This window comes from Siniperca chuatsi, linkage group LG8 (genome assembly GCF_020085105.1).
Source record: "Siniperca chuatsi isolate FFG_IHB_CAS linkage group LG8, ASM2008510v1, whole genome shotgun sequence".
NCBI lineage: Eukaryota > Metazoa > Chordata > Actinopteri > Centrarchiformes > Sinipercidae > Siniperca > Siniperca chuatsi.
In genome coordinates this window covers 12,555,641-12,624,759 of record NC_058049.1, presented here as the reverse complement: position 1 = coordinate 12,624,759, position 69,119 = coordinate 12,555,641, and the positions used below count along the sequence as shown (strand labels likewise).

The 69,119-nt window shown below is 40.2% G+C and overlaps 4 protein-coding genes and 2 long non-coding RNA genes across 8 annotated transcripts; 4 read left to right on the top strand and 2 right to left on the bottom strand.

The window, feature by feature from the left end:
• Positions 1-185: 185 nt before the first annotated feature.
• Positions 186-5,428, bottom strand: arr3b (arrestin 3b, retinal (X-arrestin)). Its single transcript, XM_044205515.1, has 17 exons — positions 5,317-5,428; positions 4,784-4,817; positions 3,756-3,786; positions 3,546-3,606; positions 3,400-3,444; positions 3,113-3,306; positions 2,898-2,957; positions 2,724-2,800; positions 2,458-2,593; positions 2,290-2,374; positions 2,040-2,112; positions 1,578-1,715; positions 1,332-1,409; positions 1,205-1,228; positions 1,052-1,101; positions 875-878; positions 186-761 (listed from the first exon to the last, which is right to left on the bottom strand). The coding sequence occupies exons 2-17, from the start codon at positions 4,789-4,791 to the stop codon at positions 749-751; spliced, it is 1,077 nt and encodes a 358-aa protein (XP_044061450.1). The 5' UTR covers positions 4,792-4,817; positions 5,317-5,428; the 3' UTR covers positions 186-748.
• A 5,468-nt stretch (positions 5,429-10,896) lies between these two features.
• Positions 10,897-29,123, top strand: inppl1b (inositol polyphosphate phosphatase-like 1b). 2 transcript variants are annotated; one of them, XM_044205513.1, is made up of 27 exons: positions 10,897-12,507; positions 13,770-13,833; positions 15,860-15,998; positions 16,185-16,305; positions 16,778-16,918; positions 17,130-17,217; positions 17,359-17,436; positions 17,704-17,841; positions 17,996-18,110; positions 18,204-18,304; positions 18,389-18,491; positions 18,606-18,802; positions 20,105-20,222; positions 20,331-20,427; positions 20,547-20,685; positions 20,837-20,936; positions 21,134-21,222; positions 22,050-22,131; positions 23,686-23,775; positions 23,874-23,987; positions 24,078-24,166; positions 24,250-24,337; positions 24,968-25,120; positions 25,533-25,614; positions 26,368-27,163; positions 27,249-27,364; positions 28,292-29,123. In XM_044205513.1, exons 1-27 carry the CDS (start codon positions 12,371-12,373, stop codon positions 28,380-28,382), a joined length of 3,666 nt encoding a protein of 1,221 aa, XP_044061448.1. In that variant the 5' UTR covers positions 10,897-12,370; the 3' UTR covers positions 28,383-29,123. The 2 variants fall into 2 exon arrangements, with proteins under 2 accessions (XP_044061448.1, XP_044061447.1); XM_044205512.1 differs by having other exon boundaries at positions 10,909-12,507; positions 28,289-29,123.
• A 2,373-nt stretch (positions 29,124-31,496) lies between these two features.
• p2ry4 (pyrimidinergic receptor P2Y4) lies at positions 31,497-36,651 on the top strand. Its single transcript, XM_044205514.1, has 2 exons — positions 31,497-32,755; positions 33,687-36,651. Exon 2 carries the CDS (start codon positions 33,737-33,739, stop codon positions 34,820-34,822), a length of 1,086 nt encoding a protein of 361 aa, XP_044061449.1. The 5' UTR covers positions 31,497-32,755; positions 33,687-33,736; the 3' UTR covers positions 34,823-36,651.
• A 5,485-nt stretch (positions 36,652-42,136) lies between these two features.
• Positions 42,137-66,495, top strand: LOC122880421. Of its 2 annotated transcripts, none has more exons than XR_006378926.1 (5): positions 42,137-47,089; positions 50,830-50,926; positions 62,733-62,897; positions 64,579-64,749; positions 64,861-66,495. It is a non-coding gene; the product is annotated as an uncharacterized LOC122880421 (long non-coding RNA). The 2 variants fall into 2 exon arrangements; XR_006378925.1 differs by having other exon boundaries at positions 42,138-47,089; positions 62,730-62,897.
• LOC122880422 lies at positions 45,480-50,822 on the bottom strand. Its single transcript, XR_006378927.1, has 2 exons — positions 48,444-50,822; positions 45,480-47,107 (listed from the first exon to the last, which is right to left on the bottom strand). It is a non-coding gene; the product is annotated as an uncharacterized LOC122880422 (long non-coding RNA).
• Positions 54,947-57,334, top strand: sox3 (SRY-box transcription factor 3). The gene has a single exon (XM_044205517.1). It carries the CDS (start codon positions 55,707-55,709, stop codon positions 56,604-56,606), a length of 900 nt encoding a protein of 299 aa, XP_044061452.1. The 5' UTR covers positions 54,947-55,706; the 3' UTR covers positions 56,607-57,334.
• Positions 66,496-69,119: the final 2,624 nt, after the last annotated feature.

Sequence of the window (69,119 nt, the reverse complement as noted above, 5' to 3'; positions counted from 1 at the left end):
TATATATATATATATATATATATATATATATATATATATATATATATATATATATATATATATATATATATATGTGTGTGTATGTATGTATGTATGTATGTATATATATATATGTATGTATATATATATATATACATATGTGTATGTATGTATGTATGTATGTATGTATATATATGTATGTGTAACTGATTCTTTGAGTCAACATTATACCATGGTAACTCATGAAATGCATTTCATCTAATTTCATACAGCCAAGGGTAAAACATGTAACATGCAACTGTGAACTCTTAACACAATGCAGACTACCCTTTTTGCATACGGATAATATGGGCTATATACTGTATCTAATGCTTACATTAATCAACATCAATACAACTTTCCAAATCAGCATACGTGCTGCTATTAGTAGCTTCTGGAGGATTTAACAAAAAATCATCTTGGGGGTGGAGCAACAATGATTCTATTCGAATATTTCAAAGAAATGTGAAGGGGCTGCAGGGTGAAACAGTGCACTCATTCAAGGGCCATCGCATCTATGCTTCTTTCAGAGGACATCATAACCTTTATTATGCAACTGCTTGTCTTACAAATGAAACAATCTTTTGATTTTGTTGTTGTGAACTAGATCCAACATTGTAGTGTTCAAATTGGGTATTTATTTCATTGAAAATACTTTTTAGCCCTTGAAGAAGTGAACACTGTAAAACATACTGAATTGGAGGTGACCTCACCTGAACTAAAGAAGCCTTTATTCCAGTTTGCTGTGGTTTTATAAAACACAAGCACACACAGGGAAAAATTATCAGCAGCATGTCACAAACACCACAGCCACAAGCGAATACATGTCTTTTCACAATGGCTATTTTATACTTACACTTCTGCTCAGGATACAACAAATGCATGCAATAAACCGATAAAAGGGGAGGACATGATATAAAACATGTTAATCAGATCAGTTACAGAAGATTCAATACTATCTTTTTTTTTTGTTTAGGTGAAATGTCTCAGGACTCATTTAAATGGCAGTTACGTGCAAAAACACTGCACTCACCTGCAGGTTTTGGGGACATCAGAGTCAGAGGAAGCTCCACAGTGACATCGCTAAAAACAAAAAGTTTTATTATTAAAAATATATAGATTAGTAATTTATATATTATTCGCACTATTAACTCGTGACCACAAATGAGGGAAAATCAAAATTTACCTTCCTGTTAAGCCACCCAGCAGGCTTTTGGTGAGACAGAAACAATAAAAGAAACCTTTTAGTCTGCACAATTTGACACAAAATGTGAAAGTATTATTCACGAATATATTCTTTTCAGTTAAGTTACCCTCCACTGGACACCATTAGATTGACCTTGACTTTATAGGAGACAAGGATTCCCTGCATCTCCTTTTCTCCTTGACTCCTGTGAGGAGACAAGAATAGTTTACCTTTCAGAGCTTGAGGATTTGGTCTAAGACACGATAAGTAGTTGACGCAATATAGAGTTGTATCACCACCACTCAGTAAGAGGATGAAAACCTGTCCTGGGCTCACTGTAAGCCCTTTTGATGAGAGATCTAGAGTGGCTTACAGGGTAGTGGATGCTAGGTGGGTGTCCTCATCTTTTAGCCGTCCGTCCACTGAAAGACCCCGCTTCTCTTGGTTGTTGGACAGCAGGGGGGTTATTTGGAAGGACTTCTCGAACGTAGAGTTGGCGTTTACTGTCTCCCTGTGTATAGCAGTGAAATACATAAATAAATAAATAAATAAATAATACATGTTTGACTCAACAGCCATCATTTGTGATAATTTACTTTTCCTCAATCCATACTTTAAATTTAAAATGAAATGTAAGAATGACAAAGCATTTTTTCCCTCATTAATAGCTGTATAGATTGAATTTAGGGATATTGGGATGTGAGAATATTTTTTCATCTGGTAGGATTTCCAGATATTTAATTAGGCAGAAAATGACTTCTTAAATTAATTTAATTGAATCTGAAATGACCCCAATCCTGCTAATAAGCCTCATTTGATACAATGAAAGCCTTACCCAAACTCCTCAGAGCAGACGGCCTTGATGTAAGTGTCAGATGAGTAGAGCACCACGTTTGTTATCTGCTCAACTAAAAGGAAAAAATAGCTCTGTTAGACCTATCAGTCAAAATGTATGACTCTTAAACACATACAGACACACTTGAACCCTTACTCGTATTCTTTTCTCTCTTTCTTCTCTAACAAGCTACACATAAACACAATTTATTAAGAGTTTAACTTCAATCAAGTTTTAATCCTTTCCTCACCTGAGACTTTGATTTTCTTCACAATCTTGGTGGTTTCATTGTTGATTTTTACCTTGACACTGATTGGATCTCCGTGGTAATAAATCTAGGTATAAGAATAATTTATTTTTAATTTATTTTTATATTTTTAAAAGATACAGAAAATACAGTGGGTAGACTTCAATGTACCTCTTTTTCAAGAGAGGCCTCCAAGTGAACAGGTTTGTCAGTCATCATAAACTGCTTGGTTATATCAGCCTTGGGTCCAGCTTTGTTGTTAGCTGGTGCAAATTGTATTTTGCGAATCATCAGACGACACGTGTCCCTAAGACCAGGAAAAAAAGACATGTAAAGAGAGTCAGGGTTAGTCCTCTATCTGTCCTAAATTCTGCTACAGCTTATGGATGCAATACGAGATTGGCCTGACAGTATGATATGGCTGTAGGCATACATACTTCTTCTCAATGACTTCCTCTGCACTGTCGGGTGCGTTGGCAATGTATGCTTTAACCTCAAAGTCCACGCCACAAGCCTACAACAGAACAAGGCCAAAACAAATGATTTGTTTGTCAAACATCTGAAATAGCGTATAAGAGTTAAGGGATAATGGAAATGGATGGTAGTAGTACCTTGCCAGAATCATTTGGCCCAGGCTGTAAGGAGACTGAGCATGGGAGATCTGTTGGCATCTGAAACAAGTACAAACAAGGCACATTGATGAATACAATTTTAAGATGCTGACTGGAAGGTAAAGGTGAAGTAACGATCTGTGGTTGATCAATATAACATTTGAATAAAGGACAGGAGTGATTTGATATATAAAAAGTGAGTTATGCTTCCTCACCTGGAAGGAAAAAGGATATCCTTGCTCTCCAACTTTCTTCAGGAGGGATTCCTGCATTGGTGATTTGGTTGCGTTTCCACCTGTAGGTGGATATACCTGAACGCGTTGGATCCAGATGTCTCTCCTGAAGGACAGCCCAATAACATCCAAGTCATCGCTTCCATAGCGGAAGGCACAAGCAAGGTAGACAAATACTGCAATGGAAATGGATATATTTAGTGTAGTCTGTGTTGCATAAATTTAGGTTCTATAACTTTTATCATTGACAGCGAATAAGATAGAAATACCTTTTCTGCTGTTAAGACCAGAAGGGTCCACTTTAATAACACCGTCTGCAAGTGAGAGGAAAACCAATAGCATTAGATTACACAGAAACACATATACTGTATGTGTGTACATTTGAGGATGTATAAACAGACACTGTGCCACGCACCAACTACTTCCACTGAATCCACATGGTCCACAAAGTCTCTTTTGCCCAAGTACAGGGCAATCTGAGAGAAACAGAGGAAAACAGTTACTCCTCCGCCAAGGTTACAAGAGTTTGGAAGTTATTTCTGGGAGCTGGAAGAGCTACATACAAATTGCACTCCTCCCTATACTCGAGATGCCCTGTAATGACTATATTGTAGAGGCTGCTTACATGTCCATTGCCGCTGGTCTTCTTAAATACCCTGAAAAGAGAGAAAAAAGGAAAAGACAGTGACAGATCAGACTGTTATTTCACACTTCTGAACACATTTAGGCTCACATAATGGATTTGATAAAAACACAAGACGTTCAGGACGCAGTCCAAATGCCCCCCCCATGCAATTTTTCTTCCTTTTTATGTTACAGTAATTTTGTTTCTTTTTTGTGGTCTTAGGCAATGGTGTTGTGCAACGGATAGTGGCATATTCCTGAAAATCACTCCAGCTAATCCTATGTTGCTGCAAAGAGTAGAATGAATGAATGAATGAAATAATCCAAATTATTAAGTGATTTTCTTAATATTCCTATTATTACATAACCTTGTGAGCTCAGTCCCTTTGCTCTGTGCATATAGCCATAAACAAACGAGTAATCCTTGGTGGTGTTTGCCTCTTTCGGGTGTGTGCCAAGAAATCCTGTTAAAACGTTTCCTTTTGTCTTGTAAACCTCTCTTTCAAGATTAAATCCACACAATCCACCTTAATCAGGATTTAGCCACATCCTGGAAGACTCAAGTGTTAGAGGAGTCGCAGAGACTCTAGTACCAGCCTGATGTTAAATCGTTAAGCCACTGGGCTTCTTTCTTGTGAAGGTATTATCACTTTGATCCTTGCAAAGGTTCTGACCCTTTCATGGTTCCATTAAATGATTCAAGTTTCAAAAATAATTTTATTAAAACACAATATCAAAGTAGCACCTTGAATTTACATAAAGTTACAAGATAATTCAAGGATTGTCAACATTTGATATTTCCACAAATAGAGAGTCTGTTCATTTTTGAGACTGCATAAATTATAACTGTTACAGTTACAGTGGTGTTTAATAGTATTTTGCTTTTCTCAAATTTCTTTTTGTAGAATTGTAATGCCCTAACCAACTGAATTGAAAATACGTGAATTTTAACCTCTAATCTAAACCATTTACTTTGTCAGGATAGCCCCTGAATTAATAAGTCAGTGAGACAAAACTCTTTATACTCACTTTGACATGTTGATGGCAACGTTTTAGATCCAGTCTGCAAATAAAAAAGATGAAAAGACTGTTTTATTAAACATGTGATACTGATAAACCTGTGGCTATTACGTACTCTGGTTATTTTTGGATTTAATGTCAGTTTTAATTTACTTTACATTTGAGAGGCTTTTTCAAAAAAATTCTAAAAGAATGTATCATTACTATTTTTCATGTTCTACATGATTTACCAATCCAAGAGAGTTTCAGTCATAAGGACCACTGATGAAGTTCATCAATGACTTATGACTGTTGCAGCATAGGACAATCCTAATTTCTGAATAACTCCCTAGTACAAAGAGTCAAACTTGGCATAATCTTAAGCATGCTGTTCCTGTCAGATCATTTGAGTGATTGGAGCATATGTTCCTGTGACAGTGACACATTTTCAGTAAATGCTGATGCTCCTCTGTGCAGTAACTGTAATATCATTATCTTGAGTTATTATCATCTCATTGTATTTCTAATACGCCGTTGGTCAGCAAGAGAAACCGCTCACTTACCGTGCCCTCAGTTCTGTCAATGAGTCTTCTCTGCTGTCTTCTGTAATCCGTCACTGTTGAGAGCGTGTTGTGTGTTTGTGAGTGTGTGCGACGGATTCCCGTTTGCTTTTATACTATGACCTCCCATCCTTGGAACCCTCCCTTCAGCTTATACAGCTTCTCAAAGAAGGCTGAGACAATCCGATTAACTCATTAGAACACTACTGTTTTGGTCCACAGCGTGTGTAAAAAATGTTGTGGATGTGAAAAGAATAAGCTCAGAGGCAGGTTTGGGGGTGGGACAGATATGGAATGCAACAGACCATGTCCTGGAGTAAAACTATGTTTGTCACTTGGTCTTTGTCGGTTTTTGGATGAGTCTCATATTTCCTACAGTACATGTGCTGCAGGGCGTGAGCAATATTGGGTACTTCACATTTTGCACATACGGCCCTCCATATTTTCCTATAGCTAGTGCAGGAACAAGGATATAATCAGGAATGAAATCCGCCTACTAATGCATGCCATGTGTAATTTGATCTGTGTTGAGACTGAACAGCATGACTGAACAACACACAGCTGTCTATAGTTTTCCTTATTACTGTAAGTAAATGTAAAACCCCCCAGATCTTTCTTATGGAAGCCTAATTTATAAATAACGGAGGGGAAAATGGCTTCCAGTGACATTAGAAGACCTGGAGGTGAAAGATTTCTCTAGGTCTATGATTGTAAAAACTTGGTTAAAATATTGTTTTTAGTGGCTCCATGATAACATCTTATAATTATAGTAAGTATTAAGTACTTATTTAAATTCTTTGCTCCAAGCTGTGAGAAAAATTCTATAAGAGCCTCATAAAGGTTAAAAGATTGTCTTGTGAATGGACTACGCATGAATGTTCATGGACATCCGTTTTTATTGCTTAGACAAGAGTGGTATTAGTTGGATTTTGGTTGTTATGGTAGCCTGGACGACAGATGGCTCCTCTATCAAGCCTTGTGCAATCTGTTCAGAAAGCTAATGGTATTATGTATATCAGCATGTCTGATGCTTGTTACTGTAATGTAACTTATACTGTAAATTAATGACAATTTATTTACACCTGGCTTTACTTCCTGGTCATAACCTTTGGAATATTTGACTTTATTAGTTGACAAGGACTACCTGAATCTGTTAGTTTGGTCTCTGTGAAGCTACACTGCCTCATTTGGAGAGGAGGCACAGGCTTAGCCTGGCTGTCAGGTCTTTCAAAGGACCCACATTCATTGGCAGTGACCAGAGATACAGCCTCTGAATTGACACGCAGCTATAGAGGTAAATCCGTCTGGATTTGTGGAGGATCTTCTTCATGTGTAATTGACTGATTAATGAGGGAGGTGGATGATGGTTTTATGGACGGATTGTCACACCTTGGCAGTCAAGGATAATTCAGTTCAACTGTCATATGGGGACAATGTTTGAGATCTCTTTAAAGCTGCCCAGACAGGACAGCACTGCTGTACATTACACTGCCGGATCATCAGCCAGAAGCTCACAGGCAAATACAAAGTTAAGCTGTTTAATACATTAAAGCTCTCCTAATCATTCTACATTTGTGCTCTACACTCTTATATGCATGATTCTACTATTCACGTCAGTGCAATGAAATCCAGAACAGCTAAGGAACTGTGGAAAGCATGCCTTAGACTGCTATAGTAGACCAGATGTCATTGTAACAAATTCAAGCAAACAATTGCTTTTGGAAGAGTGGCTCCTTTATGTGAAACATGAGGCTTTTATGTAACTCCAAAATCACAGCCACACTTTGGGCTGAAAATGGTCATACAAACTGAAAAGTGCTCAGGTTTCTTCCTATAAAGCCCTTCTATTCCCCCACTTTGGAAAAGAAGGTTTAAAAGAAACAAAGCAGCCTTAAAAGCCCTTTTAAAAACACATATCTTCAAATATAATTAGTTTTATGGCATATACTGTATGTTAATGGTGTTTATGTATGAGTTTGTAATATTCCTGAGATTTTAATTTATTCTGTGTTTGGATATCATATAGCTTTGAAAGCTGTTTTTAAAGGTTTATCTATTAAGAGAAACCTCTACTACTATTTAGTAGCAATCACAAAACTCAATCACTGTCCTATCTGGGCTCTCAGCTGATTTGCCATAATAATATGATATAGAGTAAATAAATAAGAGGCCTTTCCATGCAGGCTCTGTTTAAAATCAGTAGCAAGAGCTCTTCAAGCAGCTTTGTAATCAAGATACCGAAAATGGAACCTTGTTCTAAGTATTTTATTTAAAATAAATAACCTGAATGCTTCTATTACCTTATTTTCGGTGTATTCTATTATTGGCATCTACAGTCATTCTGACACAGCCTCAGTGCGCTTCATTGGGCAAACAAACACATCTGGGACGAAATAGACAAAGGGAAACTGCACTGCCTGAAAGCTTTACACCTCATGGACATTTAATAACAATTGGTTTGTCTTGTTGATGAATCAACTGACACACTACATCAATGCTGAAGGAATACTGACTGAGTATTCACACATTTATTCACAGGCCTCTTGGGGTAAAGTATAAAATGAGGGTAAAATGAGCTTACCAAGTCACAGTTCAGCTCTTGGACAATAAGTCACGAATCAGAGCAAGAAGTCTGTTAGGATATGAATGTGTTACCCCGTCTTTTACACACTGTATTTTTGATGATTTAAATCATGCAAGATGTTTTCTTTACTCTGATCACCAACATTTCAGATACATCAATGTGATGTACTGTTTGTTATACGGCGTAACTACTGTATACAGTCTGTATTTTTGTTTACACTGTTTGCATGGAGGTGTATTTTTGTATGCCACTTAATACTATCCAGGATAGAGACACTGAAAAAACCTAACCTTATTTTCTGGTCTCTTCATGCTGAACTGTCTCTCTTGGGTTTTCTTTTTCCAGTTTTGGCTGTGGGAGGTTACATACAGTCACGTAAGCCCCTTACAGTTAATCTGGTGCCATTTTTGGCAAGTACTTTACTGTATATAGACAGTCAACATTGTCCCTCAAAGGGACTGCTGACTAGTCCCAGCGCATTACAGCGCCATGGTATTACCTCTTCTTAACAACAGTCTTCAGTGTGTTTCTAAATTGAGGCAGTGATGCAGTGTTTGTTGCCAACAGGAACAAACTATTAAATTGCGAGAGTCAGTCAGTGCTTCCTTATGACTGATGCTGAACTGTGTTAAGTGCTGTCAGTGTTGCCTTCAACTAAGATTTGTTAATGTACAGTACTATAGTCAACATCACTGATATGAATGATTAATGCACTTGAAACACACGCTGAGTAAGACCTAAATGTTGGGCAGGTACAGGGAACTTACCTGTCACCTTTCTGTCAAATTCTGACAGAAATTCTGCAACTCCTATGTGACCTTTAGACAACTGTATTTTTTAGCAGCTGCTACTCACTAACTCAACTCAAATGATGCTGTAACTTCAAAGGGCTGTTGTTACCATCAGCTAGAAAGATTATGAGCACATGGTCATCCACAACCAGAGGACTTTTTCAGCACCCATCTAATAGAAATCAGCTCCTTACTTAACTAATTATTGCCCTTTTACTCTTTAAGATATATTGTTTTTTGATGTGCATAATGTTATGTATTTTCTTGGAAGCACTGTTCAGTATCAGCAATACCTCTGTCATACGGATAATGTGTCTGACTCAAGTTAAATAAAACAATGCTAATTAAATTCAAAATCCGGTCTGACAGCCGGCATGGAAAATGAAAGCGAGCTGGCAGTTCTTAGAGATGGAGTACATCTTGCAGTTTCAGTGTCTGTCACAGCATCCTTTCCAATCCACTGCTTGCATAAGCAGAGCATTTGGTAGAACTGGTTGGAGAAGAAAGAGGAACCAGATCAGCATTGGACAACAGTTGCTGTTTCTGAGAATGACAAATAAAGGAAACTACTCTTAAACAAGGGAATTTTGGTACTAATAATGGGGACGTTTTGTGGTTTTGGTAAATGTTATCAGCCCTCCATCAGAGATATACTGTATCTTCACCAAAGCTTGTGCTCTGACGAAGAGCTTAGACAATATATATTATATGACAATATATATTTTTTTAATTGCTCCAACTAAATTTCAGTGAAACCTTTCTGATTCCTTTCAGCCAAAGAAGTCATGAATGCATTGCTCAGTTAAGCAGTAATCCATCCACTTTCGCTTTTCAAAGCCTACAATAGAAAAACTAAAATATTTCTATATTCTAGTGGACTCATTATAAGGGTTCATATTGCCATGGTTCAATGGACAGTTCACCCCAAAATCAAAAATACATATTTTTCCTCTTACCTTTCCTCACACCAAAACAATGTAGATGGATAAATAGCACTACAGGTAAGAGGAAAAATATGTTTTTGATTTTAGGATGAACTGCCCCTCAAGTTGGTCAACCACTTTGGTCCGGACTGAAATATCTCAACAACAATTGGATGGATTGACATGAAATTTTATACAGATGTTCATGGTCCCAAGACAATGAATGCTGACGATCCCCTGACTTTTCCCCTAGCCCCAAAACGAGGTTGACATTTTTGGTCTTTAGTGAAATGTCTCTAACTATTGGATGGTTTGCCATTAAAATTGGTACAGATATACATTGTCCCCAGAGGATGAACCCTAATGACCTTGGTGAGCCCCTGGCTTTCCCTTTACTGCCACCAGCAGATCAATGTTTTCACTTATCCAGTGAAATATCTCAACATTTATTGGATGGATTGGCACAAAACTTTGTACAGACATTCATGGTTCCCAGATGAAGTCTCCTACTAAGTTTGGTGATCTGTCGACTTTTTCTCTTGCACCAACATGAGGTTGACTTTTGCGGTTTTGAGTGAAATGTCTCAACTATTGGATGGATTGCCATGAAATTTGGAACATTTGTGTTCCCTTCAGGATGAATTTTAATTACTTTGGTGTTCCCTTAAAGTTTCTCTAGCGTCATCATCAGGTCAAAATTTTAATTTGTCCATTATTTTGGTTTATAACCAAATACTTGCAAAACTGACATTCCCATCAGCCTCAGTTGCACTTTGTGTTTAGTGCTAATTAGCAAATGTTAGCAAGATAACTCACTAAAGTAAGATGGTCACTGTGGTAAACATCCCTGCTAAACACTAACTACTAAACATCAGCATGTTTTCATTGACATTGTGAGCATGTTAGCATGTCGAAGTTAGCATTTAGCTCAAAGTAGTGGTATGATACTGTATATCTTTCAATTGTGTGCTGAAGAGAGCTCATAGCAATATTAAGAAGAACTGATTACAGATAGAGGTTTAAGTTTATATTGCATCAGATTGGGATGGACTTATGTCTATTTGTTTTATGGGGGCTGCGGTTGGTGGTCAGCACATTTCTGCTGAATAGTTAGAGGTAGAACAGCAAATATAAATAACAGCTTCCCACAGAGTTATATGCTCCAGCTAATGGAGAAGGAGGGAAGTAGAAGGGCTGAATAATGGGCGATGCTCTAGGAAGGCAAAAATAAGAAAGTGATCATAACCATATGGAGACAGCTTTTTGCTGAAAGGGAAGGAGTGAACAAGAGAGGAAGGAAAGTTTAGGGAGGGTGACAAAAGGAAAAAGGTTGGGACAAGAGAAATAAAGGGCAAAAGAAAGTAAATATGCCTATCAGAGGATGAAAAGATGATGAAAAACAAGGAAAAAAAACTGAGTATTTGCCAGGCAGCTCACCTGTGTCTAGAAAGCTGTGTTTTCTGTTTGGAATCTGAAGAAAGAGATAGGGCAGGGGCTGAGGGAGGAAGAAGAAAAGAGACTGGAGGAGAGTGAGAGAAAAAGGAAGCAGTCTGCTGTTTCACACACTGGTGGTGAAGTTGAACCCCTTGCAAGAATTCTCCTGGCTATGTCCGCCATCTGGAATGTCGAGTCACTTCCTCTGTCTGCCCTGCGCTCTAACGGGGTTGTCCTCTGCCTCTCTGCTCCCTCCCTCTGCTCTGACAGCACTCTGAAGAACTGCTGGAGACCACACCAGTGCGGACGGGACTCTACTGACAAGACACACACGCCAGCACACAAACATCCAGCATGAAAACGAGACCCCCGGAGTAGCCCACATCCAACCAGGCACACTCTAAATGGAATCTGGGACTGGAAGAAGCAAAGACAACTGCAGTCATCAGCTGAACTTTTTGGAGGGTGTTTCTATTCCCTTATATGGCAGCAGAGCTTGGAAATCATTTGAATTAGTCTGGTTTCTGTTGCATGCCTGTCTGGTTTTAGTGCTGACTGAGTTCCATCTGGTATGTTTCTGTCTCTGCTGTGTGCGTGTGTGAGTGTGTGGGTGCCGTGTGTGTGGCTTGATTTGTTTGTTTTGCCATTCTTGGTTCTTATTTTCCTGTTGTTTGCATGTGGGGTTTTTGTTTTGGAACAGGAGGAGGGCTTGTGTTTTTGGTTAAGCTAGAGGCACCGTCATTGCCTCAGGGGTGGCTGTCTCATTCAGGCTGTGCAGCACCTCTCGCTATTTTTCCTCTACCTCCTTCCCTCTCCCTCCCTCACACTGCTATGATGGTCTGTGTTTGTTGGAGCAACACACCCACCTGGGTGCAGCAACTTGAAACCAAAAACTGAAACAGGGTCTCTCTACTCAAGGATATTATCAGAAAGTTAGAAAGTTGGAGCTTCTGTTGAGGAGCAGGCTGTTAAAGAGGACTCGCAATCCTCACAATCAGCTGGATGTTTCTTCTTTCTTCCTCTAATGCAACAGGATGTGTGACCCAGAAGCTACCATCAGGGACTCAGGAAGTGCTAGCTTATATAGACAAGGTGTGGGGTTGTCTGTTTGACACTTTGATCATGAAGAGGAGGATCATGGGAAAGTAGAGCACTGAAGTAGAGCACTCAACACACTGGCGCTGACAATTTGAATGACAGACCACCAGCGTCATGCCATCTGAGCAAGTCTGACGCAGTAAACTTGCGTTAAAAAATTGTGTTATGTCAAGTTCATCACCTCATGTGGATTATTTTTATGAACATATCTCACTACATTGATTGCCATGGCTGCGGCAGCATGGTATCATCGCGACATCAGCCGTGTGCACGCAGAGGACTTGCTGGCACGGGCAGGGAGGGATGGCAGCTACCTAGTGAGAGACAGTGAGTCTGTGCCAGGAGCCTATGCATTGTGCCTGCTGTGAGTATACACATAAACACCCACGCACACGCACACGCACATGCACATGCACATGCACATATTCACCTACTTACCTATCGCAATCAAACATAATTTCCTATCCGTGGTACATTTTGTACGAGCACCTGCGAGCTGTTATTGTAAATGTATTTCTAATTGTACAGCTCTTGTCAGTAATGCTGTGTAGATCCCAATTTAAAAGAAAAGGAAAATGCAAAAAATGCCAGGGAATGTGACTCTCTGCACTCACCAGAAATCATTTTTATAGAAGCTATTAAGTGTTACTTTATGTGTTCCACCTCCTTGAAAATATTTAATGAATGATTCACTCAGGATGTCTTGAGTAGTAAATGCTGCCGTATGAGAGAAGAAACAGAAAACAGTTCTACTTTATGTAAAACCATACCTAATTACCTAATCTTGTGAAACTTTTAGATTTTGGCATATCGGATTGGAAACTATTCATAAACTCAACATTTCTGCAGAATGTCCCCAGCTGTAAATTGATTCAGCAGCTTCACTCCTCCTGTCATATCCATCACTTTCACAATCATCTGCCAGCAGACAGCAAAGAATGGCTCAAAGTGCTGTGTATGGGCCGGGCCAATCTCACACATTCACCCTCTCCAGTCTGTCCTGTCCGAACACAGTGCATCTCAGCCAGTCAAACCCTGGCTCAGGACTCCCTGTTTCCCCTCTTACCCCTCATTCTTCCCTGGGGCCCCTGAAGGAGGGCGGGAGCTCCAGCGACCGCACTACGTTGACTGCTCATCAGCCTGAGCCAGATACATTCCTGAAAGCTGAGCCCCGGCCGCTCGCAGTGCTCCCTCTTTCCCTTTGTTCTTTTCTCAATATGTCATTCCCTCTTTTAGTTTCTTAAATGTCTCTACACATTTGATCTGTATTTAGTCATTCTGCTATCATGGTTCCCCTTTGTTCACGTAATACACAGTAGCTGACTGATACAAACCGCCATTAATCTTTATGTGCTGCCTGAAACAAATTCCTATGAAGTGACTGATGGAGATGATGATCTAAGTGTCTCTCACACATTGTATAACTAAAAGAAGCCACATCATTAGTGGTCTGTAAAACAACTGGCGCCTTGTTAAGAGAGTTACATTGTCCTTAACTACAGCTAGACATCTGGTCCTTATTTAAACAATACATTTAAGTATATTTTCCCTTTTAATGTTTGCTCAGAAGTGTGTTGTAGTAATTTGCAATGCCGTTAATAACAGAGTTATTTTTGGTTTCCAAAGGTTCCAACGTCATGTTCACACCTATCGTATTCTTCCCGATGCAGACGGCCTTCTAGCAGTTCAGGTTAGTTTTTATTGCCACATGACACTGAATCCTCTGCCTGACAAGGAAGCAGAGGAAAGAGAAACACAATAGATGTCTGAAGCCTTGGCACAAACTGTACACACATAGAGAAACACAGCCAGTCAGATGAAGTTAGAGGGATCAAACAATGGTTTGTTATTGCCTGTTTTAAGGAGAACAGGAACATGTTTGTGTATCCTCTCTGTACAGGCTCTGTTACGACTGCAGTAGCCTTGTTGTTTGAATGGCATCTCTGCCATGTGGCTGCATGCTTGCAGCATAAGCTCAGCAGCACAGAGGAGAAATTGTTTTTATGTCTCAGAGATTCCTACTCAACCCACACACTAGGTCATTGACCAATGGGCATGCTTATTTGTTATGTGTATGTATGGGGGTGTTTGTATTAGACATAATGAGTCTGTTGGATGTGGCAGAGTTTAAGCCAGTGATGGTATGTGTCTGTTTTTGATACTCTGAGCAGGGGACCATTTAGTCAGCAAATGACCTAATTATTAGGCGATAAAAACACACAAGCACAAAGTTTGCAACCACATGAGCACACACACACACACAGTGGGTGAGTGAAAGCAAGAGTGAGAGAAATAAACATTTTCAGGGCCTAAACCACAAATCAACTGTGGCTTTTAAAAAAATAACTATGTCTACATATTAAAGTCCAATAACCAGTTTAATAATGATTGTCTGGCAGTGGTTTTCAAGCCATTGACTTGGAAACATTCTCTGCTTTCAAATGAAGACCTTAAACTCTGTTGCTATTTCAGTTGTTTTTCCACTGCCATCAGTATAAACCTCCAGTACGTATTTTCCCTCACTGGATTTGCTCCACTAACTCACAAGTCGCATGCTTGCCTTTTTGTTTTTCCAAGATGGCCATGGAGATATTTTGGGGCCCATTTTGTCTCTCACTGTCTCTTATTCCTTGTCATTTCTTTTTAATTGCTTTTCAAGAGATCGTTGTGGTACAAAAAATACTATTTGAAGTGTTCCTGGCAAAACAGACAGGTAGCTCGGGCCAAAAAAACACCACACCGCAAAGTGAAAATAAAGACTTCTAAAAAGTGGGCACAGGAAAAGAGCTTGCTTGGTATTGTGGTCTACTGTGTACCATGTTGATTTTGTGCATGCGACCGGTTGTGAGTATGTATGCACAGCACCTGCGTGTTTATTTAATCTTAATTTTTGCCTGTACTGCTTTGAGTGCCACTGAAGTGTAGCTATGCAGGTTTTTGTAGGAAATTTGAGAATAAGCTTGCTTGTGCTTGTGGCTTAAATGTGTGAACGTATGCATGTAAAAACATCCATTATTTTTTGGGGGGGATTTTTAGACTGACAGCCAGAAACATGACAGCCAACTGCTGCTGGGGCCTAAAAGTAGCTGTCAATGATGTTACCTCTCCTGTTTGGTGTAGGGCAGAGCTTTCTAAATCCCCACTGGGACACTTTTTATCACAGCAAATCATCTGTTTGTGCCTTTTTCTGTCATGCAAATAAATACTTCTGTTTTATTCTACCAAGAAAAATTTCAGCGGGGGGTATACTTGTATACAAGTTAGAATTGGGCAGTTATTTAACTTTATGTTCAATTTAATGCATATAACACAAGATTTAGACATTAAATTATAGCATAAGAAGTCTTCCCAGGGTATTTTCAAAGACCTTATGTGAAAGAGTGACGTTGCAATTAAATAGAACTTAGTGAGCCCTTGACACAACATCTTGTTTGAACACATTCATAGCTGTATTTGTCATTTATATTTGTTTGCTTTGTATTACTCAAAACAAGGTTATCAAACTGCTATGTATATATTCAAAAATGTGTTTCTGAATGCAACATCATGTGTTGCGTGGTTGTGCAGTATATGTCTCATCATCTACAGTACATTTGTTTACAGTTTCTGTGGTCTTTCCAGTTTATGTGCATGGCAATGATAGACTGTTAGCACGCATACATGTTCATGCGATTTGTACAGGACATATATTGATATCTGTCATGTATGTCTCACAGACAACACAGGGGGTGCAGGTAAACTGTTTCCGGACTCTGGAGGACCTGGTGTTGGGGTACCAGCATCCCCACAAGGGCCTTGTCACTCCTCTGCTCTACGCTGTTCCCCGTGATACAGACACTGGGGATGAGAGTTCAGGTGGGCCATCTAGCTGTTATCACAACAAATCATATACATATATGATACACCATACCATGAATTTGTGCAAACATAATAAAATAATACATGCCTATTAAAAAAAATGTTATCCAAAGTCCACCTTTCAGGGCTGCGATATTCATTGCTAATTGTTAATGTTTGATTTTATGTTTCATGTATGCACAGATGAAGAGAAGCTGCCTCCACTTCCAGCCTCAGTCAGCACAGTGCCTTTCATGGGACCACCAGCAAAACCAGCCCCTAATGCCCTATTCCTGGATAAGTTGCAGGAGCTGAACACATCCAGGTACGATTATCTGGCTTAAATGCAAAACAGTTACCAAATGCCAAAACTCGTTGCATAATGCCTATCTATGCTGCATGTATAGCTTTTCTTAACATATCTGTGTTCTATTCAAGATCTGCTAATTCTGTGACAATATCAGATTTGTGGTGTTACAAAAATGTTAGCCATGTGTTATGTTCACTTCTAATCAACATTTTCTCATTTAAATATGCACCTGGTGGCAATCAAGCATAGAGAAAACAACATGTGAAACACTTTTCACTCTTTTGATTTTTTGTTTTGTTTGGCCTATTAATAAACAGTGTCGATATAGCATCTGCTGTGTGCTGAACTATTGCTCTTGGTCTCCTCTATTTCTCAAATGTTTCAAAGAGGGTTGCTAGCAGATAAAAGCAGAGATAAGAGCAGAAATGGCTTGCCCAGTTTATAAAATACTACAGTCTGAATTCTGCCTATTTTATCCTGTTCACAGTACTGCGGGTGAGGTGATTGGTCTACTCAATGACTACCTCTTCAGTGAGCTGCCTCTCGACATTGAGAATGTGCATAAAGGAGCAACAACTTTATCCCACCTCAAGCGTACTCTGGGTACTGCCTGCCAAGGCCTAAACAGGTTAGCATGTTTTTGCTTTTATTGTTAATGATGAACCAAAAGTGAAAGCTAGGAGCAATTTGAAATGTATGGACTGTAATGATGCAGTATACTGATAATGCAGCATATTTTTATTGTTTACTAAATATATGCAGTAGATGCTCTGCGCTAAAATGGATGTAAATAGGTGTTTGGTCATTTAACAAAAGCTGTGTATTGATCCGATGTACAGTGAGATTGACCTGACTCTCTCAAGTCTGGAAACCCTGGCCAAGGTCTTCGACCATCCTAGCTGCTCTTTAACACACAGCAAGGCACAGGTACAATACAAACCATGCAGTATGCTTTCCGAAGAATAGTAACTAACTTTAATTAAAATGATAACCCAGTACTGTAGGGGATAAAGGTGCATTCTTATACCCCAACTAAATGCACCTTTTGTCTTGTATTTTTGGATCAAGGGCCCAGAGATGGAGATAGACAGCCTGTTGTTTAAGATTTCAGCTTTGGTCAGCCTCCTTTCTTCATTGGAGAAAAAGGTATGTTGAGTAAAAACGGCTGCTGAGGACTTGAGAAACTCAAATTCTAGAAAAAAAATAACACAGTGATGGATTTTCTTGATTATTGCAAGAAGTGATAATGCGTCAATTTCTAGCAATATTATTTGCTTATAGACCATATGGTCAGTACATGGACAACAAAGCGTTGATGAGGTTTACACATTGACAGATGAAAAACAAACTAAGCTTGTTTGTGATGGGCAACACCAGTTAGATTGTAACACTGCAAATTCTCTGTTTATAAAGGTATTAAAAGCATTACAAGATGCAGTGACCAATCACAATCTGGCAGTGCAGCCTAACCCACCCCCTCCTGAACCTACACCCACCAATGTAACACCTGTCAAGAACCATGCCAGACAGCTGCCAGTCCACTCCTTTCAGGTAAATCAAGTTGAAAAAGACACTTCATCTTACAACCAACAAAATTCTGTAAATGGCCTGTTATTCAGTTACATTTAAAAAAAAAAAGACAAATCAAACAACTGATCTTTGACTATGTAAATGTATTAAAAGTTGTTTTTCTTTGTGTGACCAGGTGAGGATGGTGAGGTATGGCAGACAGACAGTTTCTGTGGATGTGGACACAGGAGTGCTGCTCTTTGACAGGAAGACTGGTTCATTTGGTATAGAGAGGGTCTCATATGACAGAAGTAAGAAAATATTTGCTTTTTAGTGCCCATAACATTTCTCTTGCTTGCAATTATATTGTATAATTGTCTGCTGCCGTGTTTCTTGTTTATCAGTCCTTCAGATTGTCAAGTTCCAGAGCAGTCCGGCCAAGGTCCGCATGGTGGTCGACAGTCACCACAGCACACCACGGGAGATGACGTTTGAGAGTGCACGGGTAAGGCAAGATAATAGGTTTTATTATTAATTGAAATCCAGTGTCCTTTCCGATAATTCACTGAGCGACTCTCGTCTCTTTCAGAAACGTGATGCCTTCTGCCAACTTCTCCAACTGATGAAAACTAGGCACTCCCACCTGAGTGAACCTGACGTGGTCTCTGTGTTTGTTGGCACCTGGAATATGGGTAACCATAAATGCGATGACTCTGACTGTCAGGCAACAGAAGACTCGCTAATGTGTTGAATTAGAGGGAGAACGTTTTTTTTTAAAAATTAGTTGTGTTGTTTTGTGTCCGCAGGAGGTTCCCCTCCTCCTCGAAGCCTGCAGTCTTGGGTGACCTGTTGCGGTTTGGGACACACCCCTGATGAGTCGACCGCCTTGCTCCCTCACGACATCTATGCCTTGGGGACTCAGGAAAACCCCCAGGGGGAGAGAGAATGGACTGAACATATCAAAGCAACTCTTCGCAGCTACACTCACATTGACTTCAAACAAGTAACCCCCCCCCTTTCCAACTTTCAACTTCAGCTGGTGATTCTTATGTCTAAATAGCTACCATATTTCACAGAAGAAACATTCACAAATTTACATGCCTAAAATAGCCCAAAAGCAGTAGTGTTTCCGTCGCCTCGTGTCGTATAGCTCTTGATCTGGCTAGAGTGTGCATTTGTTTTGGAAGAAAGATGCAACTTATTTTTAATACTATGTTTCTTTTTTAAACACAGCTGTTTGCATGATTCATAGCGATGAGGTAATGTATATATCTGTGATTATGTAAGAGTAATAACTGTAAAATGACGACGGTGAAACAAAGTAATGTTTTGTTTTAGTACCGTTCATACACCTAGGTTACGTAAGCCTATAGCTTATCTGCATTGATTTGACACATTTCTCCAAACCAAGATGCATGTTGTTAAAACAATGAATGCAGCCATATAACTCTTTCTTACTACTTTAACTATACATTTTCATTGTTTTTAAAACTCATCTCACTTCCCCAAATGCTACTCACAGAATCAGTGTTCATGCTCTCAAAACATTTACCCCGCTGTCAAATCAGATTTGCAAAGGTTGAGGTTGATGAGAAATAGTCACATGGTAACTTCTTTGTGGTTTCACTTCAAACAAAAAACGGTAAAACACGAGGCTTGCATTTTAGAACAATGTATAATTCGTCTAATTTGTTGAACAAGCTAGTTGAATATCAAGGATATTTCAACAGACAACTATATAAAGCATACAGCTTTAAGTCTACTCTGTAATGGTGGGGTCAACCCTAGTTTAGTCTTACAAAGCTTGGGTTTTTTACATCATGTAAATCGGTGCTTCATTCATTTTATAGTATTGTCCATGTGAAAAGATGAAAACACTTTCTTCAGCATTTCAAAGGACATCCACCCTCAGGTAAAACTGTTAAATATTACATTTGGTTGTGTATATTAAGTGTGAAGGAGCACAAATTTTTCACTTTAGGAAAGGATTGTGAGAGTTTCTGATATTTTGTCATCAGTGTTGGTGGGAATGTGAATATATCTGAAAATATTCTCTCAATGATAGATTATAGTATTGATGTGAGTATTTGTTTTTACAAAGATGTGATCTGAAATGAAAACAACACTTCATCGTGCCATCGAACTGGTCTGTTTTGCAAAATGAGGATCTGGTTCAGTGGCCGTGTTAACTGAATTGGAGCCTGACTTTATAGAAATGGTCAAATCAATTGAGAAATCTGTAATTATGTGTTTGACTAGTTGGAAACTCTTGTCATCTATTTTAATGCGGCACATCGTCCTGTAGGTGGCAGTACAGTCCCTCTGGAATATGAGGCTGGCTGTGTTTGTGAAGCCGGAGCACGAGAGTCGCATCAGCCATGTGAACACAGCCAGTGTGAGGACTGGCTTGGGCAACACATTAGGTAAGCTGCATTGCATGATCTCACCATCACAAAACACATACAAAGCAAATACAGAAAATGTACAATAGCATGGCTAACCGCCAGAAATATGTATTTCTGTTGTTTCAGGAAACAAGGGAGCTGTTGGTATCTCCCTCTTCTTCAACGGAACATCTTTTGGGTTTGTTAACTGCCACCTGACCTCTGGCAGTGAGAAAGTCCTGAGGTAAATTGTGTGTATGTGTGTATACATATGTGTAAGACCAAGTGTGTGTGCTCCTGTTTCATTCCTACTTAGTATTAAAAACATTTATAATTGTCTCTTGTAATGTACATCATGTTCAGGAGGAACCAGAACTTTGTGGACATGCTCAGACTGCTCTCTCTGGGTGAGAAACAGCTCGGTGCCTTTGACATCAGCCTGCGCTTCACCCATCTCTTCTGGTGTGGAGACCTCAACTACAGACTCGACTTGGATGTACAGGTCGGACCAACAGTTATTATTTCTTTTTTTAACATAGTGTTCTGATTTAGCACCCTTGAAGACGGGTTTGATAGTACATGTGGCATAATAGTCAATTGAGAAATTCCAGACATTTATATCCCTGCTTCTTTGTGGTCCTCACTGACTCCAGGACATCCTGAAACATGTATCTAAGAGAGAGTTTGAGGAGCTCATGTGTGCAGACCAGCTGACCCGAGAGAGACACAAGAGGAAGGCCTTTCTCAATTTCAGTGAGTTTCAGTTTGCTATTGGCCTTTGTTCTATATTAAAAATCTATGGATATCAGACAGTTATTGTATAAGCACTTTACTGCTATTTTGCAATTACAAAATAAATAACGAATAAATAAATAAATAAAATTAATTATGAATTGGCGCTACCTTTTCTTACCTCACTCTGTACTCATTCTCTGTTTATCTTGGTTAAGAGGAAGAGAAGATTGCATTTCCACCCACCTATCGGTATGAACGGGGCTCTAGAGACTGCTACCTATGGCAAAAGTACAAGAGTTCAGGAGTGAGTAATTTCTTGTCACACAAAAGCACCTCAGAAAAACAGGATGAAGCGTACATCAAAAGTTTTGCAAGCGCGGAACAGAGGATATATGCCCACAATTAAAACAATAACTGCACCTCTGAGTAGCTACCAAAAAATGTTAGGCCACGGCAGAACCAGACTCAGGGTGGGCGGCCATCTGCTGATGCCGGTTGGGTTGTGAAATATCTCAATATCTACTGGATGGATTGCCATGGAATTTGGACATTTATGGTTCCAATTAAATACAGGATCTAAGTACAGCCTCACAGAGCCGCTAGCATGGCTGTAGACTAAGTCACGTGTGTTGCTGTGATTAAATGTTTTTTTGGAGCCACTCAGTGCATTAATTGCTGTGTTAATATCCTTCACATAAAGGTACCTATATCTTATTTTGTGTCTTAATCATTTTTCTAAAGGACATTTTCCAGTCTGGTGTTGTCATACTTTCAGGATGTAGGTTTATTGTGTTTTAGACTCTGATGCTAAATATATAATGCATACTGTACAAGCAAAGTACAACAACAAAGAAAGACCTTTGAAGTATTCTAAGTATACAGACTCACTTCTTAAAATATTTTCATGTGTAACTTAATCCTATTTAAGGGATCTATAGGGATAGTTGACAGCAGCTGCCATGACCACTAAAAATAGGAGGTCAAGAATTAACCCACAGTCTAAAAAAGCAGCGTCTGGCATAACAGGAATGAAGGCACCATTCACTGCATACAGTACAATCTGTCAATTTCATTTGTAGACAGACAATTATACAATATGTTGTTGATTTATACCTAAACCTGTTTCTGTAGGTGCGAGTCAATGTTCCATCATGGTGTGATAGGATTCTGTGGAAGTCCTACCCAGAGACACACGTCATCTGCACTGCATATGGTAAGATCTGGAGTTTAAAAACCAGTGGTGGACAGTACCTAAATACATTTACTCAAGTACTGCATTTAAGTACAAATTTGAGGTACTTGTACTTTACTTGAGTATTTTCTTTTCATGCCACTCTCTACTTTTACTCCACTACATCTCAGAGGGAGATATTATACTTTTTACTTCACTAAATCTATCTGACAGCTTTAGTTACTAGTTACTTTACAAATTAAGATTTTACATACAAAATATATGAAGAGTTTATAAAATATGTTTTGTTATAAATTAAACTACCCAACAGTATATACAAGTACAGCTGAAACGATTAGTTGATTAATCAATTAGTCGATTGACTGAAAATTAATTGGCAACTATTATGATAATTTAAAGGTCCAGTATGTAACATTTAGGAGGAGCTATTGGCATAAATGGAATATAATAATTAGTGTATAATCACCTGAAAATTAGAATTGTTGTGTTTTCATTACCTTTTAGAATAAGCCTTTTAGATCCACAAAGGGAACGGGTCCCCTTCCACGGAGGTTGCCATGTTGCACCGCCATGTTTCTACAGTAGCCCAGAATGGGCAAACCAATCAGTGGTTCTAGATTGGGCCTTTGTATTTTGTTGTTTTTGATGGCATTTCACACTATTTTCAGAATTTTTACAAACCAAACAATCAATCAATAATGGAGAAAATAATCAGCAGATTAATCCATAATGAAAATAATCATTAGTTGCAGTCCAATACAAAATAGTTCAAAATGAGCTCCACCTCAACCAACTACAACAGTAAAATCCTGCTTTTACATGAATACATGAGTAAAAATGATCTCTGATATAATAGTATAACAGTCAGAAGGGACACTTTTCTTTCTGCATTGAGTACTTTTACTTTTAATACTTTAAATACATTTTCCTTATTATACTTACATACTTTTACTTAAGTAACATTTTCAATGCAGTACTTTTACTTGTAACCGAGTATTTTTACAGTGTGCTATTAGTACTTTTACTTAAGTAAAGGATCTGAATACTTCGTCCACCACTGAAAAATAAAAAAACTACTTAATTCAAAAAAGCTTTAAGTAGAAAAGTAAACATCTAAGTAAAGTACAAACAACATGTATAAGAGCAGCAAAAAAAGGGCAGTGCTTAAGTCTTGACACAGCCAAAGGTTTTGATGCAGCATTCTCAAATTAGATATCTGTGGTCATTTTTTTCATTTGTTCTATTGTAAAATAAGTGCAACCTACAAAACGAATAACCGTCAACCCCTACATCCTGGTCTGTGGTCTATAAAGAAACAGAGTCATTTCCTCTCATTCAGCCTGGGCTTCTGTTTCTGACTAACCTCAGCAAACTATCAAAACACAACAAACACTGGGTAGTAGCAAAACTACTCTTTGTCTCCTAAATTATTCTTTTGTCACAAATTATGAAATACTGCTGACAGCTCATCTGCCTTACAGTGCTGTACAATCATTTTAGCTACAGTACATATAAGATATTTAGTGTTATTATTGCAGTTATAATAATAAACTCATGTGATTTGTCTCTTACCAGGTTGCACAGATGACATCTTCACAAGTGATCACTCACCTGTTTTTGCCACGTTCCAAGTGGGAGTGACATCACAGTTCAGCTCCAAAACAGGTGCCGTCATTGTTGTGGCCCTTTGGACACAAACAGATGGAATATGACTGAATCCCTTCATTAACTGAACAGTACTGATATGCATCTGTCTTGCACAGATATAAATTCAAGCATGGAGAGGGCCTGGATAGAACTTGAAGGCATCGAGGCCATTGTGAAGACCGCAAGCAAGGCAAAGTTCTTCATTGAATTTCATTCGTCTTGCCTTGAAGGTATAATGTCACATTTAAAAAGGCATTTTATAGAAAGCATTATGCAGCATAGTGGCAAAAAAAATGTGTCATTAATGTCTTTCTTTGCAGAGACACGACGCTCGAGTGAGAATGACTCACAGAGCTGTGATGTTCCCGGATTTCTCAAACTGGGCTGGTCCATCAAACAACTGCCAAAGGTTAGAGGCTCAGTCTATTTGGAAATGGCTGAAAATATTGTTTGCTTTTTCTAGTCAACTTATGACTTGTTTGTCTGTCATAGCTTCTTCCAATCATGTCCGACTTGGAGTATCTTCAGGATCAGCACCTGCTGTTGTCTGTCAAGTCATGTGATGGGTTTGAGTCATACGGTTGGTCACAGGGCAAATTTATTTGATTTCATTCATAACGTCCCTCTAGGTTGGTTACTTTGCTAATGAGTGACCTTAAAGTGACAGTTTATCCACAAACATGAAATTAATTATTTTTATTGTTCTTTTTTTAACTCTTACCACAAGTACTTTCTACTAATCATTTAGTAGTTTTATTATGTTTTGATATGCAGTTTTCACCTTGAACTTGAAATCCATAAATTAGTATTAAAAAGCTTAGCAGCAGCATCTTTTGAAATGTCAAATCGACAGTTTCAGTGACACTCTTTTCTACTGAGATACACTTGCAGTTTCTTCATCTCTATTCAAAAGGAAAAACAAAATAACTATAAATATATGGATATTTAATGATTACTGTATTTTGAGGCACTGAATTGAGTGTTTTTAAATATACATTTTATTCTAAGTGCTCCAAATCATATGCGTTTGACCTCCAATGTAGTTAAACTGCAGTCAGTATGTCCAAAACTAAGGAAATTGTGTCAAAGTCTAAGGAAATCATGCTGAAACTATCTGCATGGACAGGTTGCACTCTACAATTTGTTGTGTTTCAGGGGGAAATGTTTCATTGATCTAATAAATAATCTTTTTAAAAATCTTTTTTTATAGGCGAATGCTGCATGGCTCTGCGCTCACTCACTGGTGCGTCAGAGCAGTTCGAGACATTTTTGAGTCACCGAGGCGAAGAGATGGGCTCCATAAGAGGACGGGTCAGGATCCATGTGCCCAAGGACAGACAAGGAACGCGGGAGAAGATCTACGGTGGGTCAGCTGGAAATGGTCCTTTCTTACCCTCTGCCTTGCTTGCACTATCACTTCCCACTAAACTTTCATCTTCACTGTCACTGCATTTTTTGACTCTTCTGTGAGTCTCACATTGCTTCCTCTATTTGGTTCCTCAATGATCCCTGGCTTGGCTTTACACTTGCTGGTATCTATCGGCCACTTCCTCTTTTGCCTCCTGATTGGCTGGCCCTGACCAGATGCATCCTGAGACATTGAAACAGGAGACATGAGTATTATGTCACCAGGTCAGGCACTACAACAACACACACAAACACCACTGTGCTGTGTGATTGCAAACTGACATAGCATTTGACCTACACACAACACACAGACTTTGAAAAAGTCATTACAAAACATTTGTTCATTTCCCATGATTTTACTTTTTCAGAGTGGTTCTATTTTGAGAAAGATTATAAAGGTCCTGGGATGGGACACATGTCTCCTGCATCTACACGGGTCCCAATAAACAGGTGAGGACCTCTTCATGTTTCTGAGCATCAGTGTAAAGCAGCAGAAAGCCTTCCGCTCTCAAGGAATGGTTCTCTAGAACTCTGAATTGTGATACAGTAGAGATTATCTAAATTATATAAAAAAAAACTATGAATACTTTTTTTAATGCAAAGGTTAAACAATAAGCGTGTGAAGCAACATTTTCAAACTCACGTGTTTCACAGTCACTGGCATTTTTGCCAGTAGGCAAAAAAAATGGCTCAAATATCTTGAACTGGCTCAAATGCAACATCATCAGGGAACTACGCTGGTCAATCAAATACATGCAAGTGCACATTCCTTGTAGAGAACACGATGTGAAAGGTGTGTTTCTACTGTTTCCCTTGCAACTATTGACACGGAGGATATATATATCTCTGCATGATAATTCGAGAGCTTTAAAATCCTGTCTCAGTGTTATGAACTGCTGTGTAGCATTTTGTCATAAGCCTTCAAACTCATGGATGTCATACTAAAACTGGTTTCCCTGGATTGTATTTAATTTCATTTCGTCTCACCGCTACCTGTAGCCACATGCCCACATCAACACAGCCCTGTGCTTTTATTTTTAGCACAGTGCCAGTTTAGGTCTGAACACCTGCAATGTTAACAGTGAATGCTAGAGAACATGTTACAAACTCTTGTGAAGAAAGTGAGTGAGAATTGAGGACACACTTAGTAATATAAAATTGCAGCTCAGTTTGCAAAATTCAAGACTTCTACGTTCATTGCAGGTCCTCGGCAGCTCCTCCCAAACTCACTCCGAGCAGCTACACCAATCCTGCCTACTTCATCTTTGAAGGTGTGTCAGTGGCGCGCAGGGTGGAGGAGGCTCTCCCCCTGCGAAGGGACCCTCAGGTGATCTGGTCTGGAAATGAGGCCTTGCAGCTCCCAAAACTCTCAGGACGTCAGGGCTTTGACAGAAGACCCTGTCGCAGATCAGACTTTACAGAGATTGAAATTCCAGCCGTCCTGCCCCAGTACACTCCAACCAACGACCTTCACACACCCCAAACCAACTCCTCCTATCAGCTTTTCCCGGCCAAAAACCCATCTCCCATACCTCCACCCTCAAGTAACGCCATGTCACAGTACCAGGAACAGACTTCACAACCCAGAGACAAATACCAAGGTAAAAATATTGTTCAAGACTCCATACTGCCCGAGAAGAACCTGAGGAACTTGTATATGAATCACTCTGCAATCATCAGGGAAAAAGCCAGAAGAGATCAACATCAGCTTCTCCCAGAAAGGTCCAATCCTATCCGGGCAGCCAAGGCACCATCAGCTTTCTCCTACGTCCCCACTCACTTAGCGCACTGTCGCCTCTCTGTTCCTTGGATGGTGGATCAGCAACCCCCTGGACCTACAGGAGACAACTCCCTCACTGCTTTGCAAATTGCCAAGTCCCTTAGCGAAGTTGACTTCTTCCCCACAGAGCAGAGAGGCCCATCCATACCCAACCAGAGGTCATGTTATAGAAATGGCCCTTCCATGCATGGAGATAGAGGCTACAGCTGGGAGAAAGAGGTAGGACACTGCTCTCAAAGACAGCTTTTAAAAGACGTGACTCCTGGTTCTCTGTATAAATTCTGTCTGCTTTATCTCAATGCAGGTGTCTGTCCTCCAAGGTGCACCAGAGACCGTGCAGGAGCTGCTCAGTACTCTGGGTCTTCAGAAATACACCCTGGGACTCAGCCTCAATGGCTGGGATGATCTGGATTACTTCAGGTAAAGCAATGATTTTGGATAACATGTTCCACAAGCCGTACTTAAGTAGGCTCAATACCGCCTTTCATAGACAGACAAAAATAATGTGATCATTACCACAATGTGGTTACTACAGAGACACAGAAGGCATTTTGCTGTTACTAGAGCCAAGAAATGTAAGTATGGACAAAGCTGAGGGAGCCCGCTGGAACTGAGTTTGGACATGCAAGGAGCAACCACCACACTACAGTGTGACAGGCTGATGTACTAATACCAACACCAATCTAGCAAATGCCCCCAAACATGCCCCTCTTTTAGTAATTAAATAAAATATTTAAAATCAAAATTATGACACAAATTAGGAGAGTGGAAACTGTTTGTAAAAAACAAATCTACTTTGTATTTCAAGTGAAAGTCACATCAATACAGTTTGAGTTGCCTTAAAGCCAACATCTAGCAGCCATTAAAAGGAACTGCAACTATGGGCATTTATACATCACCTGCATCCCTGAGACATGGTGGTTCCTGATATATATAGAGCACTTTAAAGCAAGCTCTATTATTTGCAATGTTAGTTGTAACCCAGTGTTATTTTCCACCACTGACCTACTTCACTCTGTGGTGCATTCACAAAATTAAAACATGAGAATACACAAACCAGGATAAAAAATATAGCACGCATGATATGAGTAACTACAAACATCCACCTCTATTAATTGAGCCATATTTGATTCCATTCTTTATGTGAGCAAGATTTGTTTGTAGAGATGACGTCTGTGTCCACAAGACGGTTTCAATAAGTTGTTCAGTTGTAGGCCTGATCAAATTACTAGCGTGCACGCTCATCTGAATGAATGACTAAACATGACTGTCAGTAGGGGAAAAAAATGCTAAAATAAATCCAGTCATGGATTTAATTTTTAGTGCCATTTCTCCTCTCCACAGTAGTATCACTGAGGAGGATCTTCGTGCTGCCGGAGTGATGAACCCTTCCCACCGACGCAGGATTCTCGAGAACCTGCCCAGGAACTGGAACTGACATACAGAGATGAAAAGCATTGATGGTATGAAGCCTCGTAGTCTGCCCAATTAGAACTGGAAGAAGTGTTAGAACTGAGATCTGAAAGGAGGACAGACTGATCGGATATCAATCACATCAGCTGGACTTTACCACAGCCCTGCCATCTTTTCATTTACTCAATCAGTACTGTAACAATAGTTTGTCTGTGTCAACACAGCAAAGGGAACATAGTGCAGGAAGTACTCGTTGCACAGCCTGCTTTATTCATCCATCCATCTTGACAGATATCGAAAGAGGTGGGTGACGTGAATAGAAACCCTTGATGTGCATCTCCAGTTACTGACACCTATACAAATATTGATTATGGTATCATGGTCTCATTGATTTTGTTTTAAATGACTTTTAAGTGACTATAAAAATATAGTCCTTCAATTTCCAGTGTTCACTGATGGCTAGTGTTTATCATTCACATTCATCCCTTCTACTGTGTGCTTTCCATTACTCTGCTATTATTGAGCCTGGATCTGAGCTTGTAAAAGCCCTCTTTTAAACCTATGGAGCATAAAATCCATAGCCGCACATATCTACTGGAACATTGTCTGTAAAGTTGGTATAGAAGGACCTGCCATATCTCATTTGTTTACTGTCTCATACTGTTGCTATCATGTCACTTAATCAGTACTTATGTCCACTGTGCATGTTTTATGCAACCTTTATCAAATAAAGTGCATAAAGCAACTCTTGACTGTCACCAAGCAATCACAGGTGTTAATTCATGCTGTCGAACAGCGGTGGAAACAGAGGAATCCCTTCTTCAAGTATGTTCCATTTCAGTTCTCAAATCACATCATCACACTATGCTGCTTGTATGTTGTTTACTTAATGCATATGGGTTTCTTTTGAGAAACAGGCAACATAAGTCACTACTAAGAGTAGAGAGTTTATAAAACTAGAGATACAACCGTATTTGTTTTACAAAATAAATGTCATTCATTGGGCAAATCTTTTCCACCATACTTGGCAAATCCATGACAAAAAGACGATGCTTCTTTTTAAGTGGCAGTCATGCAAGTACCAACACACTGTGTGTTACCAGTTAGGTTTAGTCAATCATCGTAGTCTTCATTTTTATCAAGTTACAACAAGTGTACGTATTTCTCTTAATTCAGTGTCTGATTTCTATTTCTCTGCAGTTTTTACACAATTGGTATTTTACTTGTTGAAGTTACTATAGAGTACTGAGTGTTTTCTTGAAAAGTGCATAGAGAATATTTCCTTAGTCTGGATGACTAAGAACCAATGCTTTTCCAATGTTAAACAACTTATGTAAATAGAATTACATCAGTTATATTTGTGAATAGAGGATGAATGGCATGATGGCCAACTCCATGAACAAACATGCGAGGGCTGTATTTGTCAGCTCAGTCGAATAATAGACCACTGCAGAAAGACATGAGACAACTGTGAATCTGATCTTAAAATAACTATTCCACTCATGTGTGTGAGAGTCTGTGTTTTGCTTGTAGCATTCAGTTGAGGTAGTTACATATTAAGGCATCACCAAACACACCCATGTGTCTTCTGACAGCAGGTCAGTGACCACTGAGTCACTGCTTTATTGACTGTGGTGATATCATCTCCTGCTCAGGTGCTGGAATGTATTGAAGGGTGGAAAGCACTGTATGTTTTTGTTTTAAAACTCACATGTTTAATTGAATAGTTTAGAAAAATTGACATAGTTGGTCCGTGATTATGCACCAGCAGGTTTCATGATTATTGAGTTATGCTTGAAAAACGTGTGCACATATAGACATAGTAAAGTTTAAAGATCCCCTTCAGACATGTTTTAAGACATATCAAAATAGTCTTCTTTGAATAATAATTTGTGTGAAATATGCTTTTATTTTAAACAAAATCTATGAATATGTAAATATTTTCCATTTAAAATGTTTAACTTCACTGAAAAATCCATAGTGTTTCACATTTCCACAGCACGCTTTTTGTTCGGCCCATGATTGGCTTTAAAACTACTTGTGATGTTGCAGAATCATGTACATGTAACGTGTACATGTAACATGTACATGTAAGTACATGTCTGCTCAGGTCAAACTCTGCACATACATCATTCTGCACAGTCAAGCTCAAACATCCAAGTGAAGTCATAATAAGCAAAACACATTTTGGAGTGGAGGGGGATGTTAAGACAAAGGAACAGAAAAGTATATAAAAGTTGCTTTGATTGTATGTTGACATGTTTTCCATCTGTGAGGTATACTGTAAACCAATGCTGTACTTTAAATGGGTTTCTGATGAAGACCATGCCTTGTCAGTGGCCCACTCACATTCCAGACATGTAAACCACAGAAACCCATACAGTACACAAACACAGAGGCCCACACTGCTGCCACCAAGCTGACCCATACACACACAGACACACATTATGGGAATGGACTGAAGGGGTCTGGACTTCCCATATGTGAGGGATTTATTTTCACCTTATGTACATCTCACTTATTTTTATTTACCATATCAGGATTTAAACTATTTTAGATAGCTAAGTTATCAGTCTTAAAAATAGATCTTAAATTAACTACCAAATTGTCATGGTCTTGGGTTTTGTTGTTTCCTGTTTATTTTGTAAGTGTGCTGCCTCATGTGTCTTGTGTAGTTTTGCTTCCTGTCTTTGTTTGCTTTCCCCTCCAGGGTTGATTGTTTGCTCCTCCCTAATTAGTGTCACCTGTGTCTAGTTAGTCTACCCTCACCTGTGTACATAGTCTGTGTGCTTCCTTTGTTCTCTGTCAGTTCGTCTTAGTTTGTGTGTCTTGAGTTTCAGCCCTTTTTCCAGTGTTTCTCACCTTTGGCCTTCCTACCTCAGTTATTGGGACTTTAGCTTTTTCCTGCATGCTCCTCATCGGATTTGTTGCCTGTGTTTGGACTGCCGTTTCCTGATTTTGATCTCTGCCTGCCTGACCACCCCTGTAAGCCTCTGTTCACTGACGTTATTAAACCATTGCACTGTACCACTTCTGCCTCTGCCTCCTGTGTCTGCAATTGGTTCCACTCCCTCGTTGCCCGGTCTTGGCACAGAACTTGATACAAATACTGCCAAGATATATCTGGTGTTAAGCCTTTAAAAATGAAAAACATCATTTTAAATGTATTAATAACTCTTTTATTTTATTTTCAGTTTAAGAAGGACTAACCTTAGCTGAACAGTCCCAGTGTAGGACCAGAAAACTGAACTTTATGTGAATAGTAATATTGTGTACTATGTCAATGTAAACCATAAAAGGGTGGTCTAAACCGGATGTTTTCATAAACTTCGGGTTATTGGAGTGGATATGATATCGTTTGCGACTGTGGGTCAACTGTGGTAACTTATTAAGTGTCATTTTCATCTCGCCTCCATTTATCTCTGACAACAGCATTGCTCAACCTGCCTACTTTTTTATTTATTTATTTATGATCGGACAATTCCACACTATCGCGTGACTCTTACAGAAATAACCAAAGATAACTGAGGAGATGAACCAGTTAATCCGTCACAGCATACCAATGGTGTGTTGACATGTATTACTTAAGTTAAAATAGCAATATCACAGTGGAGTTCTGCATTCAAACTTTTACTATGTATGGAAGTGTTAACATGTAAACAGTATTTTAATGTTATGGCTCCAGACAATGATGAGTCTGACTACTTTATATTCTATTGTGTAATTTATTCCATAGTATTGCATTAATGTCATGAGCAAATAATATATTAATATGGATAATATTTCACTCTTAACTGTTGTGGAAGAAAACAGTAGCCCAAAATACTCCAAGAATGATCTCTGAAATACTACATCCATTTTAATCCAGAAAGATGACCTTTTTAAAAAGACACGTTGATAATAGTCTAATACATAAAAAATAATTGGTGTGCTTAATAAGTCATCTTCTCTAAGTATGGAAGTGCTGTAAGTTACTTGAGAAACTCTAACGTCTCAAGTGTATATATTATAGATTAGTGTAAATGAGCTCTGGTGGTGGTAGTAGTAGTTTAACTAAACTGAAAGTGACTTCCACTGCAGACTCTTTTGGGCGGCGGTTTTGTCTACTTAGCACTGCGACTTCCCATTTCATCCATATAGTGTGTACTCTCCATGTACCCTGCGCTCAGTGTTGACTGTCTCCTGAAGCGGTACCATGGACTCCAACGTGACTTTCACCGAAAAGTAATTTTTTTTTTTTTAAAGTGCGTATCTAAAGCGCGCCGGCTGGACGGCTCAGTGACGAACAAGACGACGGACTGTCGGCTGAAAAGTGAATCTGGTGGAATTAGACGACTTCTCTGTGCCACTGGGATCGAGAGCAGCGGGACACCAACACTTCTTTAGGATCCCGTTGGGGTGAGTAGCGGCGCTGTCACGAGAGCTGAGTTCTTTTATTTGTGTGACCGAGAAATATCGACCAAGGCAGTGTAGTGGTGTTTAATGTGTAGAACCTCATACTGAGAACAGATGACGGTGGTTAAACAGTGAATTTTCGTCTTACCGCTTAAAACTTTTAACCAACACTGCTGGAATATTTCCATTTTATTACTGTGACTTTACACCTCTACTCGTCTATATTTCCGAGTGAAACATTGTAGCCTACTTTTTACTCCATTGCATTTCTATTAGAGCTATTCTTAAGTTACTTACTTGGTTACACATTACACAACACTAAAAGCATTTAAAATAGCTCCACCATTCAATATTAAATGTTGCTTACATCCATCTATAACAATCCGGTAAAATATCTATCTATCCATTCTGCAGTGAATACTTTTTGATTAAGTATATTTGTCTTATAATACTGTGCTTAGGTAAAAATTTAAGTAACATGCAGGACAGAATATTTTTACACTGACATCACTACTTTTACTTCAGTAAAGGACCTGAATGCTGCTTCCATCACTGTTAAATACAGACTACAAAAAAGTGACTCCTCAATGAATTAGTCTTAGGCCTTCAACTGACATTATCTATTTATCTGGTTATTTTCTTGGTTAATCATTTGTTCTATAAAACGCCAGAAAATAGTGAAAAATGGCCATCACAGAGCCCAAAGTGACCTCTTCAAATGTCCACACAACAGTCCAAAGCCCAAAGAGAGGTTTGTATTATATAAAACAGAGAAAAGCAGCAAATCTAGTCTATTTTTGCTTGAAAAAAACATAATTGCTGATTCATTTTCTGCCAATTGACTAATCAATTAATCAACTAACCTTTTTTTCATTTTTATTAATCTAATGTGTATTTTCTTTATAAAGAATGTAAAAGTCTTCTTCCTTTGAAGGTTTGGTCATCTGCTGGCTTGAAAGTGCTACACTGAGACATCACATCGCTATGGAAATGGTCATCAGCAGCCCTGGCGCACACAATCAGTCAGTCAAGGTGTTCAACTCTAGCTGTCGCTTTGATGAGGAGTTCAAATACATCCTGCTGCCTGTGTCCTACAGTCTGGTGTTTATTTTTGGCTTTGTGCTCAATGCCACAGCTTTGTGGCTGTTTCTAAAGATGCGCCCGTGGAACCCCAGTACAGTGTACATGTTCCACCTTGCCCTGTCTGACTTCCTGTACGTCCTTTCCCTGCCCACCCTCATCTACTACTACGCCAACCGCAGTCACTGGCCCTTTGGAGTGGCTGCCTGCAAAATAGTGCGCTTCCTCTTCTATGCCAACCTCTACTGCAGCATCCTCCTTCTCACCTGCATCAGCGTGCACCGTTATCTGGGCATCTGCCACCCCATCAAGGCGCTGACCCTGGTGAAGTCCCACCATGCCCACCTGGTGTGCGGCATGGTGTGGGGCCTGGTGACCGTGTGCCTTGTGCCCAACCTTGTCTTCGTCACCACCTCCAGGAGGGACAATGACACCCTGTGCCATGACACGACCAGCCAGGGGGCCTTTGAGGAGTATGTGGACTATAGCTCTGTTGTCATGGTGCTCCTATTTGGCATCCCTTTCCTGGTCATTGTGGTGTGTTACTGCTTGATGGCTCGGGCCCTGTGCCGGCCCAGACGAGGATTGTCTGCCAGCCAGCAGAGCGCTGCCTCGCGTCAGAAGTCCATCAAGCTCATCATCGTGGTGTTGGTGGTGTTTGCTGTGAGCTTCGTCCCATTTCACATCACACGGACTCTCTACTATGCCTCCCGTGTGTTAGATCTTAACTGTGAATTCCTCAACATTGTCAACTTTACTTACAAGATCACCAGGCCGCTGGCAAGTGTCAATAGTTGTATTGACCCAATTCTGTATTTCCTGGCTGGGGATCACTACCGGTCCAAACTGATGTTTGTTCTAACTGGAAAAAGACAGATGACAAGCAGCCAAACACCTGAGCAGGCACAAACACAGCCCAACAATAACCACGGCATCGCTCTGGCCTATAAGAACTCAGCCCTTAAAGCCAGTGGAGGTATTGAGAGGTAGTGGGAGATTGCAGAAATCTAGAGTATTAAACATGTGTTAAAGATTTCTGCTCCAGACTAAGCTAATGTTTCTAATGCAGAAGCACCTGCTTGACTTTCTTTTTTTTTTTTTTTTTTACACTGAGAGGTTTGGAAGAGAATCGGATTACTGTAACATCTACTTACAGTATGTGCTTTCATTCCATCAAACCTCTGTAATGCCTAAGGCCTAAACACCATGATTCAATTCCCCCTCACTTTCTTGAGGTTACTGTGTTTGTAAGATGAAGTTCAATTGGGTTTTTAGTAAAAAGTCTGTACCCTTTCCTTAATGTGAAATCCCATACCAGGGATTATTACACGAAACTCAAGTTATAATTTATATTATTCATGCTGCTGTATACTGAAAATGGTGCATATGCAGAAGAAACTTGGTTAAAAGACTTTGACACCGGTAGTCACAGTTGCATTAAAGTAAATCGTAGATGGCTCAGTCAGTGAATTGTTGTCATCTTGGATAAGGAGATTGGACACGTGCTGATCTAAATATTAAATCTCATATCTGGCCAAAGATGACAGTCTGGCTATTGCCGCAGAAATGAGATAGTCATGAGGCAATCCTTCCTGTTTAATCAACAATGTCTGCGTGTTACCCAGAAAAAGCAGCTACAGCCAGTGCAGCTCCTGATCCCAGCTGTTTTTGTCCTTCAATTTTCACAGCTGTCTTTTGCTTAACTATGGAGAAAAGCAAAGAAGCTGATCTGGAGGAGACATATCTTTTCCAACTGCCCACGCCTCATTAGAGGGATAAGGGATTTTCCTTTTTACCCTTTTACCTTTGGGATTGATTCATGGAATTTAAAAGGCTTTTCTATCAGTAATCTAGGCTGAGCTCCTAGATTTGCAGGATGTGAAAGCAAGAGCTGGAAAGTTTTACTTAATGCTACAGAGCATTTGTCTCTCCACCCTTGTTTTTAATGTTGTGTATGCTGTAGCAGTCATATGAGCGCTATCTTTGAAGTTATTTTTGTAATTACAGCTTGATCTGTATCAAAGTGTTACCACGTCACGTATCACAAACTGATTATGCAATGAAGCTTTCCTGTCTGGTTAGTGTGAAATCACTTACTAATTTCTTTGTCAAACTGAAACTAACTTCACTCGCTGTGACCTGAACACAGTATATAAAGTACAGAAGTGAAAACAGAGTATGTGACTTAAGTAATGACACAATGTTTTCGTTGGAAGTCTACCATCAGCCATGCAGAGTGAGAGAGTAGTGCGGAAGCTGTAGGACATGAGGGATAAACAAAAACACCACACAGAGTGGTGGGTGTTATTCCCATATACCATTCAACAGAAAGAAAATGATGCAGGCTCCTTTTTGGATAAGGGTGCTGGATAAATAAACACTGTATTGATGATGAAACAATTGTATGTGAACATGGTAAAGAGCAATGCATGTACCTGCAATATTTCCACGCTGTGTGACACTTTCTAATGTACATTTTATATTAGCATGTTCCAGTGCTTCATTGCAGCTACATGATGCTTTGTATTGGCCGAAATATTCAAAGCTAAAACCCCATATTTTTTATGGTGGCACTATTACATCATAATAGGTTTGATGTCCTGTGACTATTTTTTTGTTTTGTTTGGATTATGTATATAAAATGATGCAGATGTATTTGGTATCTTTGGAAACTTCTCGATTTTGACAGGAATTTAAAATAATGCAGTGAGGGTTTGAACAAAGTTTGTCCCCAGCACATGACTTATGACTGATCCACGGGCCAGTTGGTTGAAGAGGTTAAACTTCATGTCATTACAAATAAACTATGAATAAAGTGATGCAGCATATTCAATTAAAATGGAATTTAACTCTGCTAAATCTACCTCATTGTAACGATCCAAAGAGTTCTCAACTTCTTTCCACCAATAGAAACCAATAAAATGATAACACTAGTGCAGTAGTACCCAGTAGTGAACCGAAGGCAATTACAGTCCAAATGACAATTTATACTTTTTGGAAAAATTACTCCATATTGTCTGTAATTTACAAACAATGGATTGTAAGAAACAGATGATCATCGCTGTCAGGCTTTCAGAAGTTCATGACAGAGTGCATCTTATAACGCTTTACATTAAGTTGTATCTGCAGGCGTACGAACTGTTGCTGTAAAACAAATAAAGGTGACCCTGACAAAGATATGCTAATTTGACACATGATTTAGTTTTTAATAAGTAAAATGAATCTAATGAAGGCTTCAAACTGTTTGCCAAGAAGACGGGGCAGCTCTGTGCACTTTTCAACAGTTTACCTTACTGTGAGTGGCACCTTTCACTCAGTGGTGATGTAAGCTTTGAGCGCCTCCCTGTGGTCTGATTTTGTCAGGAAGTTGTAGGTTACTCAGTAGCAGGTCAGGAGTGATCAACTACTTAGTTGGGTGTCTTAAGTAACTAAGTCACATAACTTTATGCTTGAAAATTACAAATATGTCTTGTAATTTCTGAAAGAAATTTTATTTTTGTGTTGTACAACATTGCGTATTTTGGCCCTGAGCATTGTCTAACAGACAAAGGAGACCAGGGAAGGTAGTCTACATATGCCCCAGAAGGGTCAGGACATCCAACCTTAAAGATGCTGAAAAAAACGCTCTGTCCTTATGTGATTGTAAAGTGTTTCACATGTCTATCTGGAAACCTGAAAAAACAAACACGCTACGTGAGAGCACAGGTTCATCCATCCACCTGGGTTGGGTTGCAACCCACTCCAGTTGAAGCAAACCATGTTAAAACACATTTATTTTGCTTCAGTGTTACACAGGAACAAGGTTTTAGTTAAGTCAAGTGTGACTGATCACATCGCTTGGCCTAGTAGGCTGTGTCTTTGCAAGTTGCACTTGTAGAGCAGGTGTCATTACCATGCAAACAAGGGTTAAAACAGATAAGCAGAGAAATCTTAATATTGCAAAGTAAATTGTTGGAAATTGTAAATGAATTGTTTGTTACTTGCAGTAAAGTCCCTGTGATCTGCTCGGTGCATTGTGCCAAGGAGATGAATGACTATTATGGCCGAATTCTTTCAGTTTGTATTGATGACTCACTCCCTTGTGCCCTTGATTTGCTGAGCATAGAAAAGTTTGCAATGTTGCTTGTCTTGAAGTTCTCCTTGAAGCATGAATGGAGTATTTGGACTGAATAGAATAGAATTGAGCTAAATTACATCTTTTGGTGATTTTTCACGTTTTGTGTCACACTGAATGATGAGCCACATGCCTCTCTCTGAGTTCAGAAAAATCCACCTGTGTCGGGTTCATGAAACAGTTTAATTACCACTTAGATAGACTGAAGATGTGTGGCCATCAAGCTAAAAAGAGTAGCTGATGTTCCTAGTTAACAGTAAGTTGATATTGTGGAGGTACATTTTTTTCCATCTGACTGCTGTAATATGTTGAAATGAAAATCTTTGTCTCGTGCTGTTGGCTCACTTTGTGTCTGGTTGCCCTTTAGAAAGCAGGCTTTATTAAATCAAAGCAAATATTGATCTTAGTTATTTAAATGATATAGTGATATAGAGTGGTCATACTGGCAGGTTGTGTTGGTGACTTGTGTGTGTCTGTCTGGAGTTGTAACCACAATCGTTTAGGATGTTCCACCTGTGCATTGTATTGTCTGATTAGACATTGCTTTATGAATCTGAAGAAATGAACTGTTCTCTGAAATTGCTATTATAACTACATAATACTGTGAGATAAATATTTGCTTATTAACTTGCTGTTATCCAACAGGAGTTGGCTGTAATAATATTTGAGGGCGTTTCCTTTTGATAGGTTTAACAGGTTTAACGGGTTATACGTTACCAGGGCCCCACCCCGCGCCTGTTAGACAGCACCACCAGCAGAAATTGATTAGCTATATTTATTGGTACTAAGGAAAAATGCATATGAAGCAAATACATTACATGATGAATTATTTACATTTAGAGTTAACTTATAGGCCTAGAAAGAAAACAGACGTGACACTGAGATCCCTTATTGGAGGTATTTACTTTTAATTTTAGGATGGTGATATTTGATCACTAACTTAGTTAGTAAAATTCATTGTAATTTTTATTGTGACAAAGCAGTAAGGATTTACAAATAAATGCCCCGGGCAACAACTTATAGAAAACTGAATTAAAAACATTAAAATAACGTATTAGATGGACTCTGATCCCTTAAGTATAATGAGCCTATTTTGAGCCTAAACAATTCAAGTCAAATAATCATGTTAAATGATACCAAAGGAATGCAATGTTTATGTCATGTGGTATATTATGTGTATTCTCTAAAAGCATTTCAACCAGTTGCAGTCGTTTCCTTATAAAAGAAAAAAAAAGAAAGCGTGACAGACAAATTTCTGTCTGAATTTAACTTGAGTGACAGGTAAATCGGTGTATCACCACTGTTGTTTAATTGGCCTTATTATTTGATGGGTTTATTTGGATCTGTGTGCGTCTCGATGCTCCAGGGTTACTTCAATTAGTTGCAGGGCTTTTTTTCCCTCCCTTAATTGACCTTCATCCAGACAAACACCAGTGAATAAAACACTTGATGTCTTTGGGTAGTCAGGATGTCTGTGCTCAAGGACACTGAGGCTAGCAAGTGCAATTAATGATCGGATTCACGACATTTAAAGGAGAGGAACAAGTCTTTCTTCTTCTTTTCTTCTTATAGAGAAAAACAACCTGACTGTGGAGCATGTTTCAGACTACTCTGAGAAGTCTATTCAGCTCTGTGCATCCATCATTATTAAATGTGACAAAGTAGGCTCATCCTACTGACTTTGGAATACTTTTTGACAAACTTTCTATCAGCTTAAAAGTCTTCCCCTGCAGCAAAAATGGCTTGTAGTTAATTGATTCCAGGTTGATATTTGCAATTTGCATGATTATCATCTCACAGCCATTTCACTGATTATGTTAATGACCACCTAAAAAGAGTCAAGGAAAATATAATCTTTAAACCATTCCATCATCAGAAAATAAAATGTGACTGCAAGTATAGAAGTATTTACTTTTAATTAAGAGGACATATTCCTGTTAGTAAATTTAAAAAATACACTGTGTATTGAGATACACCTAAGCCTCTGCTTAAAATGATGCATTTGTTGAACCTTGAACATTTTTTCTGTTTTTGTCTTGTTTGGCAAATTATAAGGCAGAGACGAGGGATTTCAAGGACGTGTGGACTTCAATTTAATCGAAGAGGCTGAGAGTGGAGTGGAAGAGTGACACACAGAGGAGAGAAGTTCATTATTTTGCTGAAAAGGAGACCAATGGCTTTCACAGTCGCCATGGTAACTGGCCTTTCTTTTGCCGTCAGACCTATGATAAGGTACTTCACAGCATTAAGCACAATAATTGCAAGGTAAAAGGGAAAATATTGCTTTCCAATGCTAAAAGATGTTAGATATTGATTGGCATGGCGATTCATATAGAAGTATGCCCCAACTGTTTCACCTGCCTGGCTCTCTGCAACCTTTATTGAAATTAGATGGAGGTGATGCTGGATAGGCCTTTGTGGCACTGTGGGCTCCAGCTACATTTGCATCTTTACTTTAGCTGAATATCAGAAAAAAACACTTTACTTGTGACAGCAAGAAGACAAAGACAGATAACAGGTAGATAAAGCTAGAAAATTGCAAAAAACCAAGGAGCAGTTGTGATTATTTTTTGTCGGGAAAATAATCTGAATGGCTGCAGCTTTTTTCCAGCTCATTTTGTTGCAAAATGTCTCATAACATAAATACTAAACACCCGCTGCTTCCCATCATTAGCATGTCATTCTGTTGTCAAGTGACCCTGCTTGCACTCTCACACAATGGCGGGTCAGCCTTGGCAGCAGTGAGGTCAGTGCCAAGCACAAGTCCAGGCCATGGGGGGTGGTTGGTTGGTGGTAGCCTGCCTAGTTGGTGAGAGGATGGAGGATTAGCATAGTGGAAAGCATGGGAGGTGATGTGTGTGTGTGTGCGAGGAGGGATAGGGTGGTGGTGGGGGGGCAAATTGTTTTAACCCCTATTACAGCAACTGCATGGTGCTTCTCTTATCTAGGCTGCTGCAGCCACTCATTAATATTCCGAACATATGGCAGTGCTTTCTGTATCATTGTCTATTAATGGGAGGGATAATCGCTCATTCAATTATCAGGCAGTCAGCAAAAGACCAACCGTGCCTGCACACCCCTGGTTCACACAGTGGCACAGCCCAAAACAGAGGTGTGCCAGTGAGAAGGTGAGAGCGATAGTAGGGATTACAACATATTAGCTACTTTAATAAATCAGGCGCTGGGAATAATGTGAAGCAAATAGGGATCTGTTGGCGAACAAGAAACATGCCTGAACTTTGTAGCAACAAAGCAGAAGAGGGCAGTATCTTAAACCTTCTTCCTGTTCAACTTAAAAGTCACATAAGGCTCTCTGACACATTGGTGTCATGGCCATGATCCATGTTACACTTTCAGAGATGCTTTTAAACACTGAAGCGACTCCCTTGTGGCGATGACCTGTAATCAGAAAAGGCCGTCGATAGCTATGTGATAGACTTTGACGACTGTGCTGAATAAAGCTTGACCCTGATGTCTACAGGTCAAAGATCTGTGAAGTGATCAAATGCAGCTTTCATTCCCTGTTGATCTGTGCTTTGTGGCCTCAGGACCCTGCGCTGTCTCTCTGCTGCTGGGGCCACGGCCTGGATATGAAGGGGTTACTGATAATAGTATGACCTCTGGCTGTTTTGACCTGAAGAGACCTTGTTGAGTCAACACAAGCACACACACACACACACACACACACACACACACAGAAAGAGAGAGAGAAGGAAAGAGGGAGAGTTGGAATAAGGTTGTTTAGTTTAGTTTCTTCAGGAGGTGGGCCAGGAGATTGGGAGTGCAGAACTGTTGCAAGCGGGGGTGTTTTGGGAGAGTGTGAAAAAGATAGGAGGTGAAATGTTAACAAAATCTTATAAAATCCGTAGTTTGATAAATTTTCGCATTTTGAATGAACCGAAGGCGGCTGTGGCTGTGGAGGGCCTTTGTTGGAGGTCCCATTTTCTCTGGCAAAGCAGCACGCTCACAGGGTCAGCGAAGTTACGAAAGTAATTAAAGCTCGGTGATTCACTGCCTGCTGCAGAGAAAAGAAAGCAAGCTGTCATTCTGATTTAGAAAAATAAATTACAATTTTAATAATGGGGGAGGATGGGGGTGTGAGAACGTCTAGAGCCTCGGTGGGTTGGGGGAGGCGGAGGTGGGGATGTTGGGTGGGAGGAGGGGTCGAGGGGGTTGCTGGCTGCCTACTTATCAATAGTTGCAATTTTTTGAAACCGCATCGGTAGTACATTGCGAGAGCACAAGTGCCCTTAAAAAAAGAAAACCCTGGAACATTAACATACTGATTTCATGCGCATGGCAAAGGGCCTGAGCCAATATCAGAGAGGACTCAGCACTCCTATTGTCTGCTGGGACTCTGGTCCCCTCTGATATGAAAATTCAATTATTTTATAACTAGATCTGGCGCTGCGTTTTGACAGTCGACAGTAGCGCCTTGCCAACTGCATCAGTGTGGGGGACCAGAGGCTCCTGATAGCGAGAGGGAGGCCTTTCAGACATTGACATGTTTTTGGGGGACAAGATTGCCTAAATGTGTTGCATTTAAGGACTGAAAGTTAATCTAATGCACCACCATTATCTCACTCAGGTAATTCCAATACCATCCTCAATCTATGTTTACGCTCGTGCACACAGCCGCATACTCGCACATCCATTCATTCTTCAGCACTTTGAATCTGATTCCCAGGCTTTCTGCATCCAAACAGGTAATGTATTTATTTATATTTCTGCCGTGCATATTCTCAGGCAGCTGGAAACTATATAAAATAGAAGTAGTTTTCTAAGGGACATCAGCAGTTTCTAGATTGTAATTCTGTAGGAAGACACACAAGAAAACATACCCAATATGAAATGGTACTTGGTGTCAAAAATATATTTTTTTTAACAGGAACAGTTTCCCAAGTACTTTTATACTTTTGCATTGCTTGGTACAAATAGTATATACATACAATAGTTATATATACTGAGTTACATACACGTCACTGTGAAATATGGACACCTTTCCCACAAATATTTTGCAAATATCTTTGTCTGAAAGAAGAAGAAATATCACTTTCTATAAGTGCACTGGTTGTTTTGTTGTCATATATACTGTATTTTAAATCCAGAATTTCCTCCATGTTAATGTTACATTAGTACAGACACCAAACCTTTCGAGGTGCTATCCACACACACATATAAGATGGCCTATTTTCCGAGTTTATGGGACAAATCCTTTCATTACCTCCGTGGCTCATTGTGAGTGTTCTGAGGGGGGTCTGTTAAGATTAGGGAACAGGAAGCAGCCCCCTGGTATGGCCCTCTCTACTCAGACCCCACTGTGTTGCGCTTATTAACCCAGCCTGGGAGAAGACGTACCTGCCTCCCCTCATTAGGCCGTGGTGGAGTACGCGCTCAGCCTGCAGAAGAATGGAACATTAATTTGTATTCTCTGCAGGGGGAACTGCCATTAGCACTTAATTAGCAGTAAGAGTACCATTCAGTCGGGCGGCCAGTTAGTGTCTAACACAATATGTTCTGTGTCTTTTCCCTGTGTGTCATGGTAAAACGCTGATGAAAGACCTTGTTGTTTGTGCATGTGTGTTGAGCAGAGGGCTGCTTCCATGTACGTTCCATATATTTTCTTTCTTTTATGTCCTTTTTCTTTTCATATGCAGCTCATCAGACCAAAGGTGTCATGGCTTGTTGTCTTTATGGTTTTTTTCTGCAGAATTTTAGTTTGAATACATCTAGAAGAGCGCCATAAACCCCCTTGGAAACGAGATGCTACATCCCGAGGGTTTTATTCTGATATAATAAGTTTGATTTGATTTTGAAAAAAGATGGTTTTAAGGCACAGTAAAGGCCCGTGTTCCCAAGACGGCATGCCTCTATATACTTATCTCTAAGATTTAACTGTGTGCAGCCCTCTCGCAGCTGTTGACCTCGATGAGGGCAAACGTTGTATTCTCATCTGCCCGCACAGCTCGGCACGGGGTGGTAAAGTGGATGATTAGGGGATTGAGGTCAACTTTCCCCATTGGTCTCAGGGAAGTTCCTTTGATCTGCTGAGTAGGCATTCTTCTCTCTTTTCTCTGTGTTCTCTGTCCAGCACTGTCACCACCGAGGAGGACAAGGGAGGCTGTTAACCCACCTCAGTCCTATCCTCAGCCTCACTGGTCCTCACTCTCCTCCTGTACTCACCCCTCCACCTTCCCCGCCAACAGCTTTTGGAGCCTCAGGCTGATGGTGGCGGTGGTACCTTTCACTTCCCGAAATCTGAGAGGCGGAGAGCTGTCATTTGCCAATTTGGCCTGAATGGGGCGGACAGCGGATTGAATGTCGTTTTCCCACCAGGCTGCGCCATCCAGACCAGCAGGGGAGGGAGGGGGATACAGCGAGTGGGGTGTAATGCTAGAGTAAAATTAGAGCTTTGATGGCAGCTAATAGTGTGTGATGGGTGGCGCTGACGTGGATTTCCAGTAAAGACGCCACAGGTTCCCTCTCTCTCCCTGTCTTGCAACCAAGCACTGACACACCTATAAGATTATGTGGGCCCTGCCTTCTTTCTCAGAGCTGTAATTTCTCCCTGATCAATTTAATTATACATCTCCAACTCCAAGCCTGCCTCTGTCAAAAGGCCAGACCGGTCCTGTTTCTGTGTGCCTGCCTCTCTCTCTCTCTCTCTCTCTCTCTCTCTCTCTCTCTCTCTCACTCTCTCTCTCACACACACACACACACACACACACACACACACACACACACACACACATCATGCTTTGAGCAAGTAAATACACTACAGAACAAGACCCACAGATTTTGTTACCAAAGTCCTCCACCTTACATTAGTGTATGACACTGTAGTAGGTATTAGTGCTAAAATGATTACTCAATTAACCCTCATGTTCTGTTTGGGGTCCTGGAGACCCCGAGCCCTCTTTCACAGCTCAAAAGACAAACTTAACATTGTTTTATCAGCTTGATACTTCAAGACTTTTCTTAATTTTATGAGAATTGCTTATAAACCATGTTTCAGTTGTCTGCTATATAAAATGACGCGTAACTTCTGTTAGTGGTCACAGCTGTAAAACATGGTTAAATGCAAAGGATCTTCATATGCTCTAGATCTGTGTTGTTGTTGACAGAATTTTTTACAGAGCACTCCCAAATCCCAAATAAGTCAATTTGAATTTCTGTTATTGGAATTTTAAAACAGTTTGTTGATAAATGGTCTTACAGTCTCATTGACCCCAAACATTAGTCCTATCTGTCTGTGAATGACTTTTTGGCAAACAAAATGAATTTGTTCATGCATAGCCCATATGACATATAAAACATAAAATATTTTATTTGTATAATAACAATGCTTTATGGCCATATCTGTATTTTGCCACCTTCATCAAACCGAAGAGTTACCAAGTCAATACTTTTCTACAGACTGTATTTAGAAAATATATATATATTTAGGGAAAAAATTGCTTGATTTTTGCAATTATTACTTTTACATGTACAGCATTGGGGTATGTGGGAACAACAGAGTAAGCAAAGCCAATGTCAACAAAAATAGGTTTAATCGATTAGTCAGTTTACAGAAAACGAATCAAAAACTATTTTAATAATTGATGAATAATTTTACCAAATAAAAAGGCTGAGGATTTGCAGCTTTTTTCTGTTGCATATCATTATAAACTGAATCCCTTTGGGTGTTTTAACTGTTGATCAGGCAAAATAAGCAATTGGAAGACAACACCTACTGGCCATTTGTTGCCTTTGTTGCATTACTTGCAGTGCTGGTAGGTTTATTGCAACCTTTGATTAATCTGCAGGAATCAGAATATGAGGTAGCTAAGTGCATTTTTAGTTACTTTGAGTTTACAGTATTGTGATAAGTTACTAAATGGATTTGTGTTGTGCTGGATGGGAAGGGTCCCAGGTATTGCAGCTGTTTCCTTCAGGGGTTTTTAACATTCATCACTTAAGCCCTCCCTCCCTCCCACCCTGCTGCCCACTGAGAGGCACGAGGATGCACGAAACACAACACTGGGACCCGCCTCAGGGCTACACAGACACAGAGACACATACACTACATTAGATGTTTTGATAGCTTTTGAGGCACGAGCAGCACTGTGATGCTCTGACATATGGAAGCTTAAAGGCTTCTTAAATATCCATATCAATCTGCACCCTTGTCAGCTTGACAATGACGGAAACAGAACACCATTAACAGCATCACACAGTATCATCCTCATCTGTGCAACATTAGAGGAATAGATGGCTCTCTGGAAGACATACCTCTGGACATTAGCCAAGCCAGTGCACTGAATGGAATTATAGTTTTTGGTTGGTTGTAATATTTAACTGTTGGACCTAAATGTTGGGTGTGATACACGTGTTCTCAGGCTTATTTTTAAACAACTCTATCAGAGTGTTATGTGGGGTTGGAGCTTCCTTGTTCGGTTCAAGAGTCAGAAATATAATATCCTGTTTTAAAATGGATCTGATTGCATTGATTTCAATGTTCTGCTCTTTCTTGGTAATGGGTATATGCTTGTGACCGTGCGAGGTGATTGTCCTCTTCCTGCTGCATAGAAAGCATTGTACTCTGCTCTCCCGGGATGGGAGATGTTTTGTTTTTTTGAGCTCTTTCACACCAGCTCTCCCTCTTTCTTTTTTTTTCTTTTTTTAACACAATAGCCCTCTCTCCTCTCACCCAGCATGGAAACCCTTTCAAACGGGAGGATCCAGGTCAGTTTCCCTTGCCAAGTTTTGCAGCCTGCCATGTTGTCTATTCTGCTCAGCTATTTAAAAAATGTTGAATATCAACAATGGCTTTCACTGGTGTATTGTCAACTTTTGTATGAAGCAATCTTGGCTGAATGAGATGGGTCCCAGAGCAGGGAGAGCTCAGCTTCAGTGTGCACTACCACACCAGTGACTGCCCGGCTCTCTCGCTCTTTACATATTTCTCTGCTGCACTGGGAGCTATCATGGTGGGGGTGCTCCCGTCTTACTGGCCGTGGGCTGAGGCTCTGGGCTGTGGATGTCACTGCTATCTTCGAGTCCATGGTCCTGCTGCTCCTGGGCCTGCTGACAGCCAGCTGTTGAAGGTGTGTCCAACAGAGGGATTGGGAAGCAGCAGCAGCCTTGGGACCAGTCAGAGCTTGGTGAGTGTCCTTGATTTTCTGGCCAGAGTGGGAGGAGGTTAGTAGTAAAGAGAGAAGAGGGAGGGGGGCGTTCAGGGAGATGGTGTAGGGAGCTTTGTGTTCTGTGAGTTGCGTTTAGTGCCTCTGTTCACGCATATGTTCGTTAAAACATTGTCCGATTTAGCCTGTGGAAATAATTTCTCTTTAAAGACACATCATGTCACCTGTTGGTCTAGATGTCATTCTGATCAGACACAGTAGAATTAGAAATAACAGAAGAGATGAGTAGAAGTTTGAGAATATTAACTTGTGTAAAATGTAAAATACTGACAGTCTCAGAAATTCAGAACTCATGCTCCACCTCTTTTTTTTGCCAACACTGTACAGTATACAACCATGTTGACACTTTAACAATGTCCAAACTCCCTACAATACTAAAGGTTTGTCCTGTCTGATATGCACACTGGGTGCATTGGTGACTTTATGCTGAGCTCCGTGTGTTTGCACAAGCACATACATCTATGTTTGTGTAAGTGAAGAGAAAGATTAAAGCAAGAATGAGAGCTTGCTTCCAGATAATAGTAGCTTAGGCTCTTTGTCCGGCTGTCAGCCAGGAGAGGAGCGAGGCTGGAAATCGCTCCAATGCAGCGGCAACATCTTGTATGTTTCATTGACATATCACTCTATGGGGCAATGAGCCGTCGCCTCTGTACTCCTCTGGTCTCTGGGTGTGTGTGTGTGTGTGTTTGTGGATGTGTGTGTGTACAACTAGGTGGCACAGTTCTATTAGATGTGTTAGTAAAGAGCGATAGTTGACATAAGCGAAATGGAAAAGTAAAGCGTTATTAGTGCACCACGATCGATTAAGCTGCTGAGAACAGAGGCAGTAGCTCTTAGTTTAGCAGTTACATTAAGAATTAAGCACAATAATGATTTTTACTGTTATTTTTATGCTTTCACACTTCTTTTGTTGTTTTTTTTATCAATTTATTTTGTGCACCATATTCAGAGGTTGCAGCAACAACAGAGATAAGACGCTAAAATGTAATATCACAACCTTAGAGGGATACAGATACAATTTTTAGTTCAATCAAAAGGAAACTTATTTGAAATCTAAAAATGTATTTCTCATATTGTCATTTAATCAGCCCCAGCATGTAATTTCATAATACTTGGTGTAGAAATTGGATTTGTTTGTCAGACTGAACACGACAATGTTTTAATGTCAATTCTTTATACTGAACTGGCTCTGAAATTAATACGCTTTATTTATCATTTAGTCACATATTCCTCATGTAATAATTGGTTCATACAGTAAAAAAAAGAATTTACTTAAGTGTGATACGGACTTGCCAAACCTTTTTCAAACACTCACCTGAAAGCTCTAAATGTCCCAGTAAACTGAGTGGAGACATCCCACCTTCTCAGGGACCTGTGTTGTCCTCTGCCTCACCTCTCTGAGCTCAACCCAAGGCAAGGTGACCAAATTCATCTCAGACCAGCCCATCCATTATCTTGTCAACACAGTCAGCTTCCCACCTTAGTATGCTCTTCTCCCAGAAGACTTACTCTAATGAAATACGCAATAATCACTGCACTCATCTCGTCATGCTCAAGGTAATTAATATATTTAGAGGGCGATGGCTAACTCTTAATTAAATTATGCCTCTTTTAATGAGACCTTGACTGGGACTAAATTTATGACCACTATCTGCTTTATCAAGTGCTTTGCACAACAAAGATTTGTCATTTTCTCCCAAATCACAGCTAGATTACACACAATGGTACTCATGATTTATATATCAATTTATGCTTGTTTGTTTCTTTATTTAAGGTTTAATAAATTACCTCTTATAATTACCTAACCTAATTTTGGGTTCTTAAAAGCCCCAATTAATGCTCAGTGCTGTATCGCTGTTACATATTCATTTTGGAGGAGAATACAGATAACAACTTGGTGGCATTAATCATATTACAAAATTGGTTGTATTTAATTAATTAAAGTTGCACTGGAAATTAATTGTGCATTCACACAATATTATCTTAAACTAATGAAGGCTTGACAAAGAGACTGTTTCATTTTTTAAAAGAGGCTAGATTAGTGGGATCTCAATTATGGCTAAAACAAAAGAGAGCTGCTTGCTTGGGCATGGCGCAAAGCAAAAAGTGACGATTCAGCACTTTCTTCCAAACAAAAACCGGAGAAAGTTTCCATTGTTTTTGGAAAAACTGAACATGGCAATGATTCAAAAGATACATGGAAAATAATGAGTGCTGTAATTAGCCAGTCAGGCAATAACAGTATTTAAAATGATCATCATATAGAGGTGCTTGATAATGCCATTCATAGACAGCAGTTTCCAAGCAACAGGCATCTGCTTACTGACAGAATATCATAACTTTAATGCTGGTGCAAAAGAAAAAGCATCTGGAGGCCTAAGTTAAACTGTTCTCTTTTGTTGCACGTATACAGTATTTGGTATTATTCAGAGTGCATAATGTTTAGAAAAACTACTTTGTAGCAAACCTCTGAAACCAACAAATGAGATGCAATATGATAGGATAAATCAAGATTGATTAGAGCCTCAAGTGTGAGCTGAGCTTCAGCTGCAAAAGTTTGGGCAGCAGACTTTGTTCCTGAGCAAACACAGAAGTGATCATGTTGCACACTAGATGGCTTAATCCAGCCTCGCCCAGTGGCTCAGAAGCAAAACCATATTTATCGAAATTTTCTGCTTAATTTAAACTGAATTGAAATTAGCTTTCAGTGGATAGGAGCTTATAATTCACAGTAATTTAGTATTTTATTTTTCATTTAACGCATCATATACCAAATGTTTTAATATGAATGTTTCTCCTAATCTGCTAAGTAAACGTAAAGAGTCTTTGTCTAAGAAATGACTTCAAGGAGCTAATAATCATTGTATGTTCATTTAAAAATGCTTCCACCAATGTCCTCTCCTGTGATATAATTTCATTTGCTTTTAGCTTCATTAGTCAATAACCACAGCAAAAAATGCTTGTGTCAATTACAGGAGCTCCAAGGGTCAGTGAGTATATGAATTTTTAACTGCACACTGCTGCACATAATTATATTGAGTGGTGTTGTAACAATGATTAACCCCCGGGTGTGTGTGTGTGCGCGCAACTGAACCATTTTGCATGCACTTATGTGTTGAGCATACTTGATCAAATGTGTTTGAAATGTGCATCCCTAGATGATAAGCAGCTACAACCCAAAGAGGGTGAGGTGATGAAGTGAAAAACTATTCCCTTGGCTAAGTGAGATGGAGCAGAGTGTTGGGTGGTCACGCCTTGTCTGCTCATAACAGTGGCGGGTTAAAGAGATTACACTGGGTCTGTGTCAGCTGCCTTGGCCTTGCTCACACAAGAACATAATGAGGAAGGACATGCTTGGCCTGCCGGGGAGAAAAAGAGGCTAAAGTTTGAAGCATTCTTCACAGACAGCTACAGGAGGCAAACAGCTTTTTGCATGTTGTTTTACAAGCCGAGGTCAATAAGTAAGACGGTTACATTCCACAGAGCTGCACAAGGTGGCTGTTGAGTGCGGACATATCACTTCTCAGCTTCACTCCCCCACCACCATAATGAAAACACAAATTACTCTGCTACAGTGGAGGCAAGAATGCAGCGTTCTCCATTAGCCTCGAGTCCTCCTGACAGACTTGCAACACTCCACTAAAGCTCTCCTGAAAATCGATGCATCTGTCCGCTGAGTGTGTGTTTTGGTTCTTTTGAAGGTTTGAGTGACAGTCCCTTCACCTAATGACCGAACTTTTACTGCCTCAGATGGGCCCACAGTAAGAAATGATCGCCGGGGTCGCGTCCCAACATGTGGTGAGTTTACTAATCTGCCTGCTTCATCCTTTCCCATCCTCTCTCATGATGACTGTAAAGCTCCATATACAGCCGTTCTTTGATGGAACAACCGAGGAAAAGTGGTGACACAGAGCAGCAAGAAAATCACATTTCTCTTGAAGTTCAGTACCTGGCCTCTATTTATTCTCTGTCGTGATGCACATACAGTAGAGTTAACTCTCTCTTCTCCTGTTTCTTTGTCAGGAAGTAGTGAACACATACTTAAAACCATCAAAGAGTCTAAACATCATCTTCAGCAATTCTGATTATTCATTACAAGGTTTGGGCCATCCTTTATCTGGAACAAATTGGACAATTTTTTGGAAATTTATTTTGTAAAATATAAATATAAAAGAAAAATTAATTAGATGAAAAAAAAAGAGAGAGAGTTTGTCGTAGTTCCTGAGGAGACGTTTAGGACTTAAGCCTTTATGCAGCAGCAGAGTGCAAAAATATCTATCTCATATTATTATTTATCCTGTGAGAAACGTCTATTAGTTTGAAAAAGTTTCAAAGTAAACCAAAAACTCTCATTAGGTGATGCTCCTCTTCCTAACAGATCTGCCATGCAGAGATGCTATCAGTAAGTAATTTAAATTAGGTTTTATGATACCTGTTGCTAGACTAGCTCATAATATTAGTGTCTGAATTTTCCAAAGCAGCATCCAGGAATAAAAATGCATTTTGCAGAAGCCTTTAAATTTATTTTTTTAGCAGCTTTAGTAAGAATTTCCTGACATAAATTAATGAGCCATGATTGACAGACTGTTTGTAAAAATACCTGCCAAAAAGGTTTTATAAGACATGTTATCAGTTTCGGTTTTTAAAAAATAACAAAAAGAGTAAAAGTGTCTCCTCAGCAATGAATCTGCATTACACACAGACATTAAACATTTTAAAATATTTTTGTTACTATTTTGTGTCAAGGACAGCTCTTATGGGTCAAATAAGTCAAATTACCATCAGGAATACTAGCCCTGCTTTGTGAATTAAAGAGGTGATAATAGTAGCACTTTTATTCCTTTAAATGACCCGTGAATATTATTTTACCTGTGTTGAACTGGGAGGACGCAACCATTCACGCCAACACAATAGGAACAGCAGACCGTGCGTAAATTGCATCTTCATTTGCATTCCTCGTCCAAAAATCATGCAAATCTTAATGAGACAGTCTCCATTGTGGTTGTAATTGAAAACCCATTCTTTGTTAATTACTGTTTCTCAAAGGCCTTGTCCGCAGTCACTGAGCTGAAACAAAAAAAGTTATTGATTCTGGGGGTCGTGGGGTTTAAAATGGACACGTAAAATAATGTTGTTTATTGTGGGTTTGAGATGCGACGTTCGATTATAAAAATATCTCTGTCCTCTTTGGGAATTGTCGAAAATAAGATAAAAACAAAATAAAACCGTAAACGCATGCTATAAATATAAAAAGGCAATAAAAAAACAATAAATTACAAGCTATTATCAGTTACTTATTTGCAGATGAATGGCAGACATGCAGCGGCTGCGACCATAAAGCTCTACTGACAGCCGAGCAAAGGTTGCGGACATGCAGACAACTGAACTGGTTTCAAAGGTTGAAATAATGTCGTCTTGTGTCAATTAGCCTGAATAGATTTTAATTCCCACAAAGCTCTTTGCAAATATAACTAACATTTTTGTTTTTATTTTCTAGGCCCAAAGGCCATGAATTAGACAGTTTCTTCAACAAAAAACATTTGTTTTCTGTGATTCCTGTCAAATGTAGTCACCAGATTCAGTGCTGTGTCAACATAAATGTCAAATTTAAGCAAACCATCTGCTTTTGAGAATCCGATACATATATACTGAAACGAAAATTACTAAAATACAATTGTTTTCACCTCAGAAATCAATGGTTTGAGAGGAATTTTTGTTTTCACGCTACATGCACAATTAATCCATTGTTTTAAACATTAAATTATCTAAGATCAAGATGGTTGCATGCAGGTTATATCCTCTCATCAGGACATCGTCATATTTCCCAACATTCAACAGTGGGATCCTGCAGCCGCGCGCCCTGAGAGCCCCTTTGGGCTGTCAGGCTTGTTGAGTCTGAATTAGAGCAGGCTGTGCTGGTGGTCCTCCGTTCCTTAATTAGGAAATTAGCTGCACAGAGGCCCTCATTACCAAACTCCGGGTTACTCCTGGTGTGTTTTTTTTCCCTTTCTCTCTCTCTGCTACCGGTCAATTTCCATAAGAAGATTACAAGCGGATCAGTATTGAGATCTGCCCAGATAAACAAATAACTGGTCCCCGAGAATAGATGACTGCTAATTGGACATTAGTTTTATTGCTCTTGCTCTGTTTGTAACGCCCCATTGAACGCGAAAATTAAATTCATGAAGTGAGGTCTCCTTTCAGCTGATTTACTATAACTATATGGTTGAGGGACTATAGGCTTTCCGTCTCTTTAAGATAACATATCAGTCTAATTTCCAAAGTCATAAATATTATTGACACCTTTTATTTATGCCTGTTTTGAGTCCGTTTGTGTAACTTTTATAAATATATCTATAATGGCTGTAAAATACATTTTATATCCTAAATGCAAAACGCTTTTGTTAAAAGCGTTGGAGTTTGACATTTTACTTTGAAAACGGAAACTTTCATTCATTCTTGGGAATAAAGACTGACTGACAGGTGTTATCGGTTCATTGATAATTTAATAGAAGCAGCTGATTAAAGCCTTGAATCAGAGGGGACGCTGATCTTGTTTCCGTGTTTCCCACTAAAGACTCTGGTTTTTGCATTTGAATCTTTGCACTCCAGAATAAATGATAAATAATTTTAAAATAAAGTCTGTACGCTCCGGTCCTCGGGTGGCCGCATTGCCCTGCATCTATAAATTGTAGGAGGCCCAAAGTAGCTGCATTTTAGCTTTTAAAGCTCCGGGAGGTGAAAGGCTCTAAAATGCACATACCAGAACGATCCCTGCAGAGCTCATCTAAATGCTGAGGTGTTAATAGTCGTTTTCGATGGGCGATTCGCTCGTGATCATTAGCAGGTGTGAGGTTTGCCCTGTTGAGCAATTGGTTTCAACGGCGAAGCGGCGTTTCAGGTCGTTTGTAAGGAGACACGTGCAAATGAAGGCCACTCCACGGTAATCATTTTAATAACCATTAACACCGCAGAGAGAAAACAAGTCGGCAAACATGTAGTTTTTTTGTGGGTTTTTTTAGGACGAGCAGTCACTCAGATCGAGCGAGCTGTTTGCCACGCAGAGTCTCCAACTAAACTTTTCCTCTGGGATTACAGAGATAGCCTGTCCCCTCCACCAGAGGTCGTTGATGCATTAAAGTTTTGCAGTGTTGGTCCGTTAACGCTGCAGAAACATCCACATTAACGTGCCATTAAATTTAATTTGAAACGGAGTACTACTGTCCTATTTTAGTTAAAATAATGTCACGGTATTTTTATGAGATAATGAAATACTTTACTTGCTTCTGTTGCGTACTAATTTCTGTTTAAAAAATGAATATTATTTTATTTATACTAGTGCAGTCATCAGCATTATTCTGTTTTATTTGAACATGTACACTTATAGAATATTCTTCCACATCAGTTGAATTACACTGGAAGGAAATGGAATTATTTCAGCCCCTCGGCAGGTTTTACTCTCTGGTTTGTTTAAAGGAAATTCACCCAGCGCCGAAGGAGACTGCAGAACTCCTGAGGGAAAAACTTCCGAGCAGGTGGTCCAAAAAGGTTCTCATTAAAATATTCTGTTTTTAAAATAGTTTTTAAAAAGATAGAAGTGTGTTGAAGGTTTTGACAGCACCGAACTCCGAAGAAATAAGACGGGTTTTTTTTTTTATGTTGGCAAAATATAGGCCTATTTTGTGAAATTGTGATTAAAGCAACAAAAGGCACGTTTGACAGCAGGTAGCGATGAAAGGAGTTTTCTCTGCCAAGGGCACATTTTGTTCCAATATTCCACTTTTTAGGCTACTAGAAATATTTGCACTCATTTTAGGTCGGATTTGGCCTGTTGGGATTCGCCTTTTTATTGACATTGATCCCTTAAGACTTTGGTTTCCCTGCAGCACTACATATAGGCTGTAGTAGTTTTAAGTAAAGTATAACCTACATGGTTCCTCAGTCTTTCAAAGTTTTTTGCTTCTTAGTTTTATTCAACTGAGTCCCAAATGTAGAAGAAAGTTTTAAAAAATAACCTATTTTTGGATGTAAAAAAAAAAAAGATTTTGATGTCATCAGGCAACACCTAATAACAAAAATAAATCGGCTGCATTTTCCATTAACCAGCCTACTCATCTTCATTCTCAGATTATAAAGGTTGTACATCTATAACATTTTGCACTCAGGTTGTTGAGCTGCGCTGCTGTTTTAAAACTTTACCACTCCCTCCTCCTCTAACCAAAACACAGCGTTGTAAGCTCCTGTTGGTTACACGGTGAATGTGGCAGCTGCGCACTGATTGGTCGCCTGCTCCTCATTGTCATGCTGTCAATCCACATCACATGGTCCGGCCAGTAGGCCTATTAACAGATGAGCTTGGCGAGCAAGTTTACAGACTTCTGTTTCAGAGCCGTGGGGGACAGAGCAGCTTTGAGCGGAGAGAAACCAGAAGCACCTGCAGACACGTTTGCCTCTTTGGGCACAACTTTTTCCCCCCATCTTCTTATGAGACCGGTCAGTATCTCTACCTCTTTGACTTTTGGCGCTGTTTTGTGAACTTTTTTTATGTGCCTGTGAGTGAACACTAAAAGCCGCCTGAATGTATATGATGGAAACCGAGATCAAGACCCCGCTCCCGCAGTCCAACTCGGGCTCGGCGCCGGGCGCAAAGAACAACAATGTCAGCGACCAGGAGCGGGTGAAGCGGCCGATGAACGCCTTCATGGTCTGGTCCCGGGGACAGCGGAGGAAGATGGCACAAGAAAATCCCAAAATGCACAACTCTGAAATCAGCAAGCGGCTCGGTGCTGACTGGAAACTTCTGACCGACGCTGAAAAGAGGCCATTCATCGACGAGGCCAAGCGTCTACGCGCTATGCACATGAAGGAGCATCCGGATTATAAATACCGTCCCCGTAGGAAGACCAAGACCTTGCTCAAGAAAGACAAGTATTCTTTGCCCGGGGGACTGTTGGCGCCAGGGGCCAACGCCGTCAACAACTCTGTGTCGGTGGGGCAGCGGATGGACGGTTATGCGCACATGAACGGGTGGACAAACAGTGCGTACTCCCTCATGCAGGACCAGTTGGCCTACCCTCAGCATCACAGCATGAATAGCCCCCAGATTCAGCAGATGCACCGATACGAGATGGCAGGTCTCCAGTACCCGATGATGTCCTCGGCGCAGACCTACATGAACGCGGCTTCCACGTATAGCATGTCTCCAGCGTACACGCAGCAAACCACCAGCGCCATGGGACTGAGCTCCATGGCGTCCGTGTGCAAGACCGAGCCGAGCTCACCACCTCCGGCCATCACGTCCCACTCTCAGCGGGCGTGTTTGGGGGACCTGAGGGATATGATAAGCATGTACCTGCCTCCCGGCGGGGACAGCGCAGAGCATTCCTCCCTGCAGAGCAGCCGGTTACACAGCGTCCATCCGCACTATCAGACCGCAGGGACTGGCGTCAATGGGACGCTACCTCTCACCCACATCTGAGAGCAGCAGAAAGAAAAAGACTTCAAACTTTAAAAAAAAAAAAAGTACTTCGGATACTTGAACTTTTTGGTTGCTAAAGAAACAACGTTCAACAGTTCTGTTCAAAAACACTTTTATCTCGTCTTTTGAGTTTGAGTCCATTTTTAAATGAATTTTTAAATGGACCGAAACTGAACGTTGAGCCCATCAGAGTAAGCATTGCAAAGAGGCTTTTTATCACAAGTATAAGCAATCAACTTATGTAGAAGAGTTGGACTTCTATATTTTAATTAATGCCATATTTTCTCTCTATGAAAAGGCATGTGGCCTCATTAAGAGAGGCAGGTGTGTTTCTGAAAAGCTGGATGGAAAGTTGGTTCATACATGTTTACACTTAATTTGTAGAATGTCAGTTGTCTCGACTGTGTCCAAATTTTGTAGTCTCTTTCTTTTCCTCCCCCTCATGACCTAGGTTAAAATGAAATGTTAAGACTGTGCGGGTCGCAAACGCAAGTTTTATTTATAGTAAGATGTTTTTTTTTTTTTTCTTTTTAGCTTGTGAACCCGATGTTTTGTCACGTGAAAAATGTTCGAATTTGTTTTTGTAAAATGTTGTTTTCTGTGATGGTTTTGACAGTGTCATGTTTACTCATTATCCTGAACGAAAAGGTTTATTTAAACTGACGTTTCTACATATTTTAAGACCATCCTCTATTCTTAAATGCTGAATAAATTTGTACGAAACATGATTTGTGACTCTGCCTCTTGTGTATAATATGAAGTTTGGGAATATGACTTGGTTGTTTAAAAAATCTCTGGAGTGCAGGTTGTATCACAAGGAACATTGAAAAGTGATTATTTTATAGGTGATGTGTGAATATCTTCAGACAATGGATGACAAACTGTTATTTTCACAATGATAATCCTAGTACAGTGATATTTTCACTTTACAAGCCGTAAAGAATAGTGAAATTTTTTTGCTTTCATGGACTGAAATAAAAAAATGCTTGTGTATCTTTAACATCCACTTAAAATGAAGAATATAAATTTTACATAATTCTTAGGTCTATTGAAATTTTTATCTGATATTTCTGGTAAACATTTTTTACAGGCTCATTAGTTTTGGAATTGAGTTAGTTGAAAATTAGGGTAGTCTTAATCTTTTCTTTTTTTTTTTTAAATTCGTTTTTTAAATAGTTGGTGAAAAGAAAAGAGTATTTGTCTTTGCCTCGGTGAAGTTGTAATACTTCTCCTTCCTTATGTTTGCCCAGTTCACTCATTTATTTCAGTATTTGGTGAAGACAGACTTGGAGTATTTAATTCCACAGGTTGTCATCTCTTTGTTGCCTCAGTCAGTTTGAATATGTTTTTCACATTTCATAACAATAATTCAGTTAGAGTATTTCTACTTTTTCAAAAATGAATTTAAGACTCAAAGTAACACTAAAACAAAGAAATGGGATGAGCGTCAGATCGTTTAAAAGTGGTGTAAAGTTAAAAAATGCTTAATAAAATGCATAAATGTACCCCCAAGAAACACAAGAGATGCCATCTGAAACTTGTTTTGAAAAGTTTCTAAAGTTTCTTCATATGATGTGCCCCAAAGTATATATAATTTGACTTTGTTTGGCATAGAAAATAATAAATGACTTCAAAGACTAAGTATTTTAATAAATTGACAATTTTGCATGTTGACAAGGGATTTTATCATTTAGTCTTTCATATAATTTCTGTTAATGTGCACAGAGGAACTTCTGTTGTGCTATTTACATTTGGTAACATTTTGAAATTGTCCAACTCTGAGTTGGTTGTTAAAATTTAGTGATGACTCGAGCAACTTTAATCTAAGGTGGATTTTATTTTTCAACAAATTATAGGCCTACTGAAATTGCATTCCATTCATAAACTTAACCTCCCTCAACGCACTCACCGTGGCTGAGACTCTAATAATGCAAAAGTGTGTGGAAGAATGGATCGGCAGTGTACTTTTTAGGATAAATAAGGTCTGGCCACCAAGAGGGCCGAAGCAGTGGCAGTCCTGCTGGCCTTCCCACACTCCCTGTAGGACTTGATCCACAGCTCAGCACAGCAGCCTGGATTAGCCCCACGCACCTTTGTGGAGGGAAAGATTATCCAGACCTCCCTGCATTCACTGACAGGGTCTTAAGTCATTCTAGCGTGCCAGCAGCCACCCGTCACCTAATCACACTTTCCAACTCATTTTTTTGTAATTAAGCAGCTTTTCTCTTCCTCCTCCTCTGTGTCAGAGGTGTTTGCTGTGGGCTGGACAATAGTGATGGTTCTTTAGTTATTTATCAAACTCGAAAATGTAACCTCAGGATGGCTTTCATCTGCACAACTCCTTTTGATAAATACACCAAGTTGTGGGTTGACTTTCACCCAAAATGTTGATTAACAACTGATGCAAACGTTTTAACATGTCAGTATAGGGAAAAATATTTTACAATTTCTGTTCAGTAAAGCTCAGCTCTGCGATCGCTGGGATTGGCACTGAAGGTTCATGGGTAATGATGATTTAGGAGTGAAAATCTGTTTGGGGGAAGGTGTGTGTGACTGGACCGTGCATAGCTATTGATTGTGTTTGAATGTTCTGGCAGGGAGGCCATCTGAGTTGGACTCCCCACCACCCCCATCCCCCCCCACTCTCCCCCTGCTGAGCGCCTGGAGGGCCTCTCTCTCCTGTCATGTGGAGCTCTGTGCCCACTCAGCAAGTGCAGGCATATCCCACTTCCATCTGCCTATGACCTCACAGCCCCTGTTTGTTTAACCCCCTCTCCAAAAACTAACCTAATTATAACCCTGTAGAACATGGATTCAGCGGATTCCCAGTGGATTCTGCAACTGCGTGTCTACGTGCACCTATGTATGTGTGCAGCGCATGCAACACTCCAGCTTTACAGCGGCAGTGCTCTGGGCCGTATTTCAGTTGATCCTGTTTTTCACATGTGTTTCTCCTCATTATGTCAGAACATGCCCTGTCAGTTGCATATCTTGTGGGAGTATACGTGAACATGGTGTTAAAAGCAATAGGCGTGTGTTTTGAGTGTCTTTTTTTTTTTTACGTCAGCGTGATGAGTGGAAAATTCATTACACAAATTTGGTTGCCAGACTGACATTGGTGACATCACTAACTCGCCTGCTCGACTGGCTGGGCGACTTCCAGCAGCAACACACCCAAACATACTCTCAACTCTTCAGGTAATCTCAAACTCAAATCTGGAACCTCCTCTGATGTACAGATCAGACATCACCTAACAACATAGTTTGAGTGTAACCTATGAATGGATGAGTGCGTTTAGGGACTGCACCTATGACAGTGTCATACTGTATTGATTTGCTGTGGCTGGGATCTCCAGGAAACCCTTTGAGCTGAGCCTGGAGGGGCCCAGTGTGTCTTGTCCAGCTTTGGCAGGCCTGTCCAGAGCAGTGCGACTCTTGTGAGGTACTGAGATTGACAGCAGAGCGGTGTGTGTGAGTGTGTAGAGGTTGGGGGCGGGGGTTAATCTCCCTGAACTGGGGCAGATGTTGTTAACGAGCTCCTCTCAGGTCGACTCCCTGCGTGGGAAAATGGCATCAAATCCTCCTGGGGTCAGGGCTTTTGGGCTGACCCACTGAGAGCCATCCCTCTCCACTGCACTGTCCTCTCAATCCCCTCTCCATTCACTCACTCACTCATTCACTGACAGCACTCACCAGAGACACTAGAAAATCACATTTGACCATTTTTATACCTCTCCTCTTTTAAGTACATCCCCAATTTTCAGCTCCTTGCCTGAACATATGTGAGCACCAACAGACTTGTTCCGTGATGGCGGAATTCAAATGGCTCATTAATGATAGCTGTGGTTGGATCGCCATGCCTTACACAACCGCAAGGAATGCTGAGTGGGAAATGCTTCAAAGGCAAGCATGCCGACACTCAAGACTCTGCATCCACACAGCAGCAAGTTACTTGTGTTTATTTCAGTTGAATTAAGGGCTTATTAGACTTCCAGGCGCCCAAGCTGCTATAGGGTTGGGTACATAAAGAAATTGATTTAGGGTGCAAAATTACATTTGAAGTGAAAAAATAATGTCTGATAGGTTTGTTTTTGGGGATGAGCTTTCCATGAGCTTTGCCTTTGATCTGATGCAGGAGGTCTCTGTTGAAGGATATATTAAAAACACCTGACACCTGCGCTACAAAGCATAGTGGAAAGTCAAATCTTTTAAATTAATTGAATCAACCAAAAATCTATGTGAAATGATTACAACTGGGGAGATGAGACATTACCAAGCACAGTGGCAATGTTGTTGTTCGACCTATGTACAAACTGTATACACTGTACATGACAGCTGTGATGTGGTGACTCATCAGTAATATTCGGAATGGGCATGTCTCTTTACCATATCATGTCTACATGCTTTCTTTAGGCTTTATCCTGACTTAGGTTTTAATGCAAGGGTCATCCATTAAGGTGTCTGACTCTGAAGGTGTGTTTACTTTGTTCCAGCAGGTGTGCGTGAATATGAGACATGTCAAATATGAGACAGGATTGCTGCCTCTTTTGTCCCAAACAAAACAAATACAAATCACATGAACAGCTGAAATGGGAGGATTCTGTTTTTTTCGCTGCCCGAGTTGTATGTTTAGAGAGTTTTTCCGACGGGGATCCTTTTGACGTTTTGTTCAACTAAGCACTACTGAGGTTTACTTGAACTTGTTTGTGCTTGTAATTGTGGCTGGAGGAAGATGTGTAAAACCACACACACATGCATATATACACAAGCACGCAGTTAAGAATGAAACTGGATTAAGAGGCCTCTTCCTGAATAACCTGTAAGGCCAATTACATACAAACGGTTGGTTCTAATGTGCGTTAAGGAATGCTCAGGCACCAAGCTAGATTTTCTAGTGTGTAAAAGTGTGTCTGCTGCAGATGGTCCCTTTCTGTAGCACACATCACTTTGTCTATGAACACTGGAGCATGTAGCGTTGCTTTGATATTTGCCAAACGAGTTCTGACCCCACTTCTGACCTGTCTTGGAAGCCTAGAAAAATGGGGCCAAGTGTATGTGTGCTAATGTGTACATACTATGCCTAGGGACAGTGAAGCGAGTATGGGACTGCTGCAAGACAATGCAGAGTCGGGGGAGGACTTAAGGGCGTGACAAGGGGGAAGATTAGGCCTCTCATCTAGGCCACAGATATTGATTAGTGTTTGTCGAGGACAGTGAGAGGGAACCCACACTGACAGATACACAATGGTGGTGTGGTGACTCTGCTCCATCAGAAATCAGAAGCCCTTTGATCATATCGCTATTGTCAGTAGCTGTGTTCATTCAGTAACCTGTACCCACATGTGTCCGTCCATCCCCCCCCCCCACACACACACTATACACAAAAAACTAAAACACTTGCGCATGTTGTCAAATGCACCCAAAGTACGAGCAAATACTTATTTTCCTGGGGGCACTGGTCAGGTTGGGGGCACTTTGTCTTTTAGTGTAGCCGAGTCTGTATATATGTGTGTGTGTGGTTTATGGGAGTGTAACCCTGGGAACATGGGGGGAGGTGGAACACACTCAGCTACGGGTCAGTCCTGACTGACTCTGTCACTTATTGATTAGTTGCCATGGAGAGTTAGCCAGGCCATCTCTCTTGGAGGTGTGTCCCTGAGGGCCAGCAGGACTGCCCAGATGAGCCTGTGGAGGCTTTGTCTGCAGGGGGTTAGTTTGTGTGCGTGTGTGTGTGTGTATCTTGCGTACATTGTGTGTGTGTGTGTGTGTGTGTGCGAGTGAGAGCGTGTGACCTCGCTAACTCTCACTTGCGCTTCCTTCATCCTCATCCCTTCCCTCTTTGACCCCCTGTGGTACTTTTTCTTGCACTTTAGGCACTTCTGCATCATTCTCCTGAATGCACCAACTCCCAGCTAATCTGAAATATCTAAAATGAATCAATGTTTATGCATATACCTACTCCCGAGGGACCTGTATTAAGGACCTGTATTAATGGGGATTGTAAACAAATTGTCCAAACTTATTGAGCTGTGAAATCCCCTTCATAGTCCCTGGATTTGCCTACTCATATGATCCTCTCTCATCTCTGTTCTTCTATTGTCATTGTTCCCATCAAACGTTAAGAAGGAGGGGTAGCAGGAGTGGGTGCAGGAGGGACATGGATGGTCAGGACTCAGTGGTGCCAGAGGTCCACCTGCAGTAGCTGGCGACTCCACTGACAGCCCAGCAGGGGACAGTGAGGGTGGTGGTCTTCACACCTCTCTGGAATAATTAGGAAGCTTGGGAGTTCAGGTAAGGAACAGGGCAGCATACCAGTATTTACTTTCAGAAACAAGGTGGAATCTGAGAGATAAAGAAATACTAACATAATACAGTATTTTGGCAGCAGCTATAAACCTTCTTCCTCTGGACCAAACTCTTATAGTTCTATGGCCAATTTTTATCAAGATCACCCACTTTTAAAGGATAATGCCATAGTTTTGCAACTTATTTTTGTAGCTTTGGCCATTTTTTCTATTAGTTTATAATAAACTTCTATTCACCAAGTTAATTACTGAGATCGGGGAGACTTTGTGAAAAAGAAGTGATGGGGCAAAAAAGTCAGACTATCATACAAGTTTGAAACAAACTCCCAGGTTACCAAAACTTATTTGAAAAGAATAGATGAACAGGAACAGTAAAATTGTTACCCAAACAGTCCTTTGTAAACATCCATCAAAGTTTGCAGACTGAACTTCTGGTTCAACTTTGATGTACCATACTTACTGCAATTGTGCACGCCAAGTTTCTCTGTGCAATGGCAGTGATTTATATTATCTGGCTAAACTGTTGGCTTGTTTACAACCTGTCTGAACGCTTGTGTTTCTTGACCTGCTGGACTTTGTTGTAATATTGTCACTGTATTTCCAGATCTCAGCAATTACTTTGGTGAGTACAATGTTATCGTAAACGATACAAAAGAAGGCCCCAAACTGTGAAAATAAGACCTAAATTGTAATAAACTGGGTTTATCCATTAATGCTTCTTTTATTTTATTTTATTTTTTATTATTATTTAGCATCTGTAGCTAGCTCTAAATTTTCTTAAAGTTTCAAGCATAGTCTTTAAAGAGAAAAAGGTAACATTCTGGACTTGATTTTCACTTAAAATTGTAAATTTATAGTCGGAATAATGCAAACTTCTCCTGTTAAGAATATGCGCTCAAACTTCTTAACCCGAAACTTGACGACAGGCCCCACAACCCCCCCCCCCCAATATCACACCTTAGATGCATAAACATGTCTGTGCTCCACACATCACCCCACCCCAGGGGGCTGCATGGCTTTAGTGCCGCACTGTGACACCAATCAGGGGAGATGGCGGGCTCCTTTGTCATGCAAACACCAATCGCTTCTTGTCTTATTCAAATGTCTGCCCTCTCTCTTTCTCCTCTCCCTCACTCTCGCTCAACCCCTACCCGCTTTACTCCCCACCCTCACCCTTCCACCCCCGACTTCAGCCCTCTCTCTGCCTCTCCCTCCTTCTCAAGTCCAAGTAAATCCTCTCTGAGAGAAGAGGCAGCCTCCAGGCCCGGGGCTGCTGAGGCAGGCCTCTCTCCTGGGGGTCAGCCTGTGTCTCAGTGCATGGGGCTGTTTCCAGGCCCAACCAAGTCCATTTCATATTCAAATGTTACAATCAGGCCTCTGACCCACAGGGGGCTCTTTATGGCTGTGGCCCCAGGTCGCAGGGTCAAGATGGTGATTTAATAGCTCAGGCAGAGGAAAGGAGCGGGGGAGCCAAGTGATTTAGGGGATGAATGAGTAATAAAAAAGCATTTTTCCCAAGTTGTCATGTAAATTTCAATCCGTATTCAATATGAGGCTCCCTCCACACTAGAGGCCTTCCTCAATGGCTTTCCAGTGGACTTTAGTCATTCAAAATTAAGAAAGTCCATTTTCTGCTTTTACTCTTGACTTGTGGTTGGTGTAAACAGTAGATGACGGTGAAGCAGCCGAGGATTAGGGATGGAGATAAGGAGACGTTAAAAAGTCATCGTGTTTGTATGGTGCCACTGTGTCTCAGATGTCCTCATGCTCTGGAGTGGCCTGTTATTCCTGTCCCTGAGGGTGTGTTCCCGGCACAGCAGCTCCAGTAACATAGGCAGGTTTGCGTGTTTATGTATGTATGTGTGACAGAGCAAGCTTTTTTTTTATTATGCTATCATATTATGTGTGTATAGAAGGTAACGTGTGTGTTTTTTTTTTTTTGTCTACAGGTGGAAGCATGGAGGCACAGCCAGCACTTGGACCCGGCACGCCAAGTTTTGAATTATTATTTTGTTAGTTACAGTTAGGTGTTTCATCACTTGCATCACACCTCAATCTGCTCTATCTGTGACTCACATGGTATGTCCTGTTCAGGCCTTCCCTTAACCTGACTCATTTAGGCTATATTCATACCAAATCAGACATTGAGGCGATTAACGCAGGGTTATTTCTCCAAAAGTTGATTCTGTTTTTTCGGCATCCCCTGTGGTCCCCACCACCGTAGCCCACATTCAAATGAATGGGAGGACTGGCGTTTTCGCCGCATCGCCTGATTTGGTGTGAATACACCCTTAAACCACAAACCCTTGTATCTCACGGCCTCTTTGATGATGACGCTATGTTTATTTTGTTTCCCTTTTTTTCACATTATCATAATTCTAGTTTTGAGCCTACTGGTCAGTCCTACTGGTGTTGACATTTTCAGCTCAATAATCACCAAAGAAATGTAGGGTACTGACTGACATATTTAGAAACAAATAAAAACACAAATGAAAATTATGTTACTGTAGAATACGATATAGATGTAATAAAAGGTGATGAAAACATAATGTGACACCTACTGAGTGGCAGCAGTAATTACAGAATGAATGAGTGAAATACATTTTTTTATGTCTTGTCAAAAGGATGACAAACCCTATCAAGCTTATAAGACACCATCCAAGTAACAGTTACAAGAGTTAATCTACAAATACACATATACTATATATGCAGATGTATGTCACCTCACTGTACCAATTTGAAATGCTGCACTATACATAAAACAAACAAACAATGAAAAAAAAAAAACAAAACAAGAAGGGTCAACCATCTTAAATACTAGGCCTTTACCATAGGTAGTGGCCTTATGTCTGTTCCAAGCTTCAGAAATAAAATCTGCAAATTCAAAAACTTTGCTTTCATACCTCACTTTACTTTTCTTTGGACTTAATGTTTCATATAACCCTTTCACTTATCCCCATCATCATTTCCACTTGTTTTGTTTTCAGTTTCACATTTGTTTTCACCCAGATCACAGTACCTACACCAGTGTTCAAATTCCTCAATCCTACGACCTGTTTCAGTTAGAGCTGAAATAGTTAGTCAATTAATTGATTTGTCAATTGACAGAAATTGAATTGGCAAAAATTTTGATAATTGATTAATTGTTTTTTAAGCACAAACGGCTGGCTAGATCTTCTACAATGTCAGAATTTGCCGCATTTTTGTTTTATATAATTGTAAATTGAGTATCTTTGGGTTTTGGACTGTTGAACACAAGACGTTTGAAGATGTGACCTTGAAGATGGACTATGGAAAACTGTGATGGCCATCTTTCTCTAGTTTCAGAGATTTTAAAGATGAAATGATGAATTAAGAGAATAATATGTATATTTATCAATAATGAAAATAATCATTAGTTTCAGTATAAAAGTAGAGTCTTCGATCTCAATTGTGCACACAGTGATCTGTGTTTTTTAAGTGGTAAATAAATATATTTTTCACGAATCATTCTGTGTCAGAAGGTGAAATGTACAAAGCTTTGGCTTAGTTTAAATATGTTGTGACTGTTTTCTTTGATATTCAATAAACATTTGATGCTTTAATGTAGGAACATCATCTCTACACTTGTATTGAAACAGATCACTCTTACCATACTGTTGAGGTCTTCAATATTACTCTTTTGAGGAATCCCACATTCATTTTAGCTGAGAAAAACACTATACACTTATACTCTGTAGCTTCCACTAACTAGTAGCAGAGGCCAGAAGCAGAGGGCAACATGGCGAGATGAGGTTGAGGGGCCACTGCAGGGCAAGGTAGGGCAAGCCTCAGTGGGCACAGCTGTAGCTCATAGTCATTACTGCTCCTCTACTGGTTTAGAAGAAAAGGGCAGCTCCTGCCACATGGACACTCTGCCACGCCTGCCCTATGTCCCCTGCCACACACACCCAGGAAGGCCTGGTAGCGCCAGGCGGCACCACTCGCAGTTTACACTTCTGTCACGTGTGGCAGGGCAGTCAAGCAAAACAGAGGTGTTGCAGGGTAGGGACAGGGCCGGGGTGCAGGCAGGGGTGAGGGGTAGGATGGGTGGGTGTAAAGGTTAAACCAGGGTAGGGGCTCTTTTCCTTCCTCTCTTATCTCCCGACTGACCATTCTCTTTAACCCCCCCCCCCCCCCCCGACTCCCCCCTTCTCTCCCTTTTGTGGCCTGTGCACCTGCAGCCCTTGAGTCTGGGCAATAAAGCTGAAGGATTTGTCTACTGGAGGTTGGAGGAAAAGAGGGGGAATCATTAAGCATTGGAAATACAAAAGCAACAGGTTCAAACGGTGGTTGTTTGATATGGTGCTATGCCATATTCCAGAGTGATGGGCTTGATGTAATGCAGTTTGACATAGAAGGAGTGAGTTTAAGCAGATTTGTGTCCGGATTTACACCCTAAATTAAATGTTTATGACAAAATACCTTTAAAGGGTGTCTATAGTGAGTTCAGGAAATCTCACTGAGGCTTTTATTATATTAAAACTAATTAATAATTAGAATCCAATTTAATAATGCAATTCATTATTCTGAAATGGTCCATTCTGCATAATGAGTACTTTTACTTTTGGTACTTTAAGTATATTTTGATGCTAATACTTTTGTGCTTTAACTTTGTATGTGTACTTTTTAAAATTTTGAATGCATGATTTTTACTTGTACCAGAGCATTTCTAGACTGTGATATTGCTACTTTTACTTAAGTAAAAGATCTTAGGACTTCTTCCACTACTGAATAACAGCATGTTTGGAGGAGCTTTCTCTTATTTTAAATCAGAACTGATCAGACATTTCAGGGTCATTATAACCTCAAACTCCTCAAATTATGTGTTGAATGAAGCTTTCAGCCAGGCAAACAAAATACATTTACAGAAAATTTCCCTTAGGGGTCAAGTGCTGGTGCAACAGTAAAATTTGTGAGTTTTGCAAATATATTATGTAGGTATTGGGTAAATTAAAAAGAAACTGAGTGCTTTTGTATACTTAATCTAGTTTTTTCATATGCACATACACATAGGAGGTTATGAAACCATGACCTGAAACACTGAATAGTCCATTTACAATAACTTGAAAGTACGTTAAAACATGTGACATCACTTTTTACATGTTTTATTATCTGATTTTGGTGTCCAAAATCAAACACACAGTGATGGAGCTATGCAGACAACAGACAGAGCACTGGTTGTGATTGTGGTTGCCCAGGAAAGCTGGTTGTATACTCATAAGCCCATATGAAGGTAAGTGTGCTACAAGAGCTTTTCTACCAAACTGAAATAGTGGTTCAATGTAACTAGAATGTATAGGCGAAGTAAAATTATCCTCAGCCATGTTCTGCAGAGTCTCTGTTCAATTCCCCACCTGTTGTAATGTTATGTTCAGTCATGTAGAACTTTTCTCTCACCCGTTGCATGCCAGACCCCCCACATTGTAAATCGGCGCAAAGGGAAAAAGATTCAGCTCTTTCAGAGTGCAACCATGAAGGCAGAGGAAATCACTCTAAACGGTCTTAATTCTGCCATTAGATGAGAGGGAGCGCTGAGGGGATTGGCTGGCCCTATGCTCCATATTCACAGAAGCAGGATGAGACTGGGAAGCCTGCTGAGAAAATGGTGTCGTAATCAGGAGCCGGCAGTTCTGCCTGATCAGGTACACTAGCCCCTCTTCTCCTTTCTCTCCCCCCCCCCATTTCTCTTCCCTTCCCCTGCCCCGTAAGGAGATCCTAATAAGAGTTTGGACGTACTGAGCTCCTCTTATGTGAGGACCTGGCAGGAGGGAACAGAGATGAGGCCTGAGGTGGGGGTTGAAGCTTGAGGTATGGAGTTGTGGTGGTGGGATGGTGGGGGGCTCGTTTTTTTGTTCCCACATTTGATTATTCAGGTTGGCTGAACTAAATTCTAAACCCATAAAATTCGTATCCCCTCTGGGGGACCATTTGCATATATTTCAGTACCCCCTCCCTCACATCCCAATTCCCCTTTTTTCTCAGAAAGTGAAAGAGAGGGCGAAGCAACCAGGCCTGTCTAGGCTTTAAGATGTCACCGTGGTGTGAAATATGGGCGAACAAGCAGGGTCTTTGAAACTCGAACTAACCCCCCACCAGCCTCTGAGCTGCTGCCACACACACATATACAGACCCAGTCATCCTCTTGCCCTCAACTGGTTGCCATCCTTAAATAGGAATTAAATTTCAG

What these genes read in the sequence shown, in the direction of transcription:
- arr3b (XM_044205515.1), bottom strand. An exon ending in TGGTCTTAACAGCAGAAAAG is followed by an intron (nt 3,307 to 3,399) that starts GTATTTCTATCT and finishes TTTCCATTGCAG; the next exon opens with TATTTGTCTACCTTGCTTGT. An exon ending in GAGGAAGTCATTGAGAAGAA is followed by an intron (nt 2,594 to 2,723) that starts GTATGTATGCCT and finishes TCCTGGTCTTAG; the next exon opens with GGACACGTGTCGTCTGATGA.
- inppl1b (XM_044205512.1), top strand. Translation starts at nt 12,371, where the DNA reads ATGGCTGCGGCAGCATGGTATCATCGCGACATCAGCCGTGTGCACGCA. An exon ending in TGACGTTTGAGAGTGCACGG is followed by an intron (nt 18,305 to 18,388) that starts GTAAGGCAAGAT and finishes CGTCTCTTTCAG; the next exon opens with AAACGTGATGCCTTCTGCCA. An exon ending in TCATTCGTCTTGCCTTGAAG is followed by an intron (nt 23,988 to 24,077) that starts GTATAATGTCAC and finishes CTTTCTTTGCAG; the next exon opens with AGACACGACGCTCGAGTGAG.
- p2ry4 (XM_044205514.1), top strand. Translation starts at nt 33,737, where the DNA reads ATGGAAATGGTCATCAGCAGCCCTGGCGCACACAATCAGTCAGTCAAG.
- sox3 (XM_044205517.1), top strand. Translation starts at nt 55,707, where the DNA reads ATGTATATGATGGAAACCGAGATCAAGACCCCGCTCCCGCAGTCCAAC.